Source organism: Musa acuminata, chromosome BXJ1-1 (genome assembly GCF_036884655.1).
Source record: "Musa acuminata AAA Group cultivar baxijiao chromosome BXJ1-1, Cavendish_Baxijiao_AAA, whole genome shotgun sequence".
In the NCBI taxonomy this organism is placed as follows: Eukaryota; Viridiplantae; Streptophyta; class Magnoliopsida; order Zingiberales; family Musaceae; genus Musa; species Musa acuminata.
Window position 1 is genome coordinate 18,900,722 of NC_088327.1, and position 72,089 is coordinate 18,972,810.

At 34.0% G+C, this 72,089-nt stretch overlaps 1 protein-coding gene across 2 annotated transcripts; it reads right to left on the reverse strand.

Annotated features, from left to right (window-relative positions):
* Positions 1 to 15,172: 15,172 nt before the first annotated feature.
* On the reverse strand, positions 15,173 to 16,573 carry LOC103998613 (plasmodesmata-located protein 8-like). 2 transcript variants are annotated; one of them, XM_009420125.3, is made up of 3 exons: positions 15,744 to 16,572; positions 15,547 to 15,648; positions 15,173 to 15,446 (listed from the first exon to the last, which is right to left on the reverse strand). In XM_009420125.3, exons 1-3 carry the CDS (start codon positions 16,462 to 16,464, stop codon positions 15,442 to 15,444), a joined length of 828 nt encoding a protein of 275 aa, XP_009418400.2. In that variant the 5' UTR covers positions 16,465 to 16,572; the 3' UTR covers positions 15,173 to 15,441. The 2 variants fall into 2 exon arrangements, with proteins under 2 accessions (XP_009418400.2, XP_064934782.1); XM_065078710.1 differs by having other exon boundaries at positions 15,173 to 15,648; positions 15,744 to 16,573.
* Positions 16,574 to 72,089: the final 55,516 nt, after the last annotated feature.

Consider the following 72,089-nt stretch of genomic DNA (forward strand, 5'->3'; position numbering starts at 1 on the left):
TCAAGCATCTCTTTTATAATCCTTTCTATTTCATCCTTCTAGAGATGTGGATACTGATATAGCTGAGTATTTGCTAGAGATTTACCTTGAAGAATCGTTATACAATGATCATGCCGACGGGTAAGAGGTAGGTTGCGTGGTTCGTCAAATATATCTGAAAATTTAGCAAGCAAAGGAAGTAGATTTGGATCTTCAAATTCTGTTAGCTCTCCCTTAGTTTGCTGCTCAAGTTATACCAAAAAGTTGTTGCATGCTTTATGCAAAACCTTCTCCATTTGTTGTGTGCAAATCGTCGTTACGTCACCCCCATGTTTCCCGTGCAATATCACCTGTTTCTCCTTACTATAAAATTTCAAGAAACATCACCTAATGTCGTCAACCATTTAATTCTGAGCATGGCCTCATGATCATCAAGAGGGAGGAGGAAGAAATATGCAATTATCTCTTGGTCCTGTAGCAGTAGTTTCGCCCGCGGGCATCTTTGGTCGCACTTTAGGGTTCTGCCGTCGGCGACCTTTACATCGGACTTGCTGCAACCTTCAATGTGGAGTGTCATTTGAGTTGCAACCTTACTATTTAGGAAGTTTTTAGTGATGCCCATGTCGATGAGAACAGTGATCGATTGTTGTTTGAGAAGGCCTCCAACTTTCATTGTTTGCGAGTTTAAGTAGCCAGCTATTGCGTGTACCGTAACGTCGGTCGGTTGTGGCTCTTCTTTCGCATCTTCTTTTTCATGTTCAAGGCTTTCTTCTAGATATTCAATGACCTCTTCTTCTACTGGTTCAATTATAAAAAGTCTCCCTTTACTACAACAATGCTCACGGCTCCACGGCTTATCATAGTGCCAACATAACCCATTCGCATATCGCTCCCAAAGCTCTTCTCTTGTTAACCTTTTTAGTGCAGGGACTCGGTCGATAGTAGGGAGGGCTAAGGGCTTTAGTATTGCTAGTCGAGGAGCGACCCTAGTCCTCCAAGCTTCATGGTTCAATCGCTCCTCTTGATGTCGTGCGAAAGAGATGGCTACCATAAGTGTGTATGGTTGTCGCGCTTTAACTTCTCCCTGGATCTCCGGCTTCAAGCCCTCGATGAGGGTCCCCAATAACTGTTTTTGAGACCAATCATGAGTTTGATTAGATAACCTGTCAAACCTAGTTTGGTACTCTTGAATGGTGGAGGTTTGTCGGATCTATGCTAGTTGTCTGTCAATGTTCTCGTAATCGGTTGGTTCGAAGCGGATCAGTAGTCCTTCTTTGAATTGTCACTATGAAAGGACCCTATGAGTGTGTTCAAACTAGTTAAACCACTGTATAGTATCCCCTTCAAAATGTATAGCTGTAATTTTTACCATAGATGCGTCCGCGGGTTTGTGGTACCGAAAATATCATTTCGCGCGCGAGATCCAACCAATCGGGTCTCCTTCTTCCCATCTAGGGAAGTCCACCCTCATGCGTGGATAGTTGGGATCGATCATAGAACCTCCCCTCTCTTAGAATTCATCTCTTCAGGCTTGGTGCGATTGGTTAGAGCTCTCCCCTTGATGTGATTTCTTCGGGCTTGGTGGTCGGCCCAAACTGAGTTCGGTAAAGAGAGTCTGAATCTTATCTTCCATTCACACCTCAAAGGCTTCAAATTTAGCATTGATTACCTCCTTAGATGCCATAGTATATGCCTCCAAATCTGTGATGTTAAGATCTCTCTTTTGTTGTCGAGTTAAAGGCATGTATAGGTTGAGAGAAGTGATGGTCGAAAGGGTTGGTGGATTGGTGGATGTAGGTTATGGTTTAGGCTTGTTTTGTAGCTGTTTTGGGTACAGTTTGAGGGTGTGGTTTGATGAAGTTTTAGATCTGTAGATGAAAGTTTTAGATCTGTGGTAGATGGCAGCAAAGGTTTAATAGAAATCAATGGAAATTGCTACAAGTATGTGTTGTCTTGTAAGAGCAGAATTGTCATCGAAGAAACAATGGTTTCTCGATTAAATTTTCACCAAAAACTTAAAAAATTTGAGGAGGGAATTGACAGTAAAATCTCAGTTTATATGACAACAAGGATGTCTAATTTAATAAATAAAAATTCGGCAGTATAACAGCAAGGAAATTGATGCAAGTTGCGATAGCAAAAATCTCGTCGAAAAATTTCAGCAGTTTGCGATGAAAATTTATAGCAACACAAAGTTGTTTTTAGAGATGAATTCCTCAATAGATCAATCTTATATGGAAGCCAAGACGATCTATGAAGTGTATAAGAAATTTCATTCAAAAAAGACTACAAATAGATGGGTTAAGGCAATAATATGCGGTTGAAATTTTCTACAGCATAGATTTTCAAGTGTAGCAGATTGAACGTAAAAGATCAGTAGTTTATATTAAGAATTTTTTGACGAAACTAAAGAAAAATATACTGTTAGGAAGTGTCAAAGGTATCATAAAATTTTATAGAGATTTGGATAGAAAAAATATAGTAGCTGTGCTCTGCGGTTGGAATTTTACAGTGCAGATTTTCAAGTATAGTAGATTAGACGTAAAAGATCAATGGTTTATATTGAGAATTTTTCGACAAAACCAAAGGGAAATCTGCTGTTAGGAAGTGTCAAATCTGTCATAAAAAATTCGTAGTGATTTGGATAGAAAAAATATAGTAGAAAGATCAAACATATTATGCTATGCGGCTGGAATTTTGCAATGTATCTTTCGTCGTAAAGATGAAAACTTTGCGACGAAAAGTTTATGCAGCAATATAGAAATAATTTTTTTTTAGATTTTCGAATAAGGATAACTAAATTGCAGTAGCAGTAAGGTAGGAAACTAAAATCTGTTGCAATTCACGGGGGGATCAAAGGATGATCTGCGGTGGTGGAGATGATGGTGGAATTTGGCGATGATCTTTTAAGCAATTGTGGGAATTGCTTTGGGTGGTTGTGGAGGGCTGATGGATGACTGTGGAAGGGCAGCGAGACACCAAAAACACTGCTCTAATACTAGGTGTTAGAACTCTTATAGATTCTAATCTTGGGGTTGATCTCTTTAGGGGATCGGCCTCCTTGGAACTCTATAGGGGTTCCTCCCTCCAAGTTACTGCTCAAAGGCTACAGAAAAGATTCATCTATTGCTTATCAAAAGAGGATGAGTACATAACTATTTATAGGGTTTCTAAACCCTAACTCCTAATAGGACTCTTACTCGAGACTCCTACTCATTTAAGACTCCTACTCAAGACTGATAATAGGACTCCTACTCAATGAAGAAAATAGTAGAAGATAAGAACAATTATTGAAGAAGCTTTATTGAAGAAATGAAAATGCTTCAATACATTAACATGTTCCCTCTCTTATTTATACAAATTAGGAGAAAAGATTTCCCTCAATAGAATAAAGGATTTTTCTCAATAGAATAAAGAGATTTCCTCATATAGTTTGGGAAATCTTATCTTCTATCATGCCCCCGCAAGATGGTGCTCCTGATAAGGATACCAATCTTGGATCGATGCAAAGAATGATATACAAGCGAGAGACTTCGTGAGTAGGGCAAGAGCAGATCACTGCTACTGTTGCGATTGCTGTTGCTGTGAGGGCACAAGCATTCCCTTCGTTCTCCTTAAGTCTGCCCTTCGTTTTCCTTAAGTTCACCGACTTTTGGCAAATCAGCAAAGGCTACCGCAGTGAGGAAGATGAGGATTGGCTGTGGAGCCTCTTAGGAATGTGGCTGCAACGACGTTGGTCGCTGGCCGAAGACAAGGGCGAAGCTTCGCTTTTCTCAACGACATTGGTCGCTGGCCAAAGGCAAGAGCGAAACTTCGCTTTTCTCACTGCTCTGATACCATGAAAAAAATAATAGAAGATAAGAACAATTATTGAAGAAACTTTATTGAAGAAATAAAAATGCTTCAATCCCTCTCCTATTTATACAAATTAGGAGAAAGAATTTCCCTCAACATAATAGGTATTGTTGCCGACGGTTGGCCCGGTATGACAGTAACTCGCCCTCGGCTATACCACCAACACAATCTACCACTTCTATCACTCAAGACTCCTTTTCCTTTAAAACTTCTAATTCTTCTTCAAGAAATAACCTCTAAACCTTAGTTGGCCTCTTCATCTTTAATAGAGATCGACTTAGATAGATTTTATATGAATGTCCCTCTCAATTAGGACTCTCCTAGCTAGAGTCCTAACAATCTCTCCATGTAGAACTAGTCATCATGCTTCCAAGGGCAATCGCATATGAAGTGAGACATGTGTTGCCAACATTGTCGATCTTTGTTCATCGAATCGATACCATGCATGATGTCAAGCGGATCCAGCCATTTATAAGGCGAGATTCATCATGTTATCCAAGTGTTAGATTGATGCATACTATGGAAGCGTCGTCGTCGTGGCGTTCTTTCTTCACCGCATCCACCGGAGACCCCGTGTCCTGTCTGGTGACCACCCGGTGCGACGAAGCAGGGCGACGCAGAGAGGCTTTGGGTTTTAATCCTTTCCTCTCATTGCTCTTATTAGATGAGCGCTGCGATAGTTAAATTACCCGACTACCCCTAACTCCATCCAATTCTCATGGTTGCGTTGGTAATTAAACATATAAATATGATGATTTATATGAATCTAGGAATAGTAAAGGGGATTTCTTTACCAAAGAGCGGGTTTAGTTGATTGGTTTGGTTTTCCAACTTTCAACCAATTCAATTAACTTCAAAACAGTTACCAAATTCCAATATTACATTATTTTCAAAACACAAAAAAAATAAAATTAAGATATGAAATTCAGTAAAAAAAATAGTTTAAAATATAAGAAAGTTATTTATATTTTATATTTCTTTTTAGCATAATTCGACCAAAATATATTAAATGTATAGCTTTTCCTAAATATGTAGTGAACAAATTAACTGTGTATTTTCTGATAAAACAAATCTATAATTGATTAAGGTGTTTGTAATTACACTCTTTATAAAGTATAGGATGAATTCTTTAGAAAAGTCTGCCTTCTTAGCCTTTTTTTTTTTAATTTTAGGTACCTCTTATTATCCATAAAACGCTCCTCCATTTCCAATATAACAAAGGTGTCCTCAAATCACCTTGTTTTTCTCTCTCTCTCTCTCTCTCTCTCTCTCTCTTTTCCAAGCATATTCATTAAATCAATAAATTCAATTGCATCAATATAAAATTAAATAATTTAAAATGAATCTTCATATTTTTTTAGATTGAATTTCAGTGATGTTGAAGTAGTGTATATTAAGTTTTAATGAGTAAAATCAATATATTCTCATTTAAAATCGGAGAAACTCAACCAAAAATGTCTAAATTCACCTAAAATCCTTGGATTTAGTTATACAGTCAGATTTGGAATATTTGGGATTTCTTTTGAAGCTTAAAATGATAATTGTTTACTAATTTCAGCCCAATAGAATTTGAATTGTGTCAGATTTGAGATTTTCTTTTCAATTAATCTCTCATTTTAAGGATTTGAAGACTAAAAAACTCCTTCTGCATAATTTTATAAATTCTTGGAATGAATTTTGATTAAAAAAAATATTGAGATTGAGTTACATTGATCTTGAATAAGGTTAAACAAATTTTTAGTAAGGATAAAATAAATATAACTCATGTTCTTGCAGCCAAAATAATCTAAGTTCATATGAAACTCTTGGAAATTAATATAAAATATAATTTGGTAGATTTGATATTTTTAAAGCTTAAAATTATATTTTTCACTAATTTTATTCAATTGAAAGCTAAAATTCGATTAAATTAATTTTTTAATCAATTATACGCTCCATTCATAAATTTGAAGTCTCAAACACTTATTTTTTAAAAGAGTAATTTCATTAAAACAAAATCAAAACATTATATGCAAGAAATCTTGAGCTCTAAGCTCATCCTCTAAATCCATAACGGAGAACCTCCTAGTTCTCCTAAGGTTAGTAATCTTGTGTGGCTTTACATTAAGGTCTCTAGGAATATAAGAAATTAAAACAGTAGGGAGGAACAAAATAAGCTCCCCAATGTCACAATAATAGCTTTCTAAAACATAACCCATGAGATTTTTGGCATCAGTTTTGACTAAAATGTTATTGTTTCATTCTTTATAATTCTCGTAACAAAACAGCTAAAATTGGATTGGATGCTTCACGAGGTTTGCAATTAACTCAATTGTCCTTAACGATAAACGCATGAATCCGAGTCACTGTATGGGTTAATTATATATTATTATATTATAGTTAATTACTTTTATCATCTTGGCCTTTATATTTTAAAAAGTTACATTCACATCTCTATAATTATGAACGTGAGACATCTAGGTTCATTTATCCTAATGATATTAATTTTACCGATAAAAATACGAAATAAAGGGTAAAAATATAATTTTAACATTCGGTGATGGACTTAGTGGGGGTGGACGACGGTGCAGCCACTAGCTTATGTGCTCCAAATCCCTGACACTGACCCTCTCCATCCATCATCGTAATCATCGTCACAATTGGAGGAGTTCAGGCTGGTGCCCATCAGTTGGCCACCAAATCTCCTACAGTGACCAGTGACTCTTCGGCATGCCATCATGCTTGGCCTTGTAGTCGACGATGAGGATCTCATTATTGTGAAAGCTCCCAGTCATGATTGGGAGCTAACGCATCGAAATTGATTGCATTTGTGTGTGCTGGGGCCCTATGGTTAATGAGCATCGATGCAAACTCCACCAATTGCGATGATGGTTGCGCCAACGGATGGAGAGCGATTGATGCTAGAGATTTGTAGCATGTGAGTTGGGGGCTATACAGCCATCTGCCACCATTGAGTTTGCCACTAAACATTATGACCAAGATGGTTGTTACCTCGCTATTGACCTGGTGGGTGGATTCTGCCTTGACCCCTCCACCTTTGCATCTACATTGATATCGATACAATTGTCGAGCAACGAAAGGGTCACTCGGTTTCTGCATATGTTGAATTTCAGATTTTGATGATGAAACCAATTGATATTATTTATCTAAAGTACGTTTAAGTGACGTAGGACTAGCTTTGATCAAAAGAGGCAAATCGATTAAAGCAGGAGGAATCAGACGTTGGACCGGAGCAAATATGTTAGAAGATTGGACGTCGGGCCGGAGGATCGATTGACGTGTTGGCAAAAGGCTTCGGTTCATGAATTTAGGCATTGGGCTAAGAAGATCATACATTGTGCCAAGGAGATCAGATGTTGCGAGAAGACAACATACTGATTGGGTAATACACCAAAGGAAAGGATGATGCGCCGAAGGATCGGACGAAGCACCGGAAGAACCAATGACATACCAGACAATATAGGATTTGCTTATAATCGATTATATCTAGATCAAGTTAGTTTAGAGTCTAATTGAGTCGGTTTAGAATGTAATTAGACTAACTCAATTAAGGGCCAATTGGGCCCAAGTTTGGGCTATGTTGGGCTAAGCGAAAAGGCCCAAACAGTGACCTAATAGGTGGAACTGTCATGGCATAGTATCCGAGACTGTGTCAAGCAGTGGTACCGCCCAGACTTAGTCTCCGAGACTATCAGGCAGTGGTACCGCCAGTCTGGGTGGTGGTACTGTCTAGACATAGTCTCTCAAGTGGTAGCATCGCCAGACTGGGTGGTGGTACCACCTAGTGCAGGCGGTGCTACCGCTTGGGAGATTGTGTCTAGACGGTACCACCACCCAGACTAGCGGTACCACTACCTGACAGTCTCGGAGATTGAGTCTGAGCGGTACCCCAGCTATTCCTGCATGGAATAGAAAGAAAAATAAATAAAAACTCTATGTTTCTAAAGTTGAAAACCCTTGAAAAGTATAGAGTCCCTCGTTCTAAAGTTTAGAGATCATTCTAAGGAGGAGTGTGAGGGAAGCTTTATAAAAAAGGGGTTGTAAAGGTTCTCTGTTGGACTTGTCAGAAGGAGAATCAAGTTGTAAGGGTAGTTGATCTTCGCCTATTGAAGGAAGATCGTTAGTGGATGCCGGTGGCCTCGAAAGAAGAGGAATCGGCGGAGTGGATGTAGGTCATGATGACCGAACTATTATAAAATTTGGTTTACATTTATACTTTGCTATTTACATTTATTGCAAACTGTCATACTTCCTAATTACTTTAGCTGCACACTCTTATGAATGTGTTTTGTTAACATCTTTTTCGAAATTGGATTTTATCATACGAAGATTTTCGAACCGACATAATTTTATCCGTTGCACTAATTCACCCCTGCCCCCCTCTTATTGCCGACTCATTCCTAACAGTTAGTATCAGAGCCACATTATTTCTCATTTGGTTTAACACCCAAGAGAAATAGCTCTTTTCGGATTTTAAAAAGGTTTTTGTATCATTTGTTCTCCTATGTTCAATAGGATGGACTATATTTATTGGAAAACTCGAATGAGAATTTTCTTACTTTTTATATATTTTAACTTATGGAATATCTTTGAAAACATATTTCAAAAGTCTTCTACTCCAATGAATGAATGGAATGATTTGGAGAAGAAAATTTTTTCTTTAAATGCTAGAGCTATGAATGCTCTATTTTGCGCCTTCGATAAAAATAAATTCAATTGAGTTTCTACTTGCAAAATAGCTTTTGACATTTGGAACACACTCGAAATCACATATGAAGGCACTAGTAGAGTTAAAGACTCTAAAATAAATATTTTGATGTTTGATTTTGAATTATTTCGTATGGAACCAAGTGAGACTATTGGAGACATGTACACCCATTTTACGGATGTCGTCAATAGTCTAAAAGCTCTTGGTAAAAGTTTTTTGAATCTTGAACTTGTGAATAAAGTTTTGCGATCACTTTCTAAAAATTGAGATCCGAAAGTAACGATTATTCAAGAATAAAAAAACTTGAACTATTTCCCTCTTGAAAAACTTATCGGGTCATTAATGACCTGTGAAATGACATGCAAGGTACATGATGAACTTGATGAACATGAGAACAACTTTCCAAAGAACAGGAAGGATTTGACACTTAAAACAAATGAAGACCACTCGAGCGAAATCTCGAGTGATGATGAACTCGAACTTCTCACTATAAAATTTAAAAGGTTCATTAAACAAGAATTAAAGAATAAAAATGAACTTAAAATGAAGTTGTCAAAAAAGAAGAGAGCACTTAAGATGGCTTAGAACGAATCGAGTTCATCCGAAGATGAAGAACAAATCAACAAAGGCGATGTGGCAAACTATGCCTTAACGACTTTCGATGACGAGGTAACCAAAACCCCTTCGGTTTATTTTGAAATTACTTGATGTATTTCATTAGTTATTTTAAAATTAGTTTAGAAAAATTATATGTAAATTGTTAATAATTGGGATCATGCTAGTAGTTTTGAAAATGATAATAACAATTATATATTTTATGAAAATATAACAAAATGTTAGATATAAATCTAATGTTTATACACCTAACATGATTAATCTAGTGTATCATGTTGATTTCTATATTGTTTTTCAATTTTGATTGAAGATGCCTTATGTTCAATGAAATCATTCTTGATGTTTTAATGAAAATGTTAAGAGGTTTAAAATCATGCTTAATGATTTCATATTTTGAAATTATGCATGTTGATCTTTGCGATGTATGGCTTATTGAACTTATCATAAGGAAAGTTCTTTTTTGGTTTTAAACGTCGATGCATGTTTTTATTTGACATAAAAATTTGAGCATGCTTATATGAAATCAATCATATGAATTGAAACACTAAAAAGAGGAAAGCCTTCTCCTTGAAAATTTTTTTTCTCTCTACTTTATCGATCTTTCAAAGCGATATTAATGAATCTATTTATGTTACTTTTAATGAATCTCTTGCAAAGTGATTTTGATGATCATTTTGGATTTGATAATTTATTTTCATATTTAACTAAATACTTGATTTATTCGTGTTTACGACATAAGATATATTTTATATGATTCATTTTGTTCTCGTATGATCTTATCGTCTAAAGAGAAAAATTATCTAAAGGAATCATGATTATTCTTATGATTACAACTTGAAAGTTTTTTATGATTGAAGATTTTATATGCATGAATTGAGATCTTTCTCCTACAATCCTTTTTGCTATTCACTAAAAAAGAAACTTATTCTAGTAACCCATGATATGCTACTTGACATCTTGATATGAGTTTTGTTATGTATTATTCCCCTCTTTTTCTTTCTTATTTATGATCACAAAGGGGAGAAAGAAAATCGCTAGTATTTCGAGAGACTGATAAATCAATTACTGTCATTTTGAATCTCTTACTATTTTGATGATTTGATGATTTGAATCTAAATAAGATTTTTTCAATCGAATCATAAACCTTCTCTTGATTTCTTAACATGAGATTTTTCTATGAATTAATACCTTATTTTTGAACTCCCATATCTCTTTTTATTATTTGCTAAAAGGGAAAAGAATTATAATATTATATTCTTCCCTTCTATTTGACAATGACGTAGGGGGAGCAAATCTTGCTAGCTTGCTATATTGTATTCTTTTTCAAAAACTTGCTAACCTTCGTACTTCAAAGAGAAGTAACACTTGCGAAATTGCTAGCTTGTATATTGTAAAATGATATAAAATTTTACTAGATTGCACTTTGCAAAGGAAGTAAAAAATTATACTTCTAAAGAGAAAAACATGCTATCTTGCATATTTAATGAGAGTTTGCTAGCTTGCATACTTCAAGAAAAAGGAAAAAGTTACTAATTTACACATCATAAAGAGAAGCAAAAAGCTTGCTCATCTCAAAAGATACAAAAATTTTATCAACTTTCATATGTGTAAAATTTGTTAGCTTGCATATTCCAAAATTATGTAAAACTTACTAAATTTGCTAGCTTGTAATTTGCATAGAGAAAGAATTGCTAGAAACGTAAAAATGCTAGCTTGCAAATTATATAGAGAAAAGAATTGCTAGAAATACAAAAATGGTAGCTTGCACATTTCAAGTAAATGCAAAAACATGCTGTCTTGCATATATCAAAAGATGTAAAAATTTTATAAAAAACTTGCTAGCTTGTATAATGATATATGCAATGATGAAATTATGCGATGATATATGATTTTTCAAAAACTTAAAATTATATAATGGTTTGAAATTATATATAAAAAAACGTACTAGATACATTTCTCCTTTTTATTAATGAGAAACGGGGAGAAGATGTGATGATGAGTTGAATCATGTATGGTAGGATATAATATACTTTGATATTTTGATACCATGATGATACTTATAATAATGATCATGCATATAATGATACCATGATGATACATATAATAATGATCATGCATATGATGAATGTAATACTTATGATTTTATTATGATGATGTATACGATGTATTGCATATGATGTAAATCATGATTGCTTTGACTTGAATTCAACTTGAATTCAAGATTCTATCAATATGACATATTGATAGAAGGTTAACTCCATCATCAATTGGTTGTCATAATAAAAAAGGGGGAGATTATTGAATCTCGAATTTTGATGATGAAACTAATTTATATTATTTATCTAATGTGCATTTAAGTGACGTAGGAATAGCTTCAATCAGAAGAGGCAAATCGATTAAAGCAGGAGGAATCAGACGTTGGGTTGGAGCAAACATGTCAGAAGATTGGACGTCGGGCCGGAGGATCGGTCGACGTGTTGACAGAAGGTTTCGGTCCATGAATTTAGGCATCGGGCCAAGAAGATCGAACATTGCACCAAGGAGATTAGATGTTGTGAGAAGACAACATACTGATTAGATAATACGCCGAAGGAGAGGACGAAACGCTGAAAGATCTAACGAAGCGCCGGAAGTACCAATGACATATCGGACAACATATGATTCGTTTATAATCGATTATGTCTAAATTAAGTTAGTTTAGAGTCTAATTGAGTCGGTTTAGAATGTAATTAGACCAACTCAATTAAGGGCCAATTGGGCCCAAGTTTAGGCCGTGTTGGGCCAAGTGAAAAGGCCTAAACAGTGACCCAACATGTGGAACCGTCGTGGCATAGTCTCTGAGACTGTGTTAGGCCGTGGTACCGCCTAGACTCAGTCTCCGAGACTGTTAGGCAGTGTACCGCTAGTCTGGGTGGTGGTACCGTCCAAACACAATCTCCCAAGCAGTAATATCGCCAGATTGGGTGGTGGTACCGCCCAGTGCAGGCAGTGGTATCGCCCGTACATCGAAATCTCGGGGATTTGAATTTTGGCTCCAAGTTTTGAAGCCATTTGGGGTATATAAATACCCTAGCTATTCTTGCATGGAATAAAAAGAAAAGTAAATAAAAACTCTATGTTTCTAAAGTTGAAAACCCTTGTAAAGTGTAGAGTCCCTCCTCCTAAAGTTTAGAGATCATTCTAAGGGAGAGTATGAGGGAAACTTTGTAGAAAGGGGTTGTAAAAGTTCTCTCCTAAACCTGTTAAAAGGAGAATTAAGTTGTAAGGGTAGTTGATCTTTGCCTATTGAAGGAAGATCGTTAGTAGATGCCAATGGCCTCAATGGAAGAGGAATCAGGGGAGTGGATGTAGGTCACGACGATCGAACCACTATAAAATTCGGTTTGCATTTATGCTTTGATATTTACATTTATTACAAATTATCATATTTCTTAATTACTTTAGTTGCACACTCTTACGAACGTGTTTCAAGTTAACATCTTTTCTAAAATTAGTTTTTATCATATGGAGATTTTTGAATCAACGTAATTTTATCCGCTATACTAATTCACTCTCCCCTATTAGTGCCGACTTGTTCCTAACATCATCAATGCCGACACAAATGTTAAGCGGCATGAGGCAGGCGATGATGAGGTCGATGACGTGCTCCTCATGGAGGCGGGTGATGTCGTTGACCCGTTGGGCAGATCCCAACCTCGACCTAAATCTGGGGTCGTTAGAACTCCTGTCACTCCTCCACGCTGCCATGTTAGTTTCGGCATCACATCTCGCCGAACGACTCTTTCACTGCTTTGCATCTATGTTGAAGCTTACGTAGATGTTGAGCGGCATTACTCTACATCTACAACGACTTTGATACATATGCCAAGTGATCATTTCGTCGTTCGACAACTACAACGACGATAAGAACATAAAACATGTGGTGGAAGCCTATGAGTAACAAAATGTAACATAAAACAAATGTAATACTATTTTGTCATAACAATTATTTGTAGTCTTTAGAGTTCAAACATCCAAAAGTTCTAATATAGGTATCCATTATGCTCTATAACTATTTATCCATTATAGGATTCGCTTGTAATCAATTATATCTAGATTAAGTTAGTTTAGAGTCTAATTGAGTTGGTTTAGAATGTAATTAGATCAACTCAATTAAGGATCAATTGGGCCCAAGTTTGGGCTGTGTTGGGCTAAGTGAAAAGGCCTAAACGGTGACCCAACAGGTGGAACCGTCATGGTATAGACTCCGAGACTGTGATAGGCGGTGGTACCGCCTAGACTCAGTTTCCGAGACTATCAGGCGGTGGTACTGCCAGTCTGGGTGGTAGTACCATCCAGACACCCAAGCGGTAGTACCGCTAGACTGGGTGATGGTACCACCTAGTGCAGGCAATGATACCACCCATATATCGAAATTTCGAAGATTTGAATTTTGACTCCAAGTTTTGAAGCCATTTGGGGTATATAAATATCTTAGCTATTCCTGCATGGAATAAAAAGAAAAGTAAACAAAAACTCTATGTTTCTAAAGTTGAAAACCCTTATAAAGTATAAAGTCTCTCCTCCTAAAGTTTAGAGATCATTCTAAGGGAGAGTACGAGGGAAACTTTATAAAAAGGAGTTGTAAAGGTTCTCTCTTGAACCTGTCAAAAGGAGAATCAAGTTGTAAGGGTAGTTGATTTTCGCCCATTGAAGGAAGATCGTTAGTAGATGCTGATAGCCTCGACAGAAGAGGAATCAGGGGAGTGGATGTAGGTCACGATGATCGAACCATTGTAAAATCCGGTTTGCATTTATACTTTGATATTTACATTTATTGTAAATTGTCATACTTCCTAATTACTTTAGTTGCACACTCTTACAAACGTGTTTCAAGTTAACATCTTTTCAAAAATCAGTTTTTATTATACGAAGATTTTTGAACCGACGTAATTTTATCCGCTACACTAATTCACCCCTCCCCCTCTTAGTGCCGACTTGTTCCTAACAGCATCAATGCCGACATAAATATCGAGCGACACGAGGCGGGCAACGATGAGATCGATGACGTGCTCCTCATGGAGGCGGGTGGTGTCGTTGACCCGTTGGGCAGATCCCAATCTCGACCCAAATCTGAGGTCGTCAAAGCTCTTGTCACTCCCCCATGTTGCCATGTCAGTTCCGGCATCACATCTCGTCGAACGACTCTTTCATTTCTTTGTATCTATGTTGATGCCGACATAGATGTCGAACAGCACTACTCTACATCTACATAAAACATGTGGTGAAAGCCTATGAGTAACAAAATGTAACATAAAACAAATGTAATACTATTTTGTCATAACAATTATTTGTAGTCTTAAGAGTTCAAAACATCCAAAAGTTATAATATAGGTATCCACTATGCTCTCTAACTATTTATCCATTAACATTTATATCTTGAGAATTCTAAATCAGACTCACCTCACACCATGAGAAAGATCTAAATATATAAGCTCACAGAGTTCTTATTATCAGATAATATTTTTTTTATCTTAAAAAAATTATTATTATTTTTCTTTTGTCTCTTTGACTTGCCATTTTTCCTTAAAGTGAACGTGGAAGCGAAGAAATTCATCTTATCAATTTGTCTATATATCTTATTAAAAATAATCTACAAAAACAAAAAGAAAAAACAACTAATTTCCCAGTTGGTACTTACATAGAAGCTATAATAATATTCTTGTATGTACCATTACTATACTAATCCAAACAATTAAACTTAATCAATTCATCAAGTGGAATCGCAGGTGTCTTTGTACATCTCGATATCATTACAAGCTACAGGATGACACCTCGAACTACCATAAAATTATCTTATCTTATCATATTATATAATATGATTCAGTTTTGTAAGATAGAACTATGCAATCTTATCAACTCTATATAAGATAAAAACCCTTCAAATCTCTCCAAAAGACAACTTTAATCTTCACATCAAGTCTTGTTGAAAGTAATCGAGAAATTGGCCTCGTGAAGTGATGGAACATTAAGAAAGAAAACACCAATCAAGAATTCCTGTTCCGCTATTCCTTTGGTAGCAAAGATAAAAATGTTTTACAGGTCATGAGTAAAACAGGGACATGTTTGTTTGTGTTAGCTAACAAGCCTGATGATAGTACTGGAAACAGAAGCTCTCTCTCTCTCTCTCTCTCTCTCTCTCTCTCTCTCTCTCTCTGTTTTCTTGCGTGCCCGAGATGAGTGCTAAAAAAGGACTCGGCATCGAGAATATTGGCACGCTGCCACTTGCGAGAACCGGATGGTGGCTAACCTGCGTGTAGGAAGAACATATTCCTTTAGCGCGAGAACTCAAGGATCAAAAGGTGCACAGTAGCAGGGGAAGGGAGGTAGGAGAGAGACAGAGAACTTGCATGTTTTCCTGAGAAAAGAAAGAAAGACTACGATGAGAGCCAGTCCTGCCAGTATGCCCACAATAATTGCCACAGTCCTTCCAATGTCATCCTCTGAGTTATCTATCCACCCAGAAAGCATAGAGAGTTAAAAAAGAACTAGAACAGACGAAACAGTGCACGGCTGCATGTAAATAGAAGAAGGATCAGCTGTAGACCTGCAGAGGACGGCAAGTAATGGCCGGAAGCCCAGTATCTGGCGAAGCACTGAGCCAAGTAGACGTCCGCCGCGAGTGCCGACCCGCACGCGTTCTTCAGCTGCCCCACCGCCTGCGCCAGGCACGCCGAGCAGTCGGCGGCGCTCAGATCGCCCAGGCACTGCACGTACCCTTGCACGGTGCCGGAGCTGCTCACCCGGAAGCTCACCCCGGTCTGGAGGTCGGCCAGCACGTCGTCCCGCCGCCGAAAGAACTCCCCGTCGTTGCTCGTGCTCGTGCTGCACTTGCGGTACACCATGGTCGTGTCCGGCTTCCCCAGGAAGTCCTCGTTGCTGTACCGCACGAAGCAGCCGTCCAGCTGCAGCGAGGCCGCGAAGGAGGCGGCGCAGACCAGGTTGAGCTGGCCGACCGCGCTCTGAACGCAGGCGGAGCAGTCGCCGGCGTTCAAGTCGTTCCGGCACTGGTAGAGGCCGTAGGCAGCCGCGCCGCTGGAGTCGTCACCGGACTTGTAGCTGCTGTAGGAGGCCTGCGAGGCGCCGGACACGATGGACGTGAGGACGGGGGCGAGGTTGTTCTGGAAGGGGGAGTTGGGATCATACTTGGATGGGGAGCAACCGGCGTAGATAAAGGAGGCAGCTTTGGGTAATTGCCCGGTGGTACGAGGGCAGAGGATGGTCAAGACGAGGAGGAGGCTGGAAATATGGAGCTTGTTGAGGAACATCTTGCTCCCTCCCTAAGCTTGTCCGGCCGGAGAGACTTGGTTGCGAGAGGAGTGTGGTTCTTTTGCCTTTTGTTTTATGGTGGGAGTGGAATTTTGCCTTTCTGTATTCCAACTAATGGAAGGATGGCAAGTGCTCTTTCTGTCCTCACACTTGTTATATATTATATTCTATTATATCATTATCCTTAAAATAATTTGAAATATATTTGATTTCATTTTTAATCTTCATTCTTTGATAAAGATCAATAATCTTTTGGATATAAAAAAAAAATATATCAAATTAGTTTTTAAATAGTTCTTCTATATACATCATCATAAATCAATATTCAAACTCTTTATTTAACCTTAAGTTCTTCCGAATGAACTCTGTGACCTCTCGCTGAAGGTGTTGGTCAGCAGTCAAACTGCAAAAGGCTGACAGCAAAATGATGCCTATGATGCAATCCTGTGCAGGAAGGGAAATGCACATCACACAGGATGGTAAAGAATAGGAATCCAAGGATAAAAAGCTGCTGCTTTATATCAATCATGAGATTCTGGGTTCTCTCAACACTGAGAAAGTAATTACTTGGTTTATTCTAAAGATAAAAAAAAACAAAGAATTTATATTTTGAGTTTATATATTCTCGATAAGATTATTAACATAATAAATAATATGAATTGTTGATATTGGATTTCAAGAATTTATATCTCATTGATTTAAGATGATTTACTTGGTGAATTCATATTTAGCTTATGGAGTCGGTTAAGATATTATTAATGATTTAAATGAGTATAGACTGTTAAAAAGGATGTGGTCTCCTTGTGGATGAGAGAGAGAGAGAGAGAGAGAAAAGAAAATAAGTTGAGGGTTGTAATTTTAATGAAATTTTTTATGTCTTAAATTATTCTGACTCTTTCATTTGTGCTTCATTTTTTTTATCATTTTTTATTTTAATTTTTAATAAATAATATTAGAATCTAAAGATAAGGTGATTAGAGACTCAAAAGTAGTGACAAAGATGATAAAAACATAAAACAAAAGTTAGAGATATTCAAATAGAATTAAAAAAATTGAATTGAATTGAATTCTTCCATGGTTTGATCTTGAAGACTATAAATAGTTCTAGTTTAGGATATCTTTTGTTGGTTAGTTAATCCGTTTAGACTGAATCGATTTTTATTTAAAAGATATCAATCCGATTGAGTTCACTGTCTTAAGCTCATAATTGGTTCAAATTAATTAATCAAATTGATCCAAAAATCTACTTTTTAAATGACATGGCTTAATTTCATAAATTTTATCATGTCATCAATTAGATTAAGATTATTTGATTCAATTGAATTAAATCGATTTATTTAATTTTTTTATAAAAAAATTACTTAAAATTATAAACTAGTTAATCAAATAGGATTAATCAGTTTTGAATCAATTTGATTAGTTAGCTATGAATTAGTTTCGATTTGAATTACCTTATTTTAATCAAACCAAACCAAACCAGAAAAATGATTTGATTTAGTTAAACCCTTAATAGCTCGGTTTGAACTTATTTGAATACCCCTAACAAAAAAGTATTATCTCTTCATCATATAGATATTATTAGGATTGATAAATATTTTAGAATTCTTAAAGCTAATGTTCTCGAAGGATAAAGAATCCTAATTCCACAAGGATGGAAACTCTAACAATTAAGGTTTGTGTCTTCTATAAATATCTCATATATTTTTAGATTTTAATAGGGGGAGTAGGATGTGAGGAATCACATAAGAAGATATGAGAAACTAATTTCTAATCAAAAAAATATTAAGAAAATTTTGAAGAAATCTCTTAAATAAATCTGATCATATAGTTACTGTTATTAAAGAATCAAAATATCTAACTTACATGTTAGTAAATTGCTTGGTTATTAAAGAAATAACCAGATAGGGATAGATTTAATAGATCTCAAAATACTAATATTGGGCATATCTTCTCAAGTAAGTCAAATATTTAGAAGGAGGTAGGAAAAGAAAGTAGTAATACAGAAAAATAAAGCGACCATAATTTTAATGACCAAAGATAATGTTATGGCTGTGGTGCAAGAGGTAAATTAGACAATCAAAGGCACTATGAATATGATGATTCGACTTAAAAGAAACATATCGAATGTAACAATAAAACAAGCTTATTATAATAAAAATATTTAGTGTTATTATTTTAAAGAGTATTGTTATATTGAAGGATTTTACTATTTAAAAAAACAACATCAATAAGCTAATTTTGTAAGGGAAGATGATAAATCTGAAAATTACTTTTTATATGTCAATTTATTAATGATGCACCAAACAAATAAGATTTTATGATCAAGCTAAAATATGATGATAAATTTAAACTATTTAATGTTTGTAAAGACATAAATCATCATATGACTAGATTAAAAAAAAGAAGTTTTCGATATTTTCACATTTTGATCAGAAGTTTTTTTTATTGGTCTTACTTATACTCATGAAGATCATGATATCACAACATTGGATGTAGTTTTTAATTAGCATTGAATCCTCTTAGAATTTCTATTTAATTAAAATTTAATACTAATATTGAATCAAATTTGAATATAAATAATATATGATATTCAACTTCAATGTCAAATCTTAATATTTTTGAAGAAATTTTTATGAGTATTGAGATTAGCAAGCAGTTCTTCAGAAGAAGCTACAATAAGAAATGTATGATCTTTGGTTGAAAGTTTTAAGAAAATATAAGTTTGCCTAAATTGAACATATTCATTTTGAAAAAGAAGCAATACACAAAATTGATTTAGAGAGATCAAGGATGAAAATTTTATATTTTTCAAAAAGATGTGTTGATAGATCGAGTCGACGTTCAAGCAATAGTTTCGAACGAAGAAATTTTTTCTAACAAATTTATGATTATCACTCCAAGAATTCGATCTATCAAAGATGCTCGAAGCATAAGAAGTTCAAGAAAGAGAAAAATCTTTACTATTAGAGAAGTTTTTTTTTTATTCTAAAGGGATAAATTTATAATAAGAGACATTAACATTATTGGAGAGTGTTAAGATAATATTAATAATTTAAATAATTTGAGACTCTTTAGAGAAGAGTTTAATTAATCTAAGATATATACTCTAGATAAGATTATGAGTCCTGATATGTATCTATAATATAAATAAGGGTGTGGTCTCCCCTTATCAGCTGATAGAGAAAGAGCATCAAATGGGTTACAAAGGATTGATTGAGCGGCTGTGATTAGATTTCTTTAATAAATTTTTTTTTATATTTTAAGTTATATTTTTAACAAAATCTTTTTATCAATCTAAATATGAGTGTTTAAGAGGAATTATTAGTAAGGTGGTGGGTTCCTCTATAATTTTATCATTTTGAGATGGACCCTAAAGGATTGATCAAAACCAACGTGGAAGTAAACATATCAGTAAACAATTATCTCAGTTGGTTTGCATCATCTTACTCTTTGTATAATCTCAGAAGATAGATCATAACTACTGATATGAGATTAAAATTATATATCATATATTAATCAATACCCTCGATTAAAGAAGAGCCGAGATCTCATCACAATCAAAATCATCTTCTATTCTTAAAAAAGTATATTTTGAAGTCTATAAAGACAAAATCATTGTTTTTTTTAGCTCTCACTCACTCAGACCCAAAAGGATAGACTTATCACTTGGCTTAATCTAAAGAGAAAAATAAAAAAAAAAAATTTAATTTTGAGTTGATGATTAACATTAGTTGTCTTATTTGGAAGGAGAGAAGATACTTAGATATTTCACTTTACATAGGAAGTTGAGGCCACCGCAAGACTGACCATAAATATTGAACTTTTTTTGTATGTGTGGGGTGTATAGTTAAACAAAAGATGTACTATCGAAGAACAAAATCATTCATATCTATAGAGGAACACTGTTACAAGCTCCGACGACTCAGTTTATCCGTAGAAGCTCTACACTATGTTCGCCAACATCAACAAATGGCCAAAGGAAGAGCACTCGTCAACTTCTCGGATCATCTATCTCCATCGGAAGAATATGATAGGATATAAAGTGGAATAACCTTTGTATATGAACAAGTATTAGAAGACCTAATACGCAGTGGAATTAAATGAAATCACAATAAAATAGAACACCAAGATATACGTGGAAAAACCTCTTTAATGTGAAGGGTAAAAATTACGGGGCAAACTAGAGATAATCTACTATAATAATAATGAATATATAAATCTCAATCTCTTACCCAGAACCCTAGCATCAATCACAAGAGAATAACTAGGATACAAGGATCATGTCACTATGTACAATATCTAAATCTTCCCTAATTCTCCCCAAGTAATCACAGTAAGAATCTACTATAGATTTGATCTAACCTGAGATGAGAACACTCTTGGATGATTAAGAATAGTCTCTTCGCGTTGTCCTTGTTTTCTTCATTTTCTTTCTCCTTGGATTTTTATCTTTTTCTCCTCCTTTTTGCTACTGCAAGGATCACCACGTTGCTGTAGTTTTTCTCCCAAACACACAACCACCTACACCTCAAAACGTAGCCACCATACCCCCCTTATATTGATCTAGGGTTAGGTTAAAGGGGTGTGGGCTATGAGCTGATAAAGCCCACCATGGGCTGAACCCACTATAAGCTGTCAGCCTAACAACCTCTCCCTTTAGCCCATAAGGGAGCCTGTCCCATGACTCCTTAATGTGAAGCCATGCCGACCAATTGTCGGCATATCTCCTGTCTTTCTTTTGGTAAAGTCTATGTCAACATGTCTGCTCCGTTGTCATCCGTGTGAATTTTCTGAAGCTGCAACTACTTCTCTTCAAATACATTTCGAATCCAGTAGTATCTGACATTTATATGCTTTGACTTGGAATGAAACATTGGGTTCTTACACAAATAGATGGTACTCTGACTATCATAATGCATAACATAATTTTTCTGTTTCAGCCCCAATTCTTGTAAGAATTCTTTTATCTATAACATTTCTTTACATACCTCTGTAGCAGCAATATATTCTACTTCTATGGTGGAGAGAGCAATACACATTTGCAACCTGGATTACCATGACACAGCTCCCCTTGCAAAAATAAGTATATAACCTGAAGTGGACTTCCTCGTATCTATATCTCTTACCATATCTACATCTATGTAATCTGTCAACACAGGTGGTCCACCTCCAAAACTTAAACAAATCTTAGAGCTCCCTTTGAGATATCTAAAAATCCACTTCACTACTGCCCAGTGCTCTTTGCTTGGATTTGCAAAAAATCTGCTAGTAACACCTACTGCATATACGATGTCTGGCCTCGTACATACCATTGAATACATTAAACTTCCAACTGCTGAAGTATAAGGAACCTTTTGCATTTTCTCATTCTCCTCATCACTTGACGAACTCTGTTCTGAGCACAACTTGAAGTGACCCGCAAGAGGAGAACCAACTAGTTTTGCATTGCTCATACCGAATCTTTCCAATACCTTCTCGATGTATTTCTCCTGTGACAACCAAATCTTCTTGTTTTTCTTATCACGGGAAATCTACATGCCCAGTATTTGCTTTGCTGGCCCCATATCCTTCATTGCAAAAGACTTACTCAGTTCCTTCTTCAACCCGTCAATTGTAGACATATCTTTCCCAAGAATAAGTATGTAATCAACATAAAGTAAGAGAATAATAAAATTCTCATTAAACCATTTGATGTACACATAATGATCTGAAGCCATTCTTTTGTATCTATTTTCTGTCATAAATGAATCAAACTTTCTGTACCACTGGAGCTTGCTTTAGCCTATACAAGCTCTTCTTCAATTTGCAAACAAAGTTCTCTTTACCTTTGACTTTGAAGCTTTCTGGTTGCTCCATATAAATCTCCTTCTCCAAATCCCCATGAAGAAAAGCTGTCTTCACATCTAACTGCTCAACCTCCGAGTCCTGTCTAGCAGCAATACCAAGAGCAACACGAATAGAAGACATTTTAACAATAGGATAAAAAATCTCTTCAAAGTCAATACCTTTCTTTTGACCAAAGCCTTTCACAACCAATCTAGCTTTGTACTTTGGTTGAGAACAATATTCTTGAGTCTTCAACCTGAAAACCCATTTGTTCTTCAAGGCCTTCATTCCATTTGGTAGTAGCACCAAATCATAAGTGTGGTTCTTCTGAAGAGCATCCATTTCTTCCTACATAGCAACTAACCACTTCTCTTTCTACTCACTTTCAATTGCTTCCTGGTAACTCTCTGGTTCACCTGCATCAGTAAGCATCATATACTCATCTGTAGAGTATCTTCTGAAAGGTTGACGTTGTCTAGAAGATCTTCTCAACTGAGGCTCTACGGAAAGTTGCTCTCTAATTTCTTCTTGCTCAACATATCTTGCAGGTAGATTAACATCAGGCTCTACATCATCTTCCTGCACATCTCCCCCATCACCCTGATATACTGGAGGAGTAATTGGGTCACAATATACTAATCCTTCTATAGAAGACATGGCTAGTGTCTTCTTCTTCAAATCCTCAAAGGTTTGATCCTCAAAGAAGACCATATCTCTACTTCTAAACACCTTTTGTTTTTTTGGATCCCAAAGCTTGTAACCAAAATGATCATGTGAGTAGCCAAGAAAAATACATTCTTTAGTCTTACCATCCAGCTTGGACCTCTCATTGTTTGGAATATGTGCAAATGCATGACAACCAAACACTCTCAAATGCTTGTAGGAAACATCTTTCCCTGACCATACATGCTCTGCAACATCACCATCTAGGGCTATACATGGTGATAAGTTGATCACATCAACTGTAGTCCTCAAAGCCTCATCCCAAAACCTTTTGGGTACCTTGACCTGTGAAAGCATACATCTGATCTTTTCTTTGATGATGCGGTTCATCCTCTCTGCAATTGCATTATGCTGAGGTGTATCAAGAACTGTCATCTCATGTTGGATCCCATATGACTTACAATAATTATTAAATAATCTTGTATACTCATCACCATTATCTGATCTTATGCATTTCAATTGCCTTTATATCTCCCTTTCAACCCTAGCAAGAAACTCTTTGAAGATATTAATAACCTGATCCCTTTCAACCCTAGCATGAAACTCTTTGAAAATATTAATAACCGGATCTTTGGTCTTCAAAGCATAGGCCCAAACTTTTCTAGAAAAATCATCTATAAATGTGACAAAATAAAGTGCACCACTTATACCAAGAACATCAACAGATCCACCGGGAGTTTTTTCCTCAAAGGACAACATACATCTGTATAAACATGATCTAAGGTATGCATTTTTCTAGACAAAGCAGGACTAGCAAATGAAACTCTATGTTGTTTACTAGCCAAACAATCAATATAAGTGTTTAAATGTATACCTCTGAGATCTGGTAATACCTCTCTCTTGGAAAGAGCTTGCAGTCCTTTCTCACTCATATGTCCTAATCGCCTATGCCACAACTCTATGTTGAAGTCTTTCTCTGTAGCATTTAACTGCTCACCACAAGCTTTAGCATGCAATCTGTACAAAGTATGACATTTCTTTCCACTAGCTATAACAAGGGAACACTAACTGAGCTTCCATTGCCCTTTGTAAAATCTACTATCATAGTCTTCATCATCTAGTCTTTCAACTTAAATTAAATTCAGTCTCAAGTCAACTATATGCCTCACATCCTTAAGCAACAAATTGTAGCCAAAGTTGGTCTTTAAATGGATATCACCCTTGCCAACAATGTCTGCTGTACTATAGTTACCCATCTTGACAATATCAAAATTTTCAAACTTATGGGTAGCAAGAAACTCCCTCTATAGTGTAGCATGATAAGAAGCACCTATGTCAATCACCCACTCAAGATCCTGACATAAAAGAAAAAATATCATCAAAAGGAGACAAAATCAAATAATCATCACCCTGCACTGTAGTTGTAATATTATCTTTTAACTCTATAGAATCCACTTCTTTTTCCTTTTTCTTGCTCTTCTTAGGTTGCTTACATTGGTTCTTGTAATATCCTTTCTTACCACAGTTATAGCAAATAATATCTTTTCTTGATCTTGACTTGCTCCTACTCATGCGTGAACTGCTTTTAGACTTTGACCTTCCTCTATTCGCTGAGATAAGTAACTGAGTCATTCTGAGATGTTGCTGAACTCTTTCTTCTCAACTCTTCATTTAATAAACTGTTTGTTACTCAACTCATAGTGACAACACTATCTGGAGTAGAATTACTGAGTGAAACCACCAGTGTCTCCCAATTTTCTATTAATGAACTGAGAAGTAATAATGCCTGCAACTCATCATCAAGAGACATTTTCATAGAGGATAACTGGTTAGTAATACTCTGCATTTCATTTAAATGCTCAGCAAAAGAAGCACCCTCTCTATATTTTAGATTCACAAGTTTTCTGATAAAAAAAGCTTTGTTGCCAACTGTTTTTCTTTCATAGAGACTTTCTAACTTTTTCCAAAGAGAATATAGAGAAATTTTAGTAGAAACATGGTGAAAGACACTTTCATCAAGCCATTGTCGAATAAACCCAATTATTTTTCGATCTAACCTCTTTCACTCATTATCTGTTATAGTTATGGGTTTTGCACTATTCTCCTGTAAAGGTTCATACAAATCTTTGCAATACAAGAGATCTTCCATTCTTGGTTTCCATATCATCCAATTGTTTTCATTCAAACTAATCATGCGAGAAACATTATTGGCCTCCATGTTCAAATACAAAATTAAATCACCAAAACCCTACTCTAATACCAGTTGATGGGATATAATGTGGAATAAGCTTTGTATATGAACAAGTACTAGAAGACCATAATACGTAGTAGAATTAAATGAAAACATAATCAAATAGAATACTAAGATATATGTGGAAAAATCCCTTCAATGTAAAGAGTAAAAACCACGGGGCAAAGTAGAGATAATCCACTATAATAATAATGAATATACAAATCTCAATCTCTTGCCCAAAACCCTAGCAATAATCACAAGAGAATAACTGAGATACAAGGATCACGTCACTATGCACAATATCTAAATCCTCCCTAATTCTCCCCAAGTAATCACAGTAAGAATCTACTATAGATTTGATCTAACTTGAGATGAGAACACAGTTGGATAATTGAGAATAGTCTCTTCGCGTTGTCCTTGTTTTCTTCCCTTTCTTTCTCCTTTTTCTGCACATCTCCCCCATCACCCTGTTATACTAGAGGAGCAATTGGGTCACAATATACTAATCCTTCTGCAGAAGTCATGGCTGGTGCCTTCTTCTTCAAATCCTCAAAGGTTTGATCCTTAAAGAAGACCACATCTCTGCTTCTAAACACCATTTGCTTTTTTGGATCCCAAAGCTTGTATCCAAAATGATCATGTGAGTAGCCAAGAAAAATACATTCTTTAGTCTTACCTTCCAGCTTGGACCTCTCATTGTTTGAAATATGTGCAAATGCACGACAACCAAATACTCTCAAATGCTTGTAGGAAACATCTTTCCCTGACCATACATGCTATGCAACATCACCATCTAGGGCTGTACATGGTGATAAGTTGATCACATCAACTGCAGTCCTCAAAGCCTCATCCCAAAACCTTTTAGGTAGCTTGGCCTGTGAAAGCATACATCTGATCTTTTCTATGATGGTGCGGTTCATCCTCTCTGCAATTGCATTATGCTGATGTGTACCAAGAACTGTCATCTCATGTTGGATCCCATGTGACTTATAATAATTATTAAATAATCTTGTATACACATCACTATTATATGATATTATGTATTTCAATTGCCTTTCTGTCTCCCTTTTAACCCTAGTATGAAACTCTTTGAAGACATTAATAACTTGATCTTTGGTCTTGAAAGCATAGGCCCAAACTTTTCTAGAAAAATCATCTATAAATGTGACAAAATAAAGTACACAACTTATACCAAGAACATCAATAGATCTACCGGGAGTTTTTGTCCTCAAATGACCACATACATCTGTATAAACACGGTCTAAGGTATGCATTTTTATAGACAAAGCAGGACTAGCAAATGAAACTCTATGTTGTTTACTAGCCAAACAATCAATACAGGGGTTCAAATGTATACCTTTGAGATCTGGTAATACCTCTCTCTTGGAAAGAGCTTGCAGTCCCTTCTCACTCACGTGTCCCAATCGCCTATGCCACAACTCCATGTTGAAGTCTTTCTATGTAGCATTTAACTGCTCACCACAAGCTTTAGCCTGCAATCTGTACAAAGTATGACATTTCTATCCACTAGCTATAACAAGGGAAACTTTACTGAGCTTCCATTGCCCTTTGTAAAATCTACTATCACAGTCTTCATCATCTAGTTTTTCAACTTAAATTAAATTCAGTCTCAAGTCAACCATATGCCTCACATCCTTAAGTACCAAATTACGGTCAAGGTTGGTCTTTAAATGTATATCACCCTTGCCAACAATGTCTACTGTACCATAGTTACCCATCTTGAGAATATCAAAATTTTTAAACTTATAGGTAGCAAAAAACTCCCTCTATAATGTAGCATGATAAGAAGCACCTATGTCAATCACCCACTCAAGATCCTGACATAAAAGAAAAAATATCATCAAAAGGAGACAAAATCAAATAATCATCACCCTGCATTGTAGTTGTAATATTATCTTTTAATTCTATAGAATCCACTTCTTTTTCCTTTTTCTTGCTCTTCTTAGGTTGCTTACATTGGTTCTTGTAATATCCTTTCTTACCACAGTTATAGCAAATAATATCTTTTCTTGATCTTGACTTGCTCCTACTCATGCGTGAACTGCTTTTAGATTTTGACCTTCCTCTATTCGCTGAGATAAGTAACTGTGAGTCATTCTGAGATGTTGCTGAACTCTTTCTTCTCAACTCTTCATTTAATAAACTGTTTGTTACTCAACTCATAGTGACAACACTATCTGGAGTAGAATTACTGAGGGAAACCACCAGTGTCTCCCAACTTTCTATTAATGAACTGAGAAGTAATAATGCCTGCAACTCATCATCAAGAGACATTTTCATAGAGGATAACTGGTTAGTAATACTTTGCATTTCATTTAAATGCTCAGCAATAGAAGCACCCTCTCTATATTTTAGGTTCACAAGTTTTCTGATCAAAAAAGCTTTATTGCCAACTGTTTTTCTTTCATAGAGACTTTCTAACTTTTTCCAAAGAGAATATACAGAAATTTTAGTAGAAACATGGTGAAAGACACTTTCATCAAGCCATTGTCGAATAAACCCAATTATTTTTCGATCTAACCTCTTTCACTCATCATCTGTTATAGTTATGGGTTTTGCACTATCCTCCTGTAAAGGTTTATACAAATCTTTGCAATACAAGAGATCTTCCAATTCTTGGTTTCCATATCATCCAATTGTTTTCATTCAAACTAATCATGCGAGAAACATTATTGGCCTCCATGTTCAAATACAAAATTAAATCACCAAAACCCTACTCTAATACCAGTTGATGTGATATAATGTGGAATAAGCTTTGTATATGAACAAGTACTAGAAGACCATAATACGTAGTAGAATTAAATGAAATCATAATCAAATAGAATACTAAGATATATGTGGAAAAATCCTTTCAATGTAAAGAGTAAAAACCACGGGGCAAAGTAGAGATAATCCACTATACTAATAATGAATATACAAATCTCAATCTCTTGCCCAAAACCCTAGCAATAATCACAAGAGAATAACTGAGATACAAGGATCACGTCACTATGCACAATATCTAAATCCTCCCTAATTCTCCCCAAGTAATCACAGTAAGAATCTACTATAGATTTGATCTAACTTGAGATGAGAACACAGTTGGATAATTGAGAATAGTCTCTTCGCGTTGTTCTTGTTTTCTTCCCTTTCTTTCTCCTTTTTCTGCACATCTCCCCCATCACCCTGTTATACTAGAGGAGCAATTGGGTCACAATATACTAATCCTTCTGCAGAAGTCATGGCTGGTGCCTTCTTCTTCAAATCCTCAAAGGTTTGATCCTTAAAGAAGACCACATCTCTGCTTCTAAACACTATTTGCTTTTTTGGATCCCAAAGCTTGTAACCAAAATGATCATATGAGTAGCCAAGAAAAATACATTCTTTAGTCTTACCTTCCAGCTTGGACCTCTCATTGTTTGAAATATGTGCAAATGCACGACAACCAAATACTCTCAAATGCTTGTAGGAAACATCTTTCCCTGACCATACATGCTATGCAACATCACCATCTAGGGCTGTACATGGTGATAAGTTGATCACATCAACTGCAGTCCTCAAAGCCTTATCCCAAAACCTTTTAGGTAGCTTAGCCTATGAAAGCATACATATGATCTTTTCTATGATAGTGCGGTTCATCCTCTCTGCAATTGCATTATGCTGAGGTGTACCAAGAACTGTCATCTCATGTTGGATCCCATGTGACTTATAATAATTATTAAATAATCCTGTATACTCATCACTATTATATGATATTATGCATTTCAATTGCCTTTCTGTCTCCCTTTTAACCCTAGTATGAAACTTTTTGAAGACATTAATAACTTGATCTTTGGTCTTGAAAGCATAGGCCCAAACTTTTCTAGAAAAATCATCTATAAATGTGACAAAATAAAGTACACAACTTATACCAAGAACATCAATAGATCTACCGGGAGTTTTTGTCCTCAAAGGACCACATACATCTGTATAAACACGGTCTAAGGTATGCATTTTTCTAGACAAAGCAGGACTAGCAAATGAAACTCTATGTTGTTTACTAGCCAAACAATCAATACAAGGGTTCAAATGTATACCTTTGAGATCTGGTAATACCTCTCTCTTGGAAAGAGCTTGCAGTCCCTTCTCACTCACGTGTCCCAATCGCCTATGCCACAACTCCATGTTGAAGTCTTTCTATGTAGCATTTAACTGCTCACCACAAGCTTTAGCCTGCAATCTGTACAAAGTATGACATTTCTTTCCATTAGCTATAACAAGGGAACCTTTATTGAGCTTCCATTGCCCTTTGTAAAATCTGCTATCACAGTCTTCATCATCAAGTTTTTCAACTTAAATTAAATTCAGTCTCAAGTCAACCATATGCCTCACATCCTTAAGTACCAAATTACGGCCAAGGTTGGTCTTTAAATGTATATCACCCTTGCCAACAATGTCTGCTGTACCATAGTTACCCATCTTGACAATATCAAAATTTTCAAACTTATAGATAGCAAAAAACTCCCTCTGTGGTATAGCATGATAAGAAGCACCTATGTCAATCACCCACTCAAGATCCTAACACATAAGAAAAAATATCATCAGAAGGAGACGAAATCAAATAGTCACCACCCTGTACTGTAGTTGTAATATTATCTTTTAACTCTATAGACTCCACTTCTTTTCCCTTTTTCTTGCTCTTCTTAGGTTGCTTACATTGATTCTTGTAATGTCCTTTCTTACCACAGTTATAACAAACAATATCTTTTCTTGATCTTGACTTGCTCCTACTCATGCGTGAACTGCTTCTAGACTTTAACCTTCCTCTGTTCGCTGAGATAAGTAACTGTGAATCATTCTGAGATGTTGCTGAACTCTTTCTTCTCAACTCCTCATTTAACAAACTATTTGTTACTTAACTCAACAACACTATCTGGCGTAGAATTATTGAGGGAAACCACTAGTGTCTCCCAACTTTCTAGTAATGAACTAAGAAGTAATAATGCATGCAACTCATCATCAAGAGACATTTTCATAGAGGATAACTGGTTAGTAATACTCTGTATTTCATTCAAATGCTCAGCAATAGAAGCACCCTCTCTATATTTTAGGTTCACAAGTTTTCTGATAAAAAAAGCTTTGTTGCCAACTGTTTTTATTTCATAGAGACTTTCCAACTTTTGCCAAAGAGAATATGCAGAAACTTTAGTAGAAACATGGTGAAAGACACTATCATCAAGCAATCGTCGAATAAACCCAATTATTTTTCGATCTAACCTCCTTCATTCATCATCTGTTATAGTTATGAGTTTTGCACTATCCCCCTACAAAGGTTCATACAAATCTTTGAAATACAAGAGATCTTCCATACTTGGTTTCTATATCATCCAATTGTTTCCATTCAAACTAATCATACGAGAAACATTATTGGCCTCCATGTTCAAATACAAAATTAAATCACCAAAATCCTGCTCTAATACTATTTGATGGGATATAATGTGGAATAACCTTTGTATATGAATAAGTACTAGAAGACCATAATACGCAGTGGAATTAAATGAAATCAAAATCAAATAGAACACCAAGATATACGTGGAAAAATCCCTTCAATGTGAAGGGTAAAAACCACGAGGCAAAGTAGAGATAATCCACTATAATAATAATAAATATACAAATCTCAATCTCTTGCCCAAAACTCTAGCAACAATCACAAGAGAATAACTGAGATACAAGGATCACGTCACTATGCATAATATCTAAATCCTCCCTAAGTCTCCCCAAGTAATTACAGTAAGAATCTACTATAGATTTGATCTAACCTGAGATGAGAACACTACTAGATGATTAAGAACAGTCTCTCCGCATTGTCATTATTTTCTTCCCTTTCTTTCTCATTGGATTTCTGTCTTTTTCTCCTCCTTTTTGCTGCTGCAAGGATCACCACGTTGCTGCAGTTTTTCTTCAAAAAAACATAGCCACCTATACCTCAAAACACACCCATTCCAAGTCGAAACATTTCTATTAAAAGAAACTCTCAATACATTATAAGTTACCCATAATAAAATAATCTTAGAGCATTAGAATTTGCTCATCTTAAAATTTAAGTGATTGTAATGTCAATATTAGCAAAATAAATATTTAAGATATTTTAATAAAATATCAAATTTATCTTCTTAGATTTTGATTATGTTTGACTTTTTATTTCACACCTTTATACAATTGATTATTAAAATTCAATTTTGTTATTTAGCATGAGGGAAACAAATTAACACAAAATGAAAGATATTTTTTTATAAATATTTCTAACTTTACCATGCTTGTTTAAAATCATGATAACATCATATTATGACTCAAATTATCATGATATACTTGATGTTTATTGAAATGTTTTGTGCTTTTGATATAAAATAATGAACAAACATCTCCAATAAGTCAAATTGACAATAAGTTCATCCACATTTTGATATTTTTAACTTGTACAAAAAAGATCATCAACTAGGTTCATGAAGAAGGTGAACTAGATATTATTCATATCATAATCTCTAAGAGTAAGAATTTTTGCACCATGTTTAGATTTTCAGAAATTACAAGAAAGTTGATCGTCAAAAAAATTAAGTTAGTTCTATTTTCAAATAAGATTTCTATGTGTGAAGTTTAGAACCATGCCTCGTGTAATTGATCATAAAAAGAGCATAAAGTATTGGATGACTAAAGGATTACTAGCCAATTTACAAAAGAGATGCTTATTCCCCTCTCAATTATATTTATGCATTTGAAGGATATGGAATAGATTTTTTTCAACTTACCATACAACAATCTTAGATTATTACATAAAGTATAAGCATTATATTAAAATATGACATTATTTCTATAAAAAATTTAATTAATAAATATAACAAGCATAGTGTATAAGGTCATAATTCTTTATTTAATTTATATACATTTCCCTTCTACTATGAGATATGTTATTGCATACAAAGAAAGTTACAATATACAATGATAATTTCAGTTTCTAGATGACCATGGTCTGTTTCAAAAAACTAAAACCTTATGTATAATGTTTAATTGATCCTAATCTTTAAAGCAACTTACTCTTGTGATGAACAATTCATCCATCAAAATATATTAATTCAATATTATAATTTTTTTTATAAATAATCAAGTGTTGGCCCATCGTGTTTCTAAGACAACTTCTCATTAGCCTGATGGTCTTCCTCCTCTTAACAACAATGTAATTTTTCCCGGTAGCATATGATGAGCTTGCTCCAACATCATCTTCAGCATTAGAAGAGTTGGCAAAAATCTTAGGTCAATAATAATAATAATTTATTTATTTATAGTATTTGAAATAGCGTATGATCTAGCATTATTGTAGTTTTGATATTAAAACTAATGATACATAACACCAAGTTCTACTAAATGTGGATCATATAGGAAATATGTTACGTAAAGAGTTATCTTCAATTCTTTTCATGCAAATCTAAAAGCTTGTTTCTTTTACTAATTTTACTATATTCGACAATAGTTTTTATTGCTTCATATGCTTGTTAAAATTTAGATCTTGTTTAAAAATATTTTACTAACTGAATTAATTTTGTTCTTTAGCCATTGATGTCAAAGAGGTTATAGTTGGAGATGACATCAAATCATTCGATATAAAACCTTTTATCATTCCTGTTCTACATAATCTTGTAGTCCTTATACACCTATAGGCTCATTGTCTTAATTTCATAAACAATAAACTGTAATGCATTATGCATTGTCATTATTTTACTTCGAGATGGACTAAAAATTATTAAAATATATATCTCTCAAATATTATCGATAAAATTGAAATGATAAAATGTGAGTTTGTAGAAAAGATTGTAACCGTTATTATTAAATATTGTATTTAATAATAATGTAATCGTTCTTATTAAGATTCATAATTCATTATTATGAATTTCTTCATTTAGTTTGGTTTAAATGATTTTAGTTTTTTATTCATTATACATGAAATCGTTATTATTAAATTAAATATTTAATATCATTAAAGTTCTTCATTATGGTCCAAACGTTACAAATTTGAATTAATTCTTGAACGTTATGAGTTGGTGATGATAAATGTTCTTGATGGGAGAACATATATATATATATATGAGGATTTTGGTCCTCGGGCTCAATCATATCTTTGAAGCAAAAAGACTTTCATACACCATCTAAAACGAGAATTCTGAGCCGAGAAGTGCCAAAGTTCAAGAAGAAACCTTTGCAGATATTCTTGATAACAATGGCTGGAGGTACGCTATTTTGTTTCCGCGTCAGTTTTATTGTGTTTCCATTATAATGATTTAGAAATACAAGTTGGCTTCAATAATTTCTTACATTTAGTAACAAAGCCTATTGACCTCTTGATATGAAATAGTTTTTATTTTTATGTCATTAAAATAATTTGATTTTGGTTTCTTCTTAGAAACTTCTTGATATATTTTGTTGGAAATCATGAATAAATATCATTTTCAACATTCTACTCGGTAAAATGCTCATATTATGTATGCATATTTAGTTATATAAAATTATGCTTATGAGTCAATTTTTTATGTTCAAAATGTCTAGTGATCTATATAATCTTAATTAATTAAGAATTAGCCATAGCATCCTTAATTAATTAAAATTATATATAAAGTTAAAATAAGGATCACATAAGTAATTAGACATCATATTATGACTTATTATATTTCATATAATAATTGTTATCCCACAAGATATTTTATTATATTTAATATATCAGGATAAAATATCATATTATTTTCATAATTTACCCATAGGGATTTTGAATTAGAATATAATTTGATAGTTTTATCATAAAGACCATTTGAATATATTTGAATTAAGAATTTAGCCCACAAGCAATTTTTATGTCATGAGATTCATATTTTTTGGTATTTTTCATATTGGTAAAACATGTAACTATTAAATTTTAAATTTTGACATAAGCATGTTTGATTTTATACAGTTTCTCAAACTGTTAATTTATCTGATATTCGATGTGATATTCCCGAACTTAATGGAGATAACTATAAGATATAGAAGGAGAGAGTTCTCCTCCATTTAGGATGGATGAATATTGATTATGCTATTAGGAAAGACGAACCACCAATAGTCACTAATACTAGCATTCCAACTGAGATCACATTATATGAGTGATGGGAGCGATCCAATCGGCTCAGCGTGATGTTTATCAAAACTAAGATGACTGCTAGCATACGTGGTTCTGTTGACCAGCATGAAAATGTCCCAGACTTGCTAAAAGCTATCGACGAACAATTCGTCACTTCGGATAAGGCACTAGAAAGTACCCTTATAATAAAAATTTCATCCCTTAGACTTACCAACATAAAGGGTGTGCATGAGCACATAATGCAAATGTGAGATATTGCAGCTCAACTTAAGAAACTCGAGGTTAATATGTCAGAATCCTTCCTAGTGCACTATATTTTGAACACCCTTCCACCTCAATATGGCCCTTTTAAAATTTCATACAATACATATAAGGACAAATGGTCAATCAATGAATTAATGATCATGTGTGTTCAAGAAGAAGAGAGGCTAGTGATGGAATTGGGTGAGAGTGCATTAGTAGTAACCACTCACGGGAAGAACAAAACTGACAAACATCAAGCCAATCAGAAAGCTTATCAGTAGGGAAAAGGTAAAATACCATCCCAAGCTGATATCAGGAAAGAAGCAAGATGTTTCTTTTGTAAAAGAAAGGGATACATGAAGAAGGAATGTACAAAATTCTAATAATGGCTTGAAAAGAAAGGTAAGTTAACCTCGTTTGTGTGTTATGAATCTAATATGGTCAATGTTAATACTAACACCTGGTGGATTGACTCTGGATCAATAATCTATATTGCAAACTCTTTGCAGGGTATGCAAAACCTAAGGAAGCCAGTGGGAAGTGAGCAAAGCATCTTATAAGGAAATAAAATGGGCTCACATGTGGAGGCAATTGGAACATGCATTGTAACTTTAAGTAGTGGTTTTGTTTTAAAATTAGAAAGGACCTTTTATGTACCAAGTTTCTCACGAAACTTAATTTCTGTTTTCAGACTCGTACCATTTGGGCATTCCTTTAATTTTAAAGATACATAATTTCGTTTATTATATAATTCTGATTGTGTTGGGAATAGTATTGTTTAATGGTCTTTACCATATTTTATTACAAAATGATAATACTCAAAGTTCAATGCATGTTCACGCTGGCATTAAAAGGTGTAATATTAATGAGGACTCCTCTATATTATGGCATCAGAGATTAGGACATATCTCCATAAAGAGAATTAAAAGATTAGTTAAAGATGGGGTACTTAGTACTCTTGATTTTACTAATTTTAAGACTTGTGTGGACTGTATTAAGGAAAAGCATACCAATAAGTCTGAAAAGGGTGCTAATAGAAGTTCAGACTTATTAGAGATAATTCATACTGATATATGTTGTCCAGACATGGACATACATGGTCAGAAATACTTCATCTCCTTTATAGATGATTACTCACGATATATGTATATATATTTGCTTTATAACAAAAATAAAGCATTGAATGCTTTCAAAGTCTTTAAGGTTGAAGTTGAGAACCAATGTGGTAAGCAAATTAAAATTGTGAGATCAGATAGGGGTGGAGAATATTATGGTAGATATACTGAAAATGGACAAGCACCTAGTCCTTTTGCTAAGTTTCTTCAAGAACATGGGATAGTTGCCCAATACACTATGCCTGGTTCTCCAAACCAGAATGGTGTTGCAGAAAGAAGAAACCGAACATTATTAGACATGGTGCGGAGTATGCTTAGTAACTCCAATCTTCCTAAGTTCTTGTGGACTGAAGCACTAAAGACGGCTATATATATATTAAACCGAGTTCCAACCAAGGTTGCCCAAAAGACACCATTTGAATTATGGAAAGGTTGGAAACCGAGTTTGCGACATATGCGCGTTTGGGGATATCCGTCTGAAGTTAAGATATATAATCCACAAGAGAAGAAACTGGACCCGAGGATTATTAGTGGATATTTCATTGCATATGCCGAAAATTCTAAAGGTTATAGGTCCTATTGTCCATCTCACACAACTAGGATTGTGGAATCAAGAAACGCTAAATTTCTTGAGGATGATGTGATTAGTGGGAGCGATCATTTCAAGAACATAGTTTCCGCACATGATCATACAAAATCTCAACCTTCCACATTAAATGATAGATTAATTATAGTTTATAGCACTCCTCAAGTACAAACTAGTGCTGAACAATTAATTATTGAAATTCCATAAGTTATTGATAATATTCTAATAGATCAAGCAGTTCAGGAATTACAACAAGCTCCTGAACAACCAGATGAACCACAAGTTCCTCAGGGAAACATTGGTACATCATTAAGAAGATCTACTAGAAATAAAAGATCAACAATCCCTAGTGATTATGTTGTATAGCTATAAGAATCTGACTATAATATTAGAGCCAAAAATGATCCTGAAACATTTTCACAAGCCATGAGTTGCAAAGAATCAAATTTGTGGCATGATGATATGAAAGAAGAGATGAATTCCATGATGAGTAATGGAGTCTGGGATCTTATAGAGTTGCCTAATGAAGCAAAGGCTATTGGTTGCAAATAGGTCTTTAAAACTAAGAAAGATTCATTAGGCAACATTGAGAGATACAAGACAAAACTTGTTGTAAAGGGATTTACTCAAAAAGAGGGAATTGATTATACAGAGACGTGTTCTCTTGTATCTAAGAAAGATTCTCTACGTATTATTTTGGCATTAGTTGCTCATTTTGACCTTGAGTTGCAACAAATGGATGTGAAAATGATATTTCTTAATGGAGATCTAGAGGAAGAGGTTTATATGAAACTAAATATTTCTCAATGAAGGTTTCTCCTCTAGTGTTGGTGAGCACTTGGTTTACAAGCTTAAGAAGTCTATATACAGTTTAAAACAAGCCTCTCGCCAATGGTATTTTAAATTCTATGAAGTAATTTTTTCATTTGGATTTGTTGAAAATCTCATGGATCAATGTATATACCAGAAGGTTAGTAGGAGTAAAATATGTTTCCTTATTTTATACGTAGATGATATTTTGCTTGCAACCAACGATAAGGGTTTGCTGCATGAGGTGAAACAATTCCTTTCTAAAAATTTTGAAATGAAGGATATGGGTGAAGCATCTTATGTCATTGGCATTAAAATCTATAGAGATAGACCTCGAGGCATTTTAGGTCTATCACAAGAAACTTATATCGATAAACTTTTAGAAAGATTTCGGATGAAGGATTGTTCACCAAGTGTTGCTCCCATTATGAAAGGTGATAGGTTCAATTTGAACCAATGCCCAAAGAATAACTTTGAAAGGGAATCAATAAAAAACATCCCATATGCTTCTACCGTAGGAAGTCTTATGTATGCTCAGGTCTGTACTAGACCTGGTATTGTATTTATTGTGGGGATGTTAGGTCGATATCAGAGTAATCCAGGTATGGACCATTGGAGAGCTGCAAAGAAAGTGATGAGATATCTACAAAGAACCAAAGATTACATGCTTATGTATAGACATATAAATAATCTGGATGTGATTGGTTACTCAGATTAAGACTTCGCCGATTGTGTTGATTCTCGTAAATCAGTATCAGGATATATTTTTATGATGGCTGGTGGAGCTATTTCTTGGAGAAGCACTAAGCATACCTTGATTGCTACTTCTACCATGGAAGATGAGTTTGTCTCTTGTTTTGAGGCTACTTCACATGGTGTATGGCTTAAGAGTTTCATTTCTGGGCTTAGAATCATGGATTTTATTTTAGGCCATTAAGAATTTTCTGTGATAATTCAGTTGCTGTCTTTATGGCTAAAAATAATAAAAGTCGAAGTCGAAGTAAACACATCGATATTAAGCATTTAGCCGAGAACATGTAAAAGAAAAGAAAGTGGTCATTGAGCATATTAGCACTTATTTAATGATTGCTGATTCTTTGACTAAAGGCATGCCACATCTGAAATTCAAGGATCATATAAAGAAAATGGGACTTGGTTCCACTTTATAATGATATTGAAACTCTTATATATTACGATATTTTCTCATTCATGTGCACATTATTTTAAGAAAATATATTGTTACTGGACCAAGAATAAACATAAGGTTTATTCATTAAGTAATATTACCACATTAATATTAAGAAACTAAATATATCGTGATACATGGATGATAATACTCGCTCTTAGAGGACTTATCACCATGATTCATGTATTTATTTCTTAAGAAAGTTGTTCAAGAAAGATTAATTCAAATTATTAAGCTAAATGTATGAACCAAGTGGGAGAATGTAACCGTTATTATTAAATATTATATTTAATAATAATATAACCGTTCTCATTAAGATTCATAATTCATTATCATGAATTTCTTCATTTAGTATGGTTTAAATGATTTTAGTTTTTTATTCATTATATATGAAACCGTTATTATTAAATTAAATATTTAATATCATTAAAGTTCTTCATTATGGTCCAAACGTTACAAATTTGAATTAATTCTTGAACGTTATGAGTTGGTGATGATAAATGTTCTTGATGGAAGAACATCTATATATATGAGGATTTTGGTCCTCGGGCTCAATCATCTCTTTGAAGCAAAAAGGCTTTTTTACACCATCTAAAGCAAGAGTTCTGAGCCGAGAAGTGCCAAAGTTCAAGAAGAAACCTCTGTAGAAATTCTTAACAATAATAGCTGGAGGTACGCTATTTTGTTTCCGCATCAGTTTTATTGTGTTTCCATTATAATGATTTAGAAACAGAAGTTGGCTTCAATGATTTCTTACAAAGATAACTCAAATGAAATTTCAAATATTAACTTTCATCCGTGAAAAACATTATTATAACAATCGGTTCTATATTTTTTTGAAAAGAAGGTTGGATATAACTATTACCACATAAAATATAGTCATGTCATTATATTACATAATTGTTCCAATATAATGTATTGTTTCTCAATATTATTTAATTATATAATCTATTGCCATAAATTGACAATTCGTGAAAGCCGGTTAGAGTTCCAATTTCCACTACAAAAGTAGACCAACACACAAAATCCTAACTCTATTATATTATAATAATATTCTAAGCACTTATATTTTAATGATGAATAACTTATATGATAGTAAAATGAAAAAAATTTAATTTCAAGTCACTAGTTGGTAATGAGTTGAAACATTGCTATAAAAAGAAAGTATAAATACCTTATTAGTTGTTCATGATAAACTAGCATTGGACCATTAAAATATACTCATCCTCAACTTTAAGTGGTTATAATTAGAGTAGGCAGAACTAAAGTTTTGTAAAATTTTTATACAATTGTGACATTTTAGATTTTTAATATGTTTGACTTTTTAGTTCACTCTTTTTAACAATACATTATTAAAATTTATCATTTTTAGGATTTGAATAAAAGAATTAACATAAAAGCAAAGATAAATAATTACATATATTGTCATGTTTATTATCCATAAATACAATATTGATAACAATATATTATGATTTAAATTATCATGAGATAATAGATGTTTATTATAAAATATTATTCTTCTGATATAAAATAATCAATAAAGGACTCGAACAAGTCATATTGACAATCAATACATCCGTATTTTAATATTTTTAACTTGTACGAAGAGGATCATCAACTATATTCTTGAACAAGGTGAACAAGATATTATTCAAATATAATATTATAATAGTGAGAATTTTAAATCCATATTTAGATTTTTACATATTACAATAATACTAAATTGACAACATAAAAAATTAAGTTAGGTCTCTTTTCGAATAAGAATTGTATGCCTGAAGAGTTTTACACCATGCTTTATATACTTCATCTCAAGAAGAGCATAACATATTAAACTACTAAGTTATTAATTAGTAATTCACAAAGTAAACTTAAATTCCTCTCTTAGTTACTTTTATGCCCTTGAAAGATATGAAATAATTTCATTTTAAATTTAAATCTTAATATTGTTATATAAACTATAAGTATCATGTCAAAAGATGATAATATTCTTATAAAATATTTACTTTATGGATATAACAAGCATAGTTTATAATTGTATGTTGTCATGATTCTTTATTCAACTTTTATACATTTCACTTCTTCCATTTTATACAATATTAGATACTACGGAAGTTGCTATATACAATGAAGATTTCGGTTTATATGAAAAGTGTTAAAATAATATAGCCTTATGCATAAAATTCAATTGACACTAATCTTTATATTACCTCACTCTTGTGATGAATAATTCATCCATCTACACATTACTTTAATAATATAAAATTTATTTTTTTTAAATGTTAGTCCATCACGTTTCGAAGACAACTTCTTATTGGCCTAACAATCTTCCTTCTTTTAATGACAATGTAATTTTTTGCACTAGTATATAAAGAGATTGTTCCAACATCATCTTGAGAATTAGAATAGTTGGCTAAAATCTTATATTAGTAATAAAATAGTTCTACTTGCTTAAGATATTTGGAATAGTATACGATCACACATTATGTATGTTTCGATGTTAAAACTTATGATTAATAACACCAAGTTCACCTCAATGTAGACCATAAAAATAAGAGGTTTGTGAAAATTTATCTATTTTTTTAATACCATCAAAATAGCTTTTTTTAAAAAAACTAATTATGCTATATTATTCAACATTTTAGATAATATCATATGATTATTAAAATTTAGATATTCTTTTAAAATATTTTAATAACATGAATTATTTTTATTTTTAGCCATTGCTATCAAATAGGCAATAGTCAGGGATGAGATCAGATCTATTGATATTAAACCTTTAATCATACCTCCCCTTTATAATCCAATACACCTTACATCTCCTTGAGCTAATGTTTTCTAATATCAAAAAAAATAAATTTTAATGCATTATGCATTATCATTATCATAATATGTGATGAATAAAAAATGATAAAATAAAAGTCTCTAATACTATCGATAAAATTGATATGGCTAGATGTCAACTTGAGAAAAAAATGACCCAAATGAAATTATAAATATCAATTTTGAGCAGTTATAGATTGTCCATAATCATGATAAGTATTATTATATCAAAGAATGCTCTCTTTCTTTTTCTAGAAATAGAAACATCCAAGTTTATAAGAAAAGAAGTTTTGACATCACTATTACCACATGAAATCAAGTTATATCATTATGTTGCAGAAATTTTCCAACAAGATGGATATTTTTTCGATATTATTCAATTATATAGTTTATTATTGTAAATGTGCAATTCTTGTAATAGGGGTAGATTTTCAATTTTCTCTACAAATGCAAACCAATGTACAGAACACTAACCCTATTAAAGTACAATTATATTATTAGCTACTAGGTTTTGATAATGAATAACGTAGTCGCTAGTTAAACGAACAAATTCTCAGTTCAAGTCACTAGCATTTACTAATTCGAAACATTTCTATAAAAAGAAACTCTCAATACATTATAAGTTACCTAAATAAAATAATCTTAGAGTACTAGAATTTGCTCATCTTGAAATTTAAGTGATTGTAATGTCAATGTTGGCAAAACAAATATTTAAGATATCTTTATAAAATATCAAATTTGTCTTCTTAGATTTTGATTATGTTTGACTTTTTAGTTCACACCTTTATACAATTGATTATTAAAATTCATCTTTGTTATTTAGCATGAGGGAAACAAATTAACACAAAATGAAAGATATTTTTTTACAAATATTTTTAACTTTGCCATTATTGTTTAAAATTAAGATAACATCATATTATGACTCAAATTATCATAATATACTTGATGTTTATTGAAAAGTTTTGTGCTTTTGATTAAAATAATGAACAAAAATCTCTAATAAGTCAAATTGACAATAATTTCATCCACATTTTGATATTTTTAACTTGTACGAAGAAGATTATCAACTAGGTTCATGAAGAAGGTGAACTAGATATTATTCAAATTATAATTTCTAAGAGTGAGAATTTTTGCACCATGTTTAGATTTTTAGAAATTACAAGAAAGTTGATCGTCAAAAAAATTAAGTTAGTTCTATTTTCAAATAAAATTTCTATGTATGAAGTTTAGAACCATGCCTCATGTAATTGATCACAAAAAGAGCATAAAGTATTGGATGACTAAAGGATTACTAGCCAATTTACAAAAGAGATGTTTATTCCTCTCTCAATTATATTTATGCACTTGAAGGATATGGAATAGATTTTTTTTAACATGCCATACCACAATCTTAGATTGTTACATAAAGTATAAGTATTATGTTAAAAGATGACATTATTTTTATAAAATATTTAATTCATAAATATAACATGCATAGTGTATATGATCATAATTCTTTATTTAATTTATATACATTTCCCTTCTACCATGAGATATGTTATTGTATACAAAGAAAGCTACAATATACAATGATGATTTTAGTTTCTAAACGACCATGGCCAGATTCAGAAAACTAAAACATTATGTATAACATTTAATTGAACCTAATCTTTAAAGCAATTCACTCTTAAACAATTCATCCATCAAGATATATTACTTCAATATTGTAAATCCTTTTTACAAATAATAAAGTGTTGGCCCATCATGTTTCTAAGACAACTTCTCATTAGCTTGATGGTATTTTTCCTCTTAACGACAATGTAATTTTTCCAGGTAGCATCTAATGAGCTTGCTCCAACATCATCTTCAGCATTAGAAGAGTTGGCAAAAATCTTAGGTCAGTAATAATAATTATTTATTTGTTTATAGTATTTGAAATAGCGTATGATCTAGCATTATTGTAGTTTTGATATTAAAACTAATGATAAATAACACCAAGTTCTACTAAATGTGGACCATATAGGAAATATGTTATGTGAAGAGTTATCTTCAATTCTTTTCGTACAAATCTAAAAGCTTGTTTCTTTTACTAATTTTGCTATATTCGATAATATTTTTATTGCCTCATATGCTTGTTAAAATTTAGATTTTGTTTCAAAATATTTATTAATTGAATTAATTTTATTCTTTAGCCATTGCTAACAAAGAGGCTATAGTTGGAGATGACGACAAATCATTCGATATAAAACCTTTGATCATTCCTCCTCTACATAATTTTATAATCCCTATACACCTATAGGCTTATTGTCTTAATATCATAAATAATAAACTGTAATACATTATGCGTTGTCATTATTTTACTTCGAGATGAACTAAAAATTATTAAAATACATGTCTCTCAAATATTATCAATAAAATTGAAATGGTTAAATGTGAGTTTGTAGAAAAGATAACCCAAATGAAATTTCAAATATTAACTTTAATCCGTGAAAAACATATTATAACAATCGGTTCTATGTTCTCTTAAAAAGAAGGTTAGATATAACTATTACCACATAAAATATAGTCATGTCATTATATTATATAATTGTTCCAATATAATGTATTGTTTCTCAATATTATTTAATTATATAGTCTATTGTCATAAATTGACAATTCGTGAGAGCGAGTTAGAGTTCCAATTTCCTCTACAAAAGTAGACCAACACACAAAATCCTCACTCCATTATATTATAACAATATTCTTAGCTCTTATATTTTAATGATGAAGAACTTACATGATAGTTAAATGAAAAAATTTTAATTTCAAGTCATTAGTTGGTAATGAGCTGAAACATTGCTATAAAAAGAAATTCTAAATACTATATTAGTTGCACATGATAAACTAGTATTGGACCATTAAAATACACCCATCCTGAACTTTAAGTGGTTATAATTTTAGAGTAAGCAAAACTAAAGTTTTATAAAATTTTTATACAATTGTGACATTTTAGATTTTTAATATGTTTGACTTTTTAGTTCACTCCTTTTAACAATACATTATTAAAATTTATCTATTTTAGGATTTGAGTAAAAGAATTAACATAAAAGCAAAGATAAATAATTTTAAATATTTTTAGGTTTATTATCCATAAATACAATATTGATAACATCATTTTTGATTTAAATTATCATGAGATTATAGATGTTTATTATAAAATATTATTCTTCTGATATAAAATAATCAACAAAGGATTTGAACAAGTCAAGATAACAATCAATACATCTGTATTTTAATATTTTTAACTTGTACGAAGAGGATCATCAACTATATTCCTGAACAAGGTGAACAAGATATTATTCTAATATAAAATTATAATAGTGATAATTTTCAATCCACATTTAGATTTTTACATATTACAAGAATACAAAATTGACAACATAAAAAATTAAGTTGGGTCTCTTTTCAAAAAAGAATTCAATGCGTGGAGAGTTTTACATCATGCTTTATATACTTCATCTCAAGAAAAGCATAACATATTAAACTACTAAGGTATTAATTAGTAATTCACAAAGTAAACTTTAATTCCTCTCTTAGTTACTTTTATGCACTTGAAATTAATGAATTAAGTTTTTTTAAATTTAAATCTTAATAGTATTATATAAACTATAAGTATCATGTCAAAAGTTGATAATATTCTTATAAAATATTTACTTTATGGATATAACAAGCATAGTTTATAAATTGTATGATGTCACAATTCTTTATTCAACTTTTATACATATCACTTCTTCCATTTTATACATTATTAGGTACTACGGAAGTTGCTATATACAATGAAGATTTCATTTTACATGAAAAGTGTTTAAATAATATAACATTATGCATAAAATTTAATTGACCCTAATTTTTATATTACCTCACTCTTGTGATGAATAATTCATCCATCAATAAATTACTTCAATAATATAAAATTTATTTTTTTTATGAATAATGAAATGTTTGTCCATCACGTTACGAAGACAACTTCTTATTGGCCTAACGATCTTCCTTCTTTTAACAACAATTTAATTTTTTGCACTAGCATATAAAGAGATTGCTCCAACATCATCTTGAGAATTAGAATAGTTGGCTAAAATCTTATATTAGTAATAATATAGTTTAACTTGCTTAAGATATTTGGAATAATATACGATCACGCATTATGCATGTTTGGATGTTAAAACTTTTGATTAATAACACCAAGTTCACCTCAATATGGACCATAAAAATAAGTGGTTTCTGAAAATTTGTCTAGTTTTTTTAATGCCATCAAGATAGCTTTTTTTTAAAACTAATTATGATATATTATTCAATATTTTAGATAATATCATATGATTATTAAAATTTAGATATTCTTTCAAAATATTTTACTAACATGAATCATTTTTATTTTTTAGCTATTGCTATCAAAGAGGCGATAGTTGGGGATGAGATCAGATCTATTGATATCTTTGATATTAATCAAATGAAGTTATAAATATCAATTTTGAGCGGTTATAGATTGTCCATAATCATGACAAGCATTATTATATCAAAGAATGCTCTCTTTCTATTTCTAGAAATAGAAACATCCAAGTTTATAAGAAAAGAAGTTTTGACATCACTATTACCACATGAAATCAAGTTATATCATTATGTTGCAGAAATTTTCCAACAAGATGGATATTTTTTTCGATATTATTTAATTATATAGTTTATTATTGTAAATGTGCAATTCTTGTAATAGGGGTAGATTTTCAATTTCCTCTACAAATGCAAACCAATATACATAATACTAACTCTAATAATGTACAATTATATTATTAGCTACTAGGTTTTGATAATGAATAATGTAGTCGCTAGTTAAATAAACAAATTCTCAGTTCAAGTCACTAGCATTTATCAAGTCGAAACATTTCTATAAAAAGAAACTCTCAATACATTATAAGTTACCTATAATAAAATAATCTTAGAGCATTAGAATTTGCTCATCTTGAAATTTAAGTGATTGTAATGTCAATATTAGCAAAACAAATATTTAAGATATTTTTAGATTTTAATTATGTTTGACTTTTTAGTTCACACCTTTATACAATTGATTATTAAAATTTATCTTTGTTATTTAACATGAGGGAAACAAATTAACACAAAATGAAAGATATTTTTTTATAAATATTTCTAACTTTGCCATGCCTATTTAAAATCATGATAACATCAAATTATGACTCAAATTATCATGATATACTTGATGTTTATTGAAATATTTTGTACTTTTGATTAAAATAATGAACAAACATCTCGTATAAGTCAAATTGACAATAATTTCTGTTGAATCTCTAATTTTGATGTTGAAACCAATTGATAAGTGTTTATGTTTTAATCTGTATTTTGAGTGACGTAGGATGCTTCGATCAGGATAAGACAATTAAAGTAGGAAAAATCATGTTGGGCCGGAGGAAAATATGTTAGAAGATTAGACGTCGGGCCGGAAGAACGATCGACGTATCGACAGAAGGCTTTGGGCCGTGGATTCGGGCATCGGGCCAAGAAAAGTGGATATTGTGCCAAGAATATCAGAGTTGTGTTAGGATCGGAGCGACACTAAGAGGGGGGGGGGTGAATTAGTGCAGCGGATTAAAACTTCAGTTTTCACAAATCTTTCGTAGGATAAAAAAACCGAACTCGGAAGTGCTTAACTTGAAGGCGTATTCGCAAAGTTGTGCAGCAAAGGTAATGAGGAAATAAAGCAAGTAAGAAGGTTTGCAGTAATGAAAATAGCAGTAAAGAAATGCAAACCAGAGATTACGTCGATTTTAAAGTGGTTCGGTCAAATGACCTACATCCACTTGCGAGGCCCCTCTTCGATGAGGCTCCCACCTTCCACTAGCAAATCTCTTGAAGGGGAAGGGTAAATACCCCTCTTACAACTTTTTACAAGCGGTTCACTCTCTTACAGATTTTCAGCAAGAAAGAAGGAGGTGAACACTAGCAAATTGAAAACAAGACTAGCTAAAACTTTTCTAAGACCTTTCTCTCAATCAATTGCTTCTCAAAAAGTTGTAATCTCAGCTGAGATTTGAGGGGTATTTATAGGCCTCAAGAGGATTCAAATTTGGGCTCCAAAATTTAAATTCTCTTTGGTTTCCGATGCTGGTGGTGCCACCGCCTGTCAGTGGCGGTGCCACCGCCTGGCTCTCGGGTGCTGGGCGGTGCAACCACCCAGTCTGGCGGTGCCACCGCTAGACCCTTCGGTTCACTGGTTGGGCTTCAAATTTAGCCCAAACCAAGTCTAATTTTGGGCCCAATTGGCCCCTAACCAGGATATAGGATTTTCTCTTAATCCTAATCCTAATTATAAGTGAACTACATAACTAAAAACATCCTAAGCAAGTTTTCAACCGCGAACGTCGAGTCTTGTTTCGGCGAGCTTTCCGACGAACTTCTTCCGACGGACTCCCAGCAAGCTCCCGATCTTTTGATGACTTTAACGAGTAGCCGAGCCTTCTCGGTGATCTCCATGAACCTCCGACGATCTCTTCGGCGAACTTCCGAAAATTTCGACAGGTTCCCGATTTCTTCTCGGTTGGTTCCGGCAGCATCTCTGACGATTCTTCGGACTTTTAAATGTCTATCGAACTTGACTCCAGTATTCTTGCTTTGTGTTTTCTGGTTATTATAGTTAATCCTGCACACTTAACTCAATAATATAGATTAGATCAATTAACCCATCAATTGATTTTATCATCAAAATCCGAGATTCAACAATCTCCCCCTTTTCGATGATGACAATCAATTGATGACGGAGTTAAACATAACTCTCCCTATCTATATGCCATATTATGAGAAGATGAAAACACTTGAATTCCATCCAATTAATTCAAGCATAAATCGATAAGTTCTAATCGTAGAACTTATCGTTATTCTCATTAAGCAATAGTAAATATGAAACTTCGATTAAAATCTTTTTCAAGTCGTATGATGAGAGACAATTTTTACTACAACAGGAGATAAAGATTTTCAACATGAATTTCATGATATAAATATAAGGCATGCTTTCAATATGATCAATCAGTCTTTCGATATTCTCAAAGATTTTGCAAGGCATATAAGACATTCATATCACACAAGCTTTTGTAATTCATATTAGTCATGTTATCAATGCGCATAAGACATTTTCATTAAGTCATGCTATCGAAATGGTATAAGTCATCACTTAGTCATCACTTCTCCCCCTTTGTCATCAACAAAAAGGGAATGAGACTTGAAGCACATAATAACATCAGGAATTTAGCATTGATCATACAAAAATTCATCATTCAAAATTAAGTGTGCTAAAATATCTACGCAGAGTTTATCTTAAAGGAAAATTCAATATTCATCCATTTTATTAAATCTCTTCTTTCTATAAATAACAAAAATTGTAGGTGTACAAAGAAGAGATTGTGATTAAAAAATTTCAAGTAGTAACTCTAATAAGTCAAGATCATAAATTGAATACAGACTCATTTAAATTCAAATCGTCAACTTGAAACTCATAATCAAGCCATCAAAATCAATTTCGAGATTCACAAAATATCATAAAATCATTCTTGATCAGATGGGAGAGGTGTTTGACTCAAGATAGGATAAGGTAATTTAACGTTTCATTTAGAATCGAAAGAGAAGGATCAAATTCACCGAGGAACGGAGAGAGGATGAAAAACTTTACGAAAAATCCATTCAAACAAGTTTATTCTTAGGGACAATTTAACATACCTAATTCCCTTCTAATGAATTCAAATTGGTCTTCATTCAAAGCTTTTGTAAATATATCGCATATGAATTCTAGAACAACATTATTGTTAAGGACATGATCGCGTATGAAATGATGCCTAACGTCGATGTGCTTAGTTCTAGAGTGCTGAATTGGATTTTTGGTGAGGCATATGGCACTAGTATTATCACATTTTATGGGAACATTTTTGAAGTGAATTCCATAGTCTTCTAATGTATTTTTCATCCAAACAACTTGTGCACAACATGCACTTGCAGTAATGTATTCGGCTTCCGCCGTAGATAGTGCAACTGAATTTTGTTTCTTGGAAGTCCAAGAAACAAGTGCATGTCCTAAAAATTGGCATGTTCCAGATGTACTTTTTCTATCTATCCTGCATCCGCTAAAATCGGCATCTGCATAAGCTATTAAATCAAATTTTTCAGATTTTGGATATCATAATCCTAAATTTGGAGTTCCTTTAAGATACTCAAATATTCTTTTAACACTCTTAAGATGAGATAATTTAGGATTAGATTGAAACCTAGCACAAAGTCCTACACTAAACATAATATCCGGTCTAGTCGCGGTGAGGTAGAGTAGACTACCTATCATTCCCCTATATGTTTTTTGATCAAAATTTTTACTATTTTCATCCATATCTAACTTAGTCGAAGTACTCATAGGGGTGCTTATTGCTTTTGAATTATCCATGTTAAATCGTTTTAACAATTCTAATGTATATTTAGATTGGTTAAGAAATATGTCATCACTAAGTTGTTTGATTTGTAATCCTAAAAAGAAAGTTAATTCACCCATTAAACTCATTTCAAATTCATGACTCATACATTTGGCAAATGATTCACATAGTGATTCATCCGAGGAGCCAAAAATAATATCGTCAACATAAATTTGCACAATAAGAAAATTATTTTTAAAATGTTTAATAAACAATGTAGTATCAACCTTGCCTTTGGTAAAATTATTTAAAATAAGAAAAGAACTAAGCCTTTCATACCAAGCTCTAGGAGCTTGTTTCAAGTCATAGAGAGCCTTAGTCAATTTGAATACATGATTAGGAAGAAGAGAATTTTCAAATCCGGGAGGTTGTTCGATATATACTTCTTCGGAAATAAAACCATTCAAGAAAGCACTTTTAACATCCATTTGAAACAGTTTAAAATTATTACTACTAGCATAGGCAAGGAGCATCCTTATGGCTTCTAATCGAGCTATGGGAGCGAAGGTTTCTTCATAATCGATACATTCTTCTTGGTTGAAACCTTTGGCCACTAATCTAGCCTTGTTTCTAACCACGATACCATTTTCGTCTTGCTTATTTCTAAAGACCCATTTAGTACCAATGACTAAATGGTCACTAGGTCTAGGAATAAGCTTCCATACCTTATTCCTCTCAAATTGATTCAATTCCTCTTGCATTGCAATAACCCAAAAATCATCTTTTATGGCCTCGTCAATGCATTTAGGTTCGATTTGAGAAAGGAAGGCGGCGTTAGCACAAAAATTCTTGAAAGAGGAACGAGTTTGAACCCCTTTTGATGTATCTCCTATAATTAGCTCCTTTGGATGAGCATCTATATACTTCCATTCCTTGGGTAAGGAAATTTCAGAAGAAGGTGCATCCAAGTTGCTATTTTGAGGAGGGGGTTCATTTAAATTCAAATTATCAAAACCAAGATCAGCATCAAAATCATTTTTCTTTAAATTAGAAATTTCATTAAAAACTACATGAATAGACTCTTCTATTACTAAGGTTCTTTTGTTAAAAACCCGAAAAACCTTAAAAACGGAAGAGTAACCAAGAAAGATGCCTTCATCGGATTTAGCATCAAATTTTCCTAAGGCGTCCCTTTCATTCAAAATAAAGCATTTACAACCGAAAACTTTAAAATAGGAAATATTTGGTTTTTTGTTATTCCATAATTCATAGGGAGTTTTTGATAGGGATAGTCTTATTAGGACCCTATTCATGATGTAGCAAGCCGTATTTACGGCTTCGGCCCAAAAATACTTGGGTAGACTATGTTCATTTAACATCGTTCTTGCCATTTCTTGTAGGTTTCCATTTTTTCTTTCAACTACTCCATTTTGTTGGGGATTCCTCGGAGTAAAGAAGTTGTGATTGTATCCATTAACTTCACAAAAATTTTGAAAGTCACGGTTTTGAAATTCGCCACCGTGATCACTCCGAATTGAAGAAATCATGAAACCTTTTTCGTTTTGAGTGAGTTTACAAAATTTAGAGAAACACTTGAAACGATCACTTTTGTGAGCTAAGAAATAGGTCCAAGTGTATCTAGTATAGTCATCCACAATTACAAACGCATATTTGCTTCCTCCTAGACTTGTCATGTCAATTGGTCCAAATAAGTCCAAATGAATCAATTGCAATGGTCTAGTGGTGCTAATTTGAGTTTTTGGTTTAAAACTAGTTTTTATTTGTTTACCTAGTTGACATGCATCGCATACTTTGTCCTTAATAAACTTTATATTAGGAATTCCTCGCACTAATTCTCTAGATGAGATATTAGATATTAGTTTCATGCTTGCATGGCCTAAACTCCTATGCCAAAGCCAAGCATCATCATTTAAAGCGGAGAAGCACATTTCATTACTTAGTTTATCAAGGTTGATGCCGTAGACATTATTTTGTTTTAATGCAATCATAGTTATGTTATGGTTTGGTTTTTCAATAATACACACATTTGATTCAAATCTAACGATATAACTTTTATCGCATAATTGACTAACACTCAAGAGATTATGTTTCAATCCATCAACTAGTAAGACATCATTAATAGAAAATTTTAATTTGTTACCTATGGTTCCCTTGCCAATGATTTTGCCTTGGTTGTTGTCTCCGAAGGTGACGTACCCTTCTTCTTTGCTAGTGAGCATAGAGAAATGAGATGGATCTCCAGTCATATGTCTTGAGCATCCACTATCTAGATACCATCTCTTGCTCCTAGCTTGTGATGGTGTATGTTTCTATAAGAAGGGATTATTTTTAGGTACTCATTTTCTTTTGGGTGCCTTAAAAACTGATTTAACTTGTTCACCATATTGCATAGAATTGATCATGGTTCCTTAAGGAACCCAAATTAGTTTGTTCGGACTAATTTTCCTGAATGGATATTTATAAGTTTTATGTCCATATTTACAACAAAAGTTGCAATTGCTTTGGTGCCGAACATGCAAGACAGGGCCTTTTATGAAGGTGGTTGGATTTTGGTGAGGACTTCTCACAAATCCGATTCCACTTCTTTTAGGAACGTGACCCTTATTTGTAAGGATCATGTTCAAAGATTTGCTACCAACCTCGAATTTCTTCAAGGTGTCCTTAAGTAGCAAGTTCTCCTTTTGGAGAGATTCTAGATCATGGCATTTTATATATGGAGCTAAACTATCATGATATTTAGTTTTTAATTTATCGATATCACAAGTTAGACTATCATGCTCCTTTTTTAGCAATTTGTATTTTCTACTAATTGTCTTACATTCATCAAATAACTCATGGAAAGCATTTAATAATTCATGATAAGGTAAATCTGCATCAATTAAATCTGTTACCTCTTCTCCGATGGCCATTAGGGCGTAATGAGCAACTTGCTCGGTGTTGGACTCCTCTTCTTCGGACGCGCTTGAATCATCCCACGTTGCCTTGAGCGCCTTCTTCTTTGATGTTCTCTTTTTGGCTTGAGGACAATCGTTCTTGCAGTGTTCTGGTTTTTTGCACTCATAGCAAATTACTTGGTCCTTCTTGTGTTCGAATTTATTTTTTATGTTATTTTTAAATTTATTCTTTCTTAAATATTTTTTAAATTTTTGAGTCAAAAGTGCAATGTCATTGTCACTGTCCTCATCACTTGATGTTCCTTTCAAGTGGTCTTCTTGTGATGTGAGTGTCATATCCTTCTTGTTCTTTGGAAGGGGGTTCTCGAGCTTATCATGAGCTTGGCATGTCATTTCGTAGGTCATTAGAGACCCAATGAGTTATTCAAGAGGGAATGTTTTAAGTTCTTTGGCCTCTTGAATGGCCATAACTTTTGGATCCCAACTTTTAGGGAGGGATCTTAAGATTTTAGTTACTAGTTCAAAGTTAGTAAAATATTTACCAAGAACTTTGAGTCCATTGATGACATCCGTGAACTGGGTGTACATGTCTCCGATGGACTCACTTGGTTTCATTCGGAAAAGTTCGTAAGAGTGCACAAGAATGTTGATTTTGGACTCTTTCACTCGGCTAGTGCCTTCATGAGTGACCTCAAGAGTTCTCCAAATATCAAAAGCCGATTCACAAATTAAAATATGATTAAATTCATTTTTGTCTAGTGCACAAAACAAGGCATTCATAGCCTTTGTGTTTAAAGCAAAAACCTTCTTCTCCGATTCATTCCATTCGCTCATCGGAAGAGAAGATTTTTGAAATCCGTTTTCAACAATAGTCCAAAGCTCGAAATCCATGGAAATGAGGAAGATCCTCATACGAGTCTTCCAATAAGTGTAATCTGACCCATTAAACATGGGTGGACGTGTGATGGAATGATCCTCATGTATGCCAGAGTAAGCCATCTCTCTTGGGTATCAAACCAAATATGAGAGTGAGCCTGGCTCTGATACCAATTGTTAGGATCGGAGCGGCACTAAGAGGGGGGGGTGAATTAGTGCAGCGGATTAAAACTTCGATTTTCACAAATCTTTCGTACGATAAAAAAACGAACTCGGAAGTGCTTAACTTGAAGGCGTATTCGCAAAGTTGTGCAGTAAAGGTAATGAGGAAATAAAGCAAGTAAGAAGGTTTGCAGTAATGAAAATAGCAGTAATGAAATGCAAACCAGAGATTACGCCGATTTTAAAGTGGTTTGGTCAAATGACCTACATCCACTTGCGAGGCCCCTCTTCGATGAGGCTCCCACCTTCCACTAGCAAATCTCTTCAAGGGGAAGGGTAAATACCCCTCTTACAACTTTTACAAGCGGTTCACTCTCTTACATATTTTCAGCAAGAAAGAAGGAGGCGAACACTAGCAAATTGAAAACAAGACTAGCTAAGACTTTTCTAAGACCTTTCTCTTAATCAATTGCTTCTCAAAAAGTTGTAATCTCAGTTGAGATTTGAGGGGTATTTATAGGCCTCAAGAGGATTCAAATTTGGGCTCCAAAATTTGAATTCTCTTTGGTTTCCGATGTTGGCGGTGCCAGCGTCTATCAGTGTCTGACACTGACAGTGGACTGGCGGTGCCACCGCCCAGTCAAGCGGTGCCACCGCCCAGCCTAGGTGGTGCCCACCGCTTGGCTCTCGGGTGCTGGGCGGTGCAACCGCCCAGTCTGGCGGTGCCACCGCCAGACCCTTCGGTTCACTGGTTGGGCTTTAAATTTAGCTCAAACCAAGTCTAATTTTGGGCCTAGTTGGCCCCTAACTAGGATATAGGATTTTCTCTTAATCCTAATTCTAATTACAAGTAAACTATATAACTAAAAACATCCTAAGCAAGTTTTCAACCGCGAACGTCGAGTCTTGTTTCGGCGAGCTTTTCGACGAACTTCTTCCGACAGACTCCCAGCAAGCTACCGATCTTGTGATGACTTTAACGAGTAGCCGAGCCTTCTCGGTGATCTCCGTGAACCTCCGACGATCTTTTCGATGAAGTTTCGAAAATTCCGACAGGTTCCCGATTTCTTCTCGGTTGGTTCCAGCAGCATCTCCGACGATTCTTTGGACTCTTAAACGTCCATCGAACTTGACTCCGGTATTCTTGCTTTGTGTTTTCTGGTTATCGTAGTTAATCCTGCACACTTAACTCAATAATATGGATTAGATCAATTAACCCATCAATTGATTTTATCACCAAAATCTGAGATTCAAGAAGTTGCAGAGTCAACTGACCAATTGGGCAATAGGCCGCAAAAAAGGACGATGCACCGAAGAATCGGACGAAGCATCGAGGAACCAATGACATGCCAGACAACTTGATTAATGCTTAGTATTAATTGTCTAGATCGAAGTATATTTTACATGTGCAGGATTAACTACGATAGTAAGGCATGAAGCAAAATGAAGTCCCGAAGTCAAGGACGCGATTTTGTTGGGAGTTCGAGAGCTCGTCGGAAGTCCGGATGTTCGTCGGAAGTTCTAGCGGAACCAGCCGAGAAGTCTCAGAGCTTGCTAGAGAAGCTCATCGAAACTCACCAAGAAGATCATCATGGAGTCCAGGAGCTTGCCGGAACATTGCCAAAAGTTTGTCGGAAGTTCGCCGGAAGATCACCGGAAGCTCGTCAGAAGAATAGACATAGGGACTTGTTTAGCTTAGCAAATGTCTTAGGATTTCGTAGTTAGTACGTAATTAGGCTTGAATTTGGGCCAACCCAATTAGGGGCCAACTAAGCCCATGTAAGAATTGTGTTGGGCCCAATAAGAGGCCCAAACAGTGCCCTAAGAAGTTTCACCGTCGTGGCATAGTCTTCGAGACTGTGTCAGGTGGTGGTACCGCTAGTTTGAGCGGTTGTACCACCCCTGGTAGGGTGCCAAGCGGTGGTATCACTAGTCTGGGTAGTGGTACTGCCCAGCACTGCACCCCAAGTGGTGGTACCGCCAGACCAGGGCGGTGGTACCGCCCAAGGCAATGTAAGTGTTAGACTGACATTAGGCGGTGGTATGGCCCGTGACTGAGAAACCCAGGATGGAAAAGTTTTAGGCTCCAAGTTTGAATCAACTTGAAGCCTATAAATACCCCTCTCATCCCTGGTTAAAGTATATAAGCACAGAGAGTTTAAAAGTAAAGAAACGTTGTAGAAATTTCTCGTGATAATCATTCTCAAGTTCTAAGTGTTAGAATTCTGTAAGAGGAGTGTGAGTGCTTGTAAGGGTTATCTCCTAAACCCGGTAAAAGGAGAAGAGGGGTGTAAAAGGTGATTGGCCTTTACCTATTGAAGAAAGGCCTCTAGTGGACGTCGGTGACCTCGTCGGAGGAGGAAGCCGAAAGTGGATGTAGGTCACGTAGACTGAACCACTCTAAAATCTGGTTTGCATTTATATTTATGCAATTTATCTTTACTGCAAACCTCTTTAATCGCTTACTGCCTTCAATACATTTATAAATGGGTTTCAAGTTAAGATCTTTACAAAAAGGTTTTCGTCGTAAACAGTTTTATCGTATGAAAGTTTTTAAACCATCGTAATCTTTCGGCTGCACTAATTCACCCCCCTCTTAGTGCCACTCTTGATCCTAACAATTAGTATCAAAGCTTCGTTTTCTAATTTTGTTTAACACCTAAATAGAAATGACTCTTTTCGGCTTTCAAGAGGGTTACTCCTTCATTCGTCCTCCCTTTTTCAATGGGACGGACTACACTTATTGGAAAACTTGAATGAGAGTTTTCTTGCTTTCATTGAATCTCGATTTATGGCACATAGTTGAATTTTGTTTTCAAATGTCTGCTCTTCCAATGAACCATTAAAATGATTTGGAGAAGAAGATGTTTTCTTTAAATGCTAGAGCTATGAATGCTCTATTTTGCGCTTTAGACAAAAATGAGTTTAATCGGGTTTCTATGTACGAAATAGCTTTCAATATTTGGCGCACTCTTGAAATCACACATGAAGGGACTAGCAAAGTTAAAGATTCAAAAATTATTTTTTTAATACATGATTTCGAGCTTTTTCAAATGAAGTCGAGCGAAACCATTATTGACATGTACACCCATTTTACGGATGTCGTCAATGGTTTAAATGCTCTTGGAAAATGTTTTTTGAATTTTGAACTTGTAAACAAGATTTTGTGTTCTCTTAATAAGAGTTGGGATTCAAAAATAATGGCTATTCAAGAATCGAAAAACTTGAACCAATTTCCAATCGAAGAACTAATAGGGTCCTTGATGGCCTATGAAATGACGTGCAATGCACGTAAAGAACTTGAGAATCACCTTCCAAAGAACAGGAAGGATTTCGAACTTAGAATATTTGAAGACCGCTCGAGCATAAGCTCAAGTGATGATGAACTTGAACTCACTATGAAATTTAAAAAGTTTATGAAACAAAAATTGAAGATAAAAAAGAACGCAACTATTTTCTTTGAACGCAAGAAGAACTAAAATTCGGATGAATCGAGCTCCTCCAAAGATGAGGACAAAATCAATAAAAGCGATGTGACAAACTACGCCTTAACGGCTTTCGACGTTGAGGTAATCAAAATGCCTTTAGTTTATTTTGAAATTACTTAATGCTTCTCATGACTTATTTTTAATTTAGTTTTAATTTAGTTTAAGAAAATTAAATATTTTATGAATTACATGTTTAATGAAAATGTAAAAATAAAATTAGATCATGCTTACCTTTCAAATGATTTTAAAAATAATCATGAAAATATATTTTTTATGTTAAACATACAAAATGATTTTGATTGAAAATATTAAATCATGCTTGATGACTTAATGATGTATAATGATGTTTTGAAACCATGATTGATGAATATGCTTTATGTTTAATGGTTTCTTTGGCCTGTATGCCTTATCATGATGAATATTTTAAAAATAAATGTGTGTATCATGTTGATTTCCATATTATTTCTCGATTTTGATTAAATGAAATCATGTTTGATTTGAAGTAATGCATAATGATGCAATGAAAATATTAAAAGTTTTGATTCCATGATTGACGATTTTATGCATAAGATTTCAAAGTTATACATGATGATTTTTATGATTATTTAATCTTGATATTTGCTCTTTTGATTTTAAACCATGATGTATGGTTTTCATACAAAAAACTTGAGTATGCTTATATGAAATCAATCACTTAAAATGTATCACATAAAAAGGAAAATATATTATTGGATTTAAAATCATAAATCTATTTATAAATTTTGTGAACCATGAAATTGATTTTGATGATTTGAATGAGTTTTATCTAACCACGATTTTTATCTTGATTTCTTAGAATTATAACTTGAAATTTCTTTTTATAAATCAAGATTGTCTACTATGATTCTTTCTTTTCACTATTTGAGTTATTAAAAAAGAATCACAATATGTCTCTTGATATTTAGAATTTATGATCATTATTTATGAATCTCTTGAAAATGATATTGATTTGATTATTTGAATTTGAACAAGACTTATCTTGATTTTTCAAAATTTATGACTTAAGGGAAAATATGATCTCCTATATTTCTTTTTGACATTTATAAAAAATTAAGGAGATTTGTTGAAATAAATCAAGTCTTTTGTAATTCAAGTGGTCTTATCTTTGATGACATAATTTCTTTGTATTTATGACACGAATGCCTTGAAATGATTGAAATAATTTACACCATTATATTCTTCCCTTCTTCTTCCTTGTTTACAACGATGAAATGGGGAGAAGTTTTGATCATGCATGGTAAGATATAATTTGACAAAATTAATACCATCATGATTTGAAATGCTATGATTTGTTACCAAAATGATGTATCATGAATGCTTTAAATGATGAATGTTTGGTATCATGATCAAAATATTGATAAATGTTTAAAAAATTTAATATTTTAGTATCATGTGTGATATGCTCATAATGATGATTGATTTATTTTTCGGTATCGTGCATGAAAAATAAAATGTAAGGTTTTGAAATTATACATATTTTAATTTGAAAATATAATGATGTACAAATAAGATTAGTACTAACCTTTGTCATAATCTGAAAATTGATATAAAGGGTCTTCCCTTCTTTTTGACAATGACAAAGGGGGAGATAAAAGATGCTAGCTCGCACAATTCAAGAAGAAAGTAATAATTGCACTTCTCAAAAGAGAAGAAATTGCTATCTTGAACATCACCAAGAATTGCTAGCTTGAAATCTCAAAAAGATGCAAAAATATGTTATATTGCACATCGCAAAGAGAAGCAAAACATGCTAATGTGCACATCTAGCAAACTTGCATATTTCAGGAAGCAAGAGTTGCTTTCTTGAATATCTCTAAATTGCTAGCTTGCATATTGATAGCAAAATTGCATATCTATGATGATAGCAAAATTGCATGATGATAAAATTGTTATCTTACTACCTTACATATCTATGATGATAGCAAAATTGCATGATGATAAAACTTGATATTATGTTAATCATGCAATGTGTTGAATTTGTATATGTTTAAACACTTGATAGTGGTACTTCTCCTTTTTGTTGATGACAAAGGGGGAGAAGTATGTTGATGTCATGCATGATTTGATCATGGAATGTTGCTTAGATTTTTGAATCCAAGAGTTTCTATCAATATGGCATATTGATAGGGGGAGTTTGTTTAAACTCCGAGAGTTAAGGTTAACTCTGTCATCAATTGGTTGTCATCATAAAAAAGGGGGAGATTGTTGAATCTCGGATTTTGATGATGAAATCAATTGATAAGTGTTTATGTTTTAATCTGCGTTTTGAGTGATGCAAGATACTTCGATCAGGATGAGACAATTAAAGCAGGAAAAATATGTTGGGCAGGAGGAAAACATGTCAGAAGATTGGACGTCGGGCCGGAGGAACGGTCGACGTATCGACAGAAGGCTTTGGGCCATGGATTTGGGCATCGAGCCAAGAAGAGTGGATATTGCGCCAAGGATATCGAAGTTGCGGAGTCAACTGGCCGATTGGGCAATAGGCTGCAAGAGAGGACAATGCGTCGAAAAATTAGACAAAGCGTTGAGGGACCAATGACATACCGGACAACTTGATTAATGCTTAGTATTAATTATCTAGATCGAAGTATATTTTACATGTGAGGAATTAACTACGATAGCAAGGCATGAAGCAAAATGAAGTCCCGGAGTCAAGGACACGATTTCGTTGTGAGTTCAAGAGCTCATCGAAAGTCCGGATGTTCATCGAAAGTTCTGGCGGAACCAGCCAAGAAGTCTCGGAGCTTGCCAGAGAAGCTTATCGAAACTCACCAAGAAGATTGTCGTGGAGTCCAAGAGCTTGCCGGGAGTCCACCAGAACATTACCGAGAGTTCGTCGGAAGTTCATCGGAAGATCGCCGGAAGAATAGACATAGGGACTTGTTTAGCTTAGCAAATGTCTTAGGATTTTGTAGTTAGCACGTAATTTGGCTTGGATTTGGGCCAACCCAATTAGGGGCCAGCTAGGCCCATGTAAGAACTGTGTTGGGCCTAATGAGAGGCCCAAACAGTGCCCCAAGAAGTCTCACCGTCGTGGCACAATCTTTGAGACTATGTCAAGCAGTGGTACCGCTAGTCTGGGCAGTGGTACCACCTAGCACTGCACCCCAGGTGATGGTACCGCTAGACCTGGGCAGTGGTACCGCCCAGGGTAGTATTAGTATCAGACTGACACTGGGCGGTGGTACCGCCCGTGCCCGGAAAACCCAGGATGGAAAAGTTTTAGGCTCCAAGTTTAAATTAACTTGAAGCCTATAAATACCCCTCTCATCCCTAGTTAAAGCATACAAGCACAGAGAGTTTAAAAGTAAAAAAATGCTGTAGAAATCTCTTGTGAGAATCCTCCTCAAGTTCTAAGTGTTAGAATTATGTAAGAGGAGTGTGAGTGCTTGCAAGGGTTATCTCCTAAACTCGGTAAAAGGAAAAGAGGGGTGTAAAAGGTGATTGGCCTTTGCCTATTGAAGGAAGGCCTCTAGTGGACACTAGTGACCTCGTCGAAGGAGGAAGCCGAAAGTGGATGTAGGTAACGTTGACCGAACCACTCTAAAATCTGGTTTGCATTTATATTTGAACAATTTATCTTTACTACAAACCTCATTAATCGCTTACTGCCTTCAATACATTTACAAATGGGTTTTAAGTTAAGATCTCTACGAAAAAGTTTTCATCAGAAATAGTTTTATCATATGAAAGTTTTTAAATCGTCGTAATCTTTCTACTACACTAATTCACCCCCCTGGTTAGTGCCGACTCTTTTCCTAATAATTTCATCCACATTTTGATATTTTTAACTTGCACGAAGAAGATCATCAACTAGGTTCATGAAGAATGTGACCTAGATATTATTCAAATCATAATTTATAAGAGTGAGAATTTTTGCACCATGTTTAGATTTTCAGAAATTAAAAGAAAGTTAATCGTCAAAAAAAATAAGTTAGTTCTATTTTAAATAAGATTTCTAGAGTTTAGAACCATGCCTCGTGTAATTGATTACAAAAAGAGCATAAAATATTGAATAACTAAAGGATTATTAGCCAATTTATAAAAGAGATGCTTATTCCTCTCTCAATTATATTTATGCACTTGAAGGATATAGAATAGATTTTTTTCAACTTACCATACAACAATCTTAGATTGTTACATAAAGTATAAGTATTATGTTAAAAGATGACATTATTTCTATAAAATATTTAATTAATAAATATAACAAGCATAGTGTATAAGGTCATAATTCTTTATTTAATTTATATACATTTCCCTTCTACCATGAAATATGTTATTGCATACAAAGAAAGTTACAATATACAATGATGATTTCAGTTTCTAGATGACCATGGTCAGTTTCAAAAAACTAAAACCTTATGTATAACGTTTAATTGATCCTAATCTTTAAAGTAACTCACTCTTGTGATGAACAATTTATCCATTAAGATATATTAATTTAATATTATAAATTTTTTTACAAATAATCAAGTGTTGGCCCATCATGTTTCTAAGACAACTTCTCATTAGCCTCATAGTTTTCCTCCTCTTAATGACAATGTAATTTTTCTCGATAGCATTTGATGAGCTTGCTCCAACATCATATTCAACATTAGAAGAGTTAGCAAAAATCTTAGGTCAGTAATAATAATTATTTATTTATTTATAGTATTTGAAATAGCGTATGATCCAGTATTATTATAGTTTTGATATTAAAACTAATGATAAATAACACCAAGTTCTACTAAATGTGGACCATATAGGAAATATATTGCGTGAAGAGTTATCTTCAATTCTTTTCATGCAAATCTAAATGTTTGTTTCTTTTACTAATTTTGCTATATTCGATAATAGTTTTTATTGCTTCGTATGCTTGTTAAAATTTAGATCTTATTTTAAAATATTTTACTAATTGAATTAATTTTGTTCTTTAGCCATTGCTATCAAAGAGGTTATAGTTGGAGATGTCATCAAATCATTCGATATAAAACCTTTTATCATTCCTCCTCTACATAATCCTGTAGTCCCTATACACCTATAGGCTCATTGTCTTAATATCATAAACAATAAATTGTAATGCATTATGCGTTGTCATTATTTTACTTCGAGATGAACTAAAAATTATTAAAATACATGTCTCTCAAATATTATCGATAAAATTGAAATGGTTAAATGTGAGCTTATAGAAAAGATAACCCAATTAAAATTTCAAATATTAATTTTCATCCATAAAAAGTATTATTATAATAATCGGTTCTATGTTTTCTTGAAAAGAAGGTTGGATATAACTATTACCACATAAAATATAGTTATGTCATTATATTACATAATTGTTCCAATATAATATATTGTTTCTTAATATTATTTAATTATATAGTCTATTACCATAAATTGACAATTCATGAGAGCGAGTTAGCATTCCAATTTCCACTACAAAAGTAGACCAACACATAGAATTCTCACTCCATTATATTATAACAATATTCTAAGCTCTTATATTTTAATGATGAATAACTTACATGATTGTTAAATGAAAAAATTTAATTTCAAGTCACTAGTTGGTAAAGAATTGAAACATTGCGATAGAAAGAAAGTATAAATACTGTATTAGATGCCCATGTTAAACTAGCATTGGACCATTAAAATACACTCATCCTGAACTTTAAGTGGTTATAATCTTAGAGCAAGCAAAACTAAAGTTTTGTAAAATTTTTATACAATTGTGACATTTTAGATTTTTAATATGTTTGACTTTTTAGTTCACTCCTTTTAACAATACATTATTAACATTTATCGTTTTTAGGATTTGAGTAAAAGAATTAACATAAAAGCAAAGATAAATAATTATAAATATTTTTAGGTTTATTATTCATAAATACAATATTGATAACATCATATTTTGATTTAAATTATTATGAGATAATAGATGTTTATTATAAAATATTATTCTTCTGATATAAAATAATTAACAAAAGACTTGAACAAGTCAAGTTGACAATCAATACATCCGTATTTTAATATTTTTAACTTGTACGAAGAGGATCATCAACTATATTCCTAAACAAGGTGAATAAGATGAATAAGAGGATCATCAAAGAAGTTCGTCGGAAGCTCGCCGAAAGAAGCGATTGACGCACTGAAACATGAATTGTAGTAATGATGTCTTAATTATCGTAGTTAGTGTGTAGATTAAGTTAGGATTGAGAGGTGATCCCACTAACTTAATCAAGGGCTAACTAGGCCCTTAACAGACTTAAATTTGATCGAATGGAGCAGCCCATTCGGACCCAGAATTCCTAGCCGACGGTGGCATCGCCCAGGAGAATCATTCTCCCAAGAATTCTAGGCGGTAGTATCGCCCCTATCAGGCGGTGGTACCGTTGACAGTTATTACTGCCAACGGTGATACCGCCCTTGTCAAGCGGTACCTAGGCGGTGGTACCACCTGAGCTCGGTCTTCGAGCATTGTCAGGCGGTAGTACCGCTCAGACTGAGCGGTGGTACCGCTTAGTGATAGATGACAGGCGGTAGTACCGCCCAGTTATGATGGTGGTACCGCCACGACCCCGGAAATCTAGGAATGGACACTTTTAGGCTCCATTTTCAAACTCATTGGGGTCTATATAAACCCCACCCTTTCCTGCATGAAAGGCCAACAATAACTTGCTTTAATCTTGAGTCTTTGAGGCCTTAAAGTGTTGTAAAAACTAGAGATCTCCTCCTTTCTTCTAAGTATTGAGATCATCCAAGAGAGGAGTGAAAACTTGTATGAGTTGTCTCCTAAGCCCGTCAAAAGGAGAAAACCTGTAAACATTTTCTTTGTCTCCTAATCTCGGTTTGCATTTACTTTGAGCATCTTTCCTTTATAAGCAAACTGCCTCTCCTCCTTACTGTGCTTAACTACGTCTACTTATGCTTTGACGTAAACATTTTCCGAAATCTGTTTTACTTGGTACGAAAGCTTTACGAAACTGACGTTTTTCAATTGTGTGATTTGCGTTACTGCAAATCACCGTAGTCTTCTCTTGGTATTTCCCGAAAGGTTTTAAGTTCAACATTCATCCAAAAGGATTGAGTTGAAACCACTTTTGTTAAATCGACCTTAATCGCAATAAGTCTTTTAAATCGTAAAAGTTTTTTGCTGTACTAATTCACCCCCCCCCCCCCCCCCTCTTAGTGAGCTCTTGATTTTAACAATTGGTATCAAAGCAAGGTTTACTCTCAGTTGGATTAAAACCCAAGAGAGATGACATTTATCAGGAACCAAGAGGGTCATTCTATTATACGTCCGCCCATGTTCAATGGGACGGATTACATATATTGGAAGACTCGAATGAGGATCTTCTTTATTTCTATGGATTTTGAGCTTTGGAACATTATTGAAAATGAATTTCAAAAGTCTTCTCTTTCAATGATCGATTGGAATGAAATGATCAATTGGAATGAATTGGAGAAGATGACTTTCGCTCTAAATGCAAAAGCTATAAATGCCTTATTTTGTGCACTAGATAAAAACGAGTTCAATCGTGTTTTAATTTGTGAAACTGCTTTTGATATTTGGCACATACTCGAAGTGACTCACGAAGGCATGAGTAGAGTGAAAGAGTCAAAAATCAACCTTTTAGTACATTCTTATGAACTTTTTCGATTGAAACTGAGTGAGACCATAGGAGACATGTACACCCGTTTTATAGATGTCGTCAATGGTCTAAAAGGACTCGGTAAAGGTTTTTCGAATTTTGAGCTCGTTAACAAAGTTTTAAGATCCCTTCCAAAGAGTTGGGACCCTAAAGTTACGGTTATTCAAGAGGCCAAAGATTTAAACAACTTTCCTCTTGAAGAATTAATTGGGTTACTAATGACTTACAAAATGACATGAAAAGCTCATTAAGAGCATGAGAACACCCTTTCAAAGAGTAAGAAGGATATGACACTTAGAACTCAAGAAGACCGCTTGAGAGAAAACTCAAGTGATGAGGACTTCAATAATGACTTGGCACTTTTAACAAGGAAATTCAAAAAATTTATTAAAAAAATAAATTTAAAAATGATATTAAAAATAAATTTGAACCCAAGAAAGGCTAAGTAATTTGCTATGAATGCAAGAAGCCGAGACACTATAAAAGTGAATGTCCCTAAGCAAAGAAGAGAACACCAAAGAAGAAGGCGCTCAAAGCAACATGGGATGACTCAAGCGCATCCGAAGAAGAGGAGCCTAATACCGAGCAAGTTGCTCATTATGTACTAATGGTCATTGGAGAGGAGGTAACAAATTTAATTGATGCAGATTTATCATTTGATGAATTATTAAACGCTTTCCATGATTTATTTGATGAATGCAAAACAATTAGTAGAAAATATAAATTGTTAAAAAAGGAGCATGATACTTTTGTTAGTAATTTTGATAAATTAAAAATTAAGTATAATGATAGTTTAGCTCAATGTACAAAATGACATGATTTAGAAATACTCCAAAAGGAGAACTTGCTACTCAAGGATACCTTGAAGAAATTTGAGGTTGGTAGCAAGTCCTTGAATATGATCCTTACCAATAAGGGTCATGTTCATAAAAGAAGTGGAATCAGATTTGTGAGAACCTCTCACCAAAATCCAACCAACTTCATTAAAGGCCATATCTTGCATATTTTGCACCAAAACAAATGCAACTTTTGTGGCAAACATGGACATAGAGCTTATCATTGTCCATTCAAGAAGGTTAGTCCAAACAAATTAATTTGGGTTCCTAAAGGAACCATAAAGAACTCAATGCAATATGATAAGCAATTTAGATCGGTTTTTGAGGCACCCAAGATCAAATGGACACCTAAAAATCATCTTCTTTCATAGAAACGTATACCATCACAAGCTAGGAGCAAGAGATGGTACATTGATAGTAGATACTCAAGGCGTATGACCGGAGATCCATCTCAATTCTCTAAGCTCACTAGCATAGACAAAGGATATATCACATTCGAAAACAACAACAAGGGTAAGATCATCGGCAAAGGAACCATAGGTAACAAATCCAACTTCTTTATTGAAGATGTTTTGTTAGTTGATGGTTTAAAACATAACCTCTTGAGCATTAGTCAATTATGTGATAAAGGATATACTGTTAAATTTGAATCTAATGCTTGCACTATTTAAAAAACTACACAAAAACACATCTATGATTGCATTAAAACAAAATAACGTATACACCATTAACATTAATGACCTTTTTAATAAAATATATTTTTCAATTTTGAATGATGATACTTGGCTTTGACATAGGAGATTAGGTCATGCTAGCATGAAACTAATCACCCAAATTTTATCCAAAGAACTTGTAAGAGGAATTCCTCATATTAAGTTCATCAAAGATAATGTGTGTGATGCTTGTCAATTAGGAAAACAAATAAAAGGTAGCTTCAAATCTTAGAATCAAATAAGCACCTCTAGACCTTTGCAATTGATCCATATGGACTTATTCGGACCAATTTCTATATCAAGCCTAGGAGGTAGCAAATCCATTTTTGTCATTATAGATGATTATAGTAGATAACATGGACTTATTTCTTGAAACACAAAAATGAATGCTTTAGATATTTTACCAAGTTTTATAAACGTGTTCAAAATGAAAAGGATTTTATAATTTCATCAATTCGAAGTGGTCACGGTGGTGAATTTCAAAATCATGATTTCCAAGAATTTTGTGAATCTAATGGATACAACCACAACTTCTCTACTCCAAGAAATCCTCAACAAAATGGAGTATTAGAAAGAAAGAATAGAAATTTACAAGAAATGACAAGAACCATGTTGAATGAACATAGCCTACCCAAATAATTTTGGGCCGAAGCCGTAAACATGGCTTGCTATGTCATGAATAGAGTTCTAGTTAGACCCTTACTCACCAAAACTCCTTATGAGTTATGGAACAACAAAAAACCCAAATGTTTCATATTTTAATGTTTTTGAGTGTAAGTGTTTTATCTTGAATGAAAAAGATGCCTTAGGAAAATTTGATGCTAAATCTAATGAAGAATTTTTTCTTGGCTATTCTTGGATTTCTAAAGTATTTTGTATCTTCAATAAAAGAACTTTAATTATAGAAGAATCTATTCATGTTGTTTTTAATGAGATTTTCGAAATTAAGAAAAATGATTTTGATGACGATGTTAACTTTGATACCTTGAATTTAAATGAAACTCCTTCTCCAACTAGTAACTTGGATGCATCCACTTTCGAAACATCTTTACCCAAAGATTATAAGTATGTAGATGCTCATCCTAAGGAGCTAATCATAGGAAACATATCTAAGGGGGTTCAAACACGTTCTTCTTTTAAAAATGTTTGTATCAATGCCGCTTTTTTCTCACAAATTGAACCTAAATGTATTGACAAAGCCATGAAAAATGATTCATGGATTATCGTAATGCAAGATGAGTTAAATCAATTTGAGAGAAATGAGGTGTGGAAGCTTATTCCTAGGCCAAATGACCATTTAGTTATTGGTACTAAATGGGTCTTTAGAAACAAGCAAGATGAATCTGGTATCGTGGTTAGAAACAAGGCTAGATTAGTGACCAAAGATTTCAACCAATAAGAAGGTACGAAGAAACCTTTGCTCTTGTGGCTCGATTAGAAGCCATAAAATGTGTTGAATCTCGTATTTTGATGATGAAACTACTTGATATATGTTTATGATTTAATCAGCATTTTAAGTGACGCAGGATGCCTCGATCAGGATGAGACAATTAAAGCAGAAAAATCATGTTGTGCTAGAGGAACATGTCAGAAGATTGGACGTCGGGCCGGTGGATCGGTCGACGTATCGACAGAAGGCTTCGGGCCGTGGACTCGGGCATCGGGCCAAGAAGAGTGGGTATTGTGCCAAGGATATCGGAGTTGCGGAGCCAACTGGCCTTTGGCAATAGGCCGCAGGAAAGGACGATGCGCCGAAGAATCGGATGAAGCGTCGAGGGACCAATGACATGCCGGACAACTTGGTTAATTGCTTAGGATTAATTGTCTCGATCGAATTTTTGTTTACATGTGCAGGATTAACTACGATGAAAGTAAGACATGCAGTAGGAGTTGCGCCGGAGTCAAGACAATGATCACGTTGGGAGTTCGAGAGTTCAACGGAAGTTCGGACAGTCATCGGAGGTTCTACGGGAACAAATCCGAGAAGTCCATAAGCTTGCCAAAGAAGCTCGTCGGAACTCGCCAAGTGGATCATCGCAAGTCCAGGAGTTTGCCGGAAGTCCGCAGGAGCATCAACGAGGGTTCATCGGATGATCGACGGAAGTTCGCCGGAAGCTCGCCGGAAGAAGCGATTGACGCACCGGAGCAAGTTACAATAAACGTCTTAGAAAATATCGTAGTTAGCACAATGATTAAGTTGGAAATGGGAGGTGATCCCATTAACTTAATCTTGGGGCAATTGGGCCCCTAAAAAACCCAAATTGGGCCGAATGGATCAACCCATTCGGACCCTGATTGCTGTGGGAGGTGCAACTGCCCAAGCCAGGAGGTAGCACCGCCTAGGCTAAGTCTCCGAGTGAGACTGGGCGGTGCAACCGCCCCAGCTAGGTGGTGGCACCGCCTGGGCTCAGTCTCCGAGCGAGACTGGGCGGTGCAACCTCCCCTGACAGGAGGTGGCACCGCCTGAGCTCAGTCTTCGAGCTCTGCCAGGTGGTGCAACCGCCTCAGTCAGGAGGTGCAACCGCCTGAGCTCAGTCTTCGAGCTCTGGAAGGAGGTGCAACCGCCCCTGACAAGAGGTGGCACCGCCCAGAGGCTCAATCTTCGAGCTCTGCCAGGCTGTGCAACCGCTCCAGTCAGGAGGTGCAACCGCCTGATCCCGGAATTCCAGGAATTGACAGTTTTGAGGTCCAAATTTGAACTGGGTTGGGGCCTATAAATACCCCACCCATTCAGCACTGAAAGAGCACAGACATACACCGAAATCTTGATCTTTTTCTATGATTCTTAGAACTCAAAATTGTTGTAAAGGCCAAAAGTTCTTCTCCCTCTTTTCTTCCAAGTTCTGAGTTGTAAAGAGAGGAGAGAAAATTCTGTAAGGGTTGTCTCCTAAGCCCGTCAAAAGGAGTGAAACTATAAAAGGGTGGTTGGCCTTCGCCTATTGAAGGAAGGCCTCTAGTTGACATCGGTGACCTCGTCGGTGGAGGAAGCCAAAAGTGGAGTAGGTCAAGATTGACCGAACCACTCTAAATCTCGGTTTGCATTTACTTTGAGCATTTTATCTTTACTACAAACCTCCTAAATAGCTACTGCCTTCTGCGCTTTTACGAACGAGTTTCTAAGTTCAGAGCTTTACGAATCTGCGTTTAGACGTAAATCGGCTTTTTCGTACGATCATTACATTTCAGTTTACGTTTACGTTTTGATTTCAATCATAAACTGCAAACTACCTTCGTAGATTTACTTTAACGCCATCTCGCTTAATCTTAAGTTAAAGTAATCTTAGAATCGGCTTTTACATCGAAATCGTTTTTATCAAACGAACGCAGCTTTCAATTTTAATAGTGAAAGATTTCCGCTGCACTAATTCACCCCCCCCCCTCTTAGTGCTCTTGATCCTAACAATTGGTATCAGAGCCCGGTATTTCTCATTTCGGATTTACACCCGAGAGAAATGACTCTTCATGGCTTTCAAGAGGGCTTATCGGTTTTTCATCCACCGTTGTTTAACGGATTGGACTACACTTATTGGAAAACTCGAATGAGAGTTTTCTTGATTTGTATGAATTTGGATTTATGGAATATCATTAAAAACGATTTTCAACTTCCCTCTAAACCGATGAACGAATGGTCGGATTTGGAGAAGAAGTATTTTTCTTTAAACGCAAAGGCTATGAATGCCTTATTTTGCGCTTTAGACAAAAATGAGTTCAATCGGATTTCTACGTGCGAAACGACTTTTGACATTTGGCGAACACTTGAAATCAAGCACGAGGGAACTAGTAGAGTCAAAGACTCGAAAGTTTACATTTTATTGCATGATTTTGAGCTTTTTCGAATGCAACCAAGCGAGACTATAAGCGACATGTACACCCGTTTCACGGATGTCGTCAATAGTTTAAGAGCTCTTGGAAAATATTTTTCGGATTTTGAACTCGTAAATAAGATTTTGCGTTCTCTTTCTAAGAAGTGGGATTCAAAAGTAACTGCAATACAAGAAGCTAAAAACCTAAACAACTTACCACTTGAAGAACTAATTGGTTCGTTGATAACATATGAAATGGTGCACAATGCACATGATGAACATGATGGACAAAATCACCTTCCAAAGAACAGGAAGGATTTGGAACTCCGGACAAATGAATACTACTTGAGCGATGACTCAAGTGATGAGGACAATGATGAACTTGAACTTCGAACACTAAATCTTAATAAGTTTATTAAACAAAAATCTAAAATAAACAATAAACTTGAACGAAGGAAGAGGCCAAAGAAGAAGAAAACAAAGTGGGATGAATCGAGCTCCTCCGAAGACGAGGAGAAAATCAAGAAAGGCAAGGTGACAAACTACGCCTTAATCGCTTTCAATGATGAGGTAATCGAAATCCCCCTAATTTATTTTCAAATTACTTGATGCTTTCATGATGTATTTTCTCTTTTAGTTTAGAATTAATTTTCCTAAAAATTACATGTTTAAAAAAAAAATTATGATCATGCTAAGTAATTTCGAAAATGATAATATTACATATTTTATGATAAACAAATAAAATGATCTTGATTGAAAATATTAAATCATGGTTAAGAAGTAATAATGTGTATTACATTGATTTCCATTGTTACTTCTCGATTTTGATTAAAAATCATGTTTGATTTGAAGAAATGCATAATGATGAAATTAAATATTTTGATTAACAATTTTATGCATGAGATTTTAAGCTGATGATAAGCATGTGTTATTTTCATGAGTGTATTTGAAAAAACTATGGCAAAAATGTGCTCGAATGCATGAACTTGTTAAGATTATTTTTCGGACTTTCTTGATTCAATGTTCAAATCACTTAATTGCAATTACATGCCTTAATAACATGTTGGAAATTATGTGTTTTGGATACATAAATTTTTATGATCATGAGCATGTTCTATCTTCATGATTGAACTTGAAAATCTATAGCAAAATCTTGTCCGAATGCATGAAAGTGTTAATTTCATTTTCGGATTCGCTTAACAATTAGTATCCTAACAATCGGATTTTCTCATATACTTATTATATGAAAAATATTTTTCTGAAATGGATTTGATGAAATGATTCCTGCTTATAAATTCCATCTTGAAATATGAATGAGAGTGTTTTTGCTTGCAAAGATTTGTTTCACATACATATCTCCTATGATTCATGTGTAGAGAAAGAATTTATAAATCATAATACAATGAGATTTCTTATGCAAATATAAAGTGCTTTTGTGATTCTTTGCTAAAGAAAATGATTATTAAAATCATGATCTTGATAATTATAACATGAAGTTCTTTATAAATCAAGATCGTTCATTATGCTCCCTACATTTATCAAAAAGGAATTCTTCAAATGAAATGTAACTTGTCTTTTGATTTCTCAGAATTCAATGAAGTGTCATATTGATATCTTGATACTTGGAATATTTTAAAATGTGATCTTGATAAGAATGTTTCAAGTTGCTCTTTGTACTATATCTTTTCAAATGAATCATGAGCCTTGATATCATATATTTCATAAAATAGAAATAACAAGATTTCATTGCATTGTTGTCTTGTATGCTTCATGTGATAATATGAATACATGAAACACTTATGATATGATGCAATTCCTTGTATTCATGAAATGTTTATCTCATCACCTAATAATTCTTCTTGATATTCCTTATGTGATGAGAAGAATACATGAAATATCCATTAATTTGTTTTGATGTATACAAATAAGAAGTTTCGATCATGTATGGTAGGATGTAATTTGACAAATTTAGTACCATCATGTTGAAAAATAAATGATGATTAGGAATCATGCATTAATGATGATTGTATATTTTATGATTTGGGAAGATGCATGCAATGATGAAATATTTATGAATTTGAAATGATGCATGCAATACTTATGACAATGATGTACATGAAGTATTGCATATG

Coding starts and splice junctions, on each gene's coding strand:
- LOC103998613 (XM_065078710.1), bottom strand. CDS start 16,464: ATGTTCCTCAACAAGCTCCATATTTCCAGCCTCCTCCTCGTCTTGACC. Junction 15,649..15,743: donor TTACTTGCCGTCCTCTGCAG/GTCTACAGCTGA, acceptor CTGGGTGGATAG/ATAACTCAGAGGATGACATT.